At 43.1% G+C, this 55,125-nt stretch overlaps 2 protein-coding genes and 1 non-coding gene across 3 annotated transcripts in view; 2 read left to right on the forward strand and 1 right to left on the reverse strand.

Moving 5' to 3' along the window:
• Positions 1-21,027: 21,027 nt before the first annotated feature.
• Ehhadh (enoyl-CoA hydratase and 3-hydroxyacyl CoA dehydrogenase) lies at positions 21,028-46,297 on the reverse strand. The gene is made up of 7 exons (XM_021185505.2): positions 46,162-46,297; positions 36,442-36,545; positions 33,992-34,158; positions 32,583-32,694; positions 29,547-29,651; positions 25,896-26,237; positions 21,028-23,011 (listed from the first exon to the last, which is right to left on the reverse strand). Exons 1-7 carry the CDS (start codon positions 46,233-46,235, stop codon positions 21,759-21,761), a joined length of 2,157 nt encoding a protein of 718 aa, XP_021041164.1. The 5' UTR covers positions 46,236-46,297; the 3' UTR covers positions 21,028-21,758.
• LOC115029596 lies at positions 33,206-33,311 on the forward strand. Its single transcript, XR_003835166.1, has one exon. It is a non-coding gene; the product is annotated as a U6 spliceosomal RNA (small nuclear RNA).
• A 6,293-nt stretch (positions 46,298-52,590) lies between the features above and the next one.
• The window catches only part of Map3k13 (mitogen-activated protein kinase kinase kinase 13), a 147,315-nt gene continuing 144,780 nt past the window's right edge, over positions 52,591-55,125 (forward strand). The window contains exons 1-2 of the mRNA XM_029470554.1: positions 52,591-52,697; positions 54,113-54,238. The gene's annotated coding sequence lies outside the window, so the exon portion shown is untranslated. The remainder of the gene's footprint in view (positions 52,698-54,112; positions 54,239-55,125) is intronic.

Consider the following 55,125-nt stretch of genomic DNA (forward strand, 5'->3'; position numbering starts at 1 on the left):
CACCATGTGGTTGCTGAGAATTGAACTCAGGACCTCTGGAAGAGCAGTCGGTGCTCTTAACCACTGAGCCATCCCTCCAGCCCGTGTTTTGAGTTTTTCTGTATCCTGGATATTACTATTCTGTTGGATGGATGGCCGGCAAAGGCTCTCTTCCAATCTGTGGCTTCCTCTTTGCCTGGTTGATTCTTTAGCTGCACAGAAGCTTTTCAATTTTATAAGGTCCCATTTGTCAATTGTTGGCTTTGATTCTTGGACAAATGGAGTCCTGTTCAGAAAGTCCTTTTCTGAACCTATATCATGTAGGCACTGCCTACCTTTTCTTCTAGCAGTTTTTCTGTTTCAGCTTCCGGTTAAGGTCTTTGATCCTTTGGGGGTTAGTTTTTGTGCAAGGGGATAGAGACAGGTCTACTTTCTATCTTCTGCATATGGGCATCCAGTTTCCGGAACCATTTGTTAAAGATGTTTTCTTTTCTCCAGATTTGATTTTCAATGACTTTGTTAAATGTTAAATGGCTGACGTTATATGTACTAATGTTTGGGTCCTTGATTTTGTTCCATTGGTCTACACATCTGTTTTTGTCACACTGTTTTGTTACTTTGTCTCTGTAATTTATCTTGAGATCTAGAATGGTAAACCCTCTAGCATTGCTCTTTTCTTTTTGCTCAGGATTGTTTTACCTATCTGGGGGTCTTTTGTGGTTCCTTTTCTATTATAAGATACCCTTTCTATTTATATGAATAACAATTTGGGAATTTTTATTGGGATTGCATTGAATTTGTGAATAGATTTTGGTAAAATGGTCATCTCACAATATTAATTCTGCTAATTAGTGAGTGTGGGATGTTTCTTCATTTTCTTTTGCCTTTCCCCATCTCTTTCTTCAGAGGTCTAAAGTTTTTATTGTAGAGGTCCTTCACCTGCTTGGTTAGGTTTATTCCTGGATATTTTGTTTTCTTTGAGGCTATGGTGATGGGTATATATCCATTATCTTCTTCTCTGTTTGTTGTGCATGTATAGAAAAGCTATTGATTCATGAAAATTGATTATAACTCTTGCCACATTACTGAATTTATTTATCTTTTCTAGAAGTTTTCTGGTAAAATTTTTGGAATCTCTGACATCACCCACAAATTTGAGTTTTTTTCCCTGTTTGTATCTCTTTAGTTTCCTTCTCTTGCCTTATTGCTCCAACTTATGCTTTGACCACAACATTGAAAAGGAGTGGAAATAGTGGATATCCTGTCTCATCCCTGACTTCAGTGGGATTGTTTTAAGCTTTCCTCTGCTTAGGCTGATGTTAGCTGTGGGTTTCCCATGCACTGCTTTTTTTTGTTGAGGTGAGTTCTCTTTGACCCTGCGTTCTCTGGGGCTTTTTTTTTTTTTTTTTTTTTTTTTTTTTTTTTTTAGATATATATATATATATATATATTAGATATTTTTTTTTTATCATGAAGGCATGCTGGTTCGGTCAAAGGCTCTTTCTGCATTTATTGAAACAATTGTGTGATTTTTGTCTTTAAGCCCATTAATTGGTTTATTATCTTCTCTGAATTCCAGGGATAAAGCCAACTTAGTCATGGTGGGTAATTTTTTTTTAATGCATATCTGTATTCTATTTGAAAGTGTTTTATTGAGCATTTTTGAATCTCTATGTTCTTCAGGGATATTGGCCTGTAGTTTTTGTTTGCTTGTTTGTTTGTTTGTTTGTTCTGCTGTGTCTCTACCTAGTTGGGGTATGAGAGGGATGCTGGCTTCTTTGATGGAGGTTTTTGTTTTGTTCTTTTTTTTTTTTTTTTTTTTTAGTTTTTTGAGACAGGGTTTCTCTGTATAGCTCTGGCTGTCCTGGAACTCACTTTGTAGACCAGGCTGGCCTCGAACTCAGAAATCTGCTTGCCTCTGCCTCCCGAGTGCTGGGATTAAAGGTGTGCACCACCACACCCGGCTTTTGATGGAGTTTTGAAGGAGTGATCACTCTCCTTCTCTTCTTTTCTTTCTCTTCCTTTTTCTCTTTCTCCTCCTGACTGTAGATCTTTGAAACTCTGGAAGAATTCTGCTGTGACCCCATCTGGCCCTGGACATTTTTGGGGGTTAGATGGCTTGTTGTTTCTTTTTCAAGCTCCTTGTTTGTTATGGGTCTATTTAGGCTTTTGACTTCTTGGTTTAATTTTTTTTTTTTTTTTTTTTTTTTTTTAGTTTTTTGAGACAGGGTTTCTCTGTGTAGCCCTGGCTGTCCTGGCACTCACTTTGTAGACCAGGCTGGCCTCGAACTCAGAAATCCGCCTTCCTCTGCCTCCCGAGTGCTGGGATTAAAGGCGTGCGCCACCACGCCCGGCTTTGGTTTAATTTTAATGGTTTGGCTGAATCCAGAAATATGTCCATTTCTTTTAGGTTTTCCAACTTAATAGAATAAGACTTTAAAATACTTCTTTATACATTTGTGAATTTCTTTGTTGTCTATTGTGATGCTTCTCTGTTCATTTATGCCTCTGTAACTTAGATCAATCCATTTTCTTTTGGGTAGTTGGTCCAAGAATCTGTCACCTTTGTTGATCTTGTCAAAGAACCAGCCCTTAGGTCTCTTGATTCTTCATAGTCTTTTCCTTATTTCCATTTCATTACTTTCTGCTTTCATTTTTATTATTTCTTGCCATCAACTGGTTGTTTTCCCAAGTTTTTTAATTGCATCATTGAGCTACTTATAGGTTCTCCCATCAGTTGCTGGATGAAGTCTCTCTGGTTCTGATGATCGTTCTTTTAGGTTCTGGCTCCAGAACACTCTGCAGGCAGGACAATCTGTAGGTGGAAGGTTTTGTGGCTGGGTTAGTGTCTCAGTCCCTGCACTGAAGCGTTGCCTGGCTACAGAGGATGGCTGGTTCAGGTCCTGCGTCCCCTATTACTAGGTGTCTTTGCCAGGGTTATGTCATAGATTCCATGAAGCTTCCACCTTGCACCTGAAATGCCCCCGATTCCAGTCGTTTCTCCAAGTACCCCTTCACCTGACCCCTCTGTTCCCAGCCCCATCTGCCCTAGTCCACCTGGGAAATCTGTCCGATTAACCCTTCCCAGGGAGATCTTTGCATCCTCCTTTTAAGCCCGTTTTGTTACTCAGTCTCTCTCTGGGTCTGTAGACGATAGCATGACCAACTCTACATTTGACAGGAGGCAGATATCCAAAATATATAAAGGACTCAAGAAACTAGACATCAGCAAACCTAAAAATCCAATTAAAAATGGGGTACAGATATAAACAGAATTTTCAACAAAGGAATCTCAAGTGGCTGAGAAACACTTAAAGAAATGTTCAACATCCTCAGCCATCAGGGAAATGCAAATCAAATGACTTTGAGATTCTGTTTCACACTTGTCAGAATATCTCAGATAAAAACCACAAATGACAGCTCATGCTGGTGAGGATGTGGAGCAAGGGGAACACTGTGAAAACGTGTACAGCCACTTTAGAAGTCAATATGGTGGTTTTCAGAATATTGGAAATTGATCTACCTCAATACCCAGCTATACCACTCCAAAGGAAACCTCATCCTGTCACAAGGACACTTGATCAGCTATGTTCATAACAGCTTTATTCATAATAGTCACAAACTGAAAAACAATCCAGATGTCCCTCAACCAAAGAATGGATAAAGAAAATGTGATACATTTACACAATGGAATATCACTCGCCTGTTAAAAACAATGGCATCATGAGATTTGCAGGTAAATGGATGGAACTAGAAAAAAAAATCATCCTGAATGAGGTAACCCAGACCCAAGAAAGGCAAATATGTGCTCACTGATAAGTGGATGTTGGCTCTAAAGTCAAAGACAGTCATGCTCTTTCTGGTTGTTTAATGTAGACCCCAGCTCTATGCATTTCCCCCATAAGACAGCTTTCAGTGTGTTCAGAGCTTCTGTTGTATGGTATTTACAGTTTCATTTAGTTCCAGGAATTTTAAAATTTTCTTTCATGATATCTTCTTTGAACCATTCACCATAGAATAATGAGTTATTGAATCTCTATGAGTTCGGGTATATACTAGAGATTGGCTTGCAGTTTTTTAAATTGATTACATTGTGGTCAGATAGGGTACACAGAGATATTTCAGTTCAGTGTCCTAGGATGTGGTTTGTTTTAGAGACGCTTCCAGAAGCTGCTGTGTGGAATGTGTGTTCATTGGTGTTTAGGTGCCATGTTCCTTAGGTATCCATTAAGTCCATTTGATGTGTGTATGTTGCTATTTAATCCTGATATTTCCCCATTTATATTTTGTCCAGATAACCTATCTACTTGAGAAAATGCGGTATTGAAATCACCTACTCCTAATGGATTGGCATAACCTGTGTCATCAAATCCAGTAGTTCTTGTCTAATGAAATCAGGTGTGCCCGTGTTTGGTGAGTATAATCAGGGCAGTAATGCCTTCCTGATTCATTGGTCCCTTGATTAGAATGAAGTGTTGTCTTTATCTCTTTTGATCAGTTTTAGTTTGAAGTCTATTTTGTCTGATGTTAGGCTAGTGATGCCTTCTTGCTTCATGGCCATTTGACTGGAGTCCATTTATCCATCCTTTTACTCTAAGGTAGCACCTATCTTTAAAGCTGAGATGTGGTTCTTGTAGACGGCAGATAGGTGGATTTTATTTCCTTATCTATTCAGTTAGCATGTGTCTTTTGCCTAGAGAACTGAGGCCATGAATATAAAGTTACTGAAACGTGTGTGTAAATTGTGGTCATTGTGTTATCGATCTTTGGTGGTAGTGTTTATGTTCTCAGTGGTACTTTGGGCTTTAGTAATTATGTCTTTGCATTTCTTTCCACAGCCTCTTGGGTACTCTCATTCCTCTCTTCAGCCCGAAATATTGCTTCCTCTATTGTATTCAGGCTTTGTTGGATATAAAAATTTAAAGGTTGTTTATATCATGGGATATTTTTCTTTCTCCTTCAACTGTGGTGAGTAGTCTAGGTCGCTTCTTGTGGTCTTTAGAACTTGGAATGCATTGCTCCAGGCTCCTCTGATTTTCAAAGTTCCTACTGAGAAATCAGATGCTATTCTGATAGGTTTTCCTTTATATGTGACTTGTGTTTTCCTTTGCACCTTTTGTTGTTGTTCTGTATAGTTAGTGTTTTAACTATGATATGGTGTCTTAGTTAGAGTTTTATTGCTGTGAAGAGACACCATGACCAAAGCAACTCTTATAAGAGAAAACATTTAATTTGGGGCTGGCTTACAGTTTCAGAAGTTTAATCCATAACCATCATGATGGGAAACATGACAGCTTCCAGGCTGATATGATGTTGGAGAAGGAGCTGAGAGTTCTACATTTTGATGCTCAGACAGCAAGGAGATGGCTGGAGTGTTTCGCACTGAGTGTAGCTTTAGCATTGAAGACCTCAGAGCTCCACCTCCACAGTGACACACTTCCTCACACAAGCCCACACCTCCTCCAATAAGGCTATATCTCCTAATAGTGCCACTCCCTATGAGCCAAGCATTCAAACACATGAAACTTTGGGGTCCAAACCTATTTAATGGCTTTTGTTTTGTTTTGTTTTGTTTTTTTTTGAGGCAGGATTTCTCTGTGTAGCCCTGGCTGTCCTAGAACTCACTCTGTAGACCAGGCTGGCCTCGAACTCAGAAATCCACCTGCCTCTGCCTCCCAGGTGCTGGGATTAAAGGCTTGTGCCACCACTGCCCAGCTTAATGGCTTCTTTTATGGTCTTGTTTATTTGGCATTTTCTATGTTTCTTTTATCTGTAAGGGTGTGTCTTCCCTCAGTGTGGGAAAGTTTTCTTCTATGGTCTTGTTGCAGATCTTGTCTGTGCCACTGACTTGCGATTCCTCACCCTCATCCATATCTAAGATGTGAAGATTTGGTCTTTTCCTGGTGTCCCACATTCTCTGCTCCTTTCCTGTGTGTTCTTAAACTTTTTTTATTTCTTGCTTATCCGGTCCAGAGCCTCCACTTTATTTCCGAGTCCTGATAATCTTCTGTCTTCTGTTTGATTTATTATACTTTTAAGGTTTCCTTTGAGATTTTTAGTTGGGCTGTTGGGGTTTTCAATTCCATCTTCATTTCATCTCATCTTTTTCAACTTTTCTGCCATCTTACTGAACTCCTTTCCAGTCCTGGGTTATCTTTGGCATTTCCACCAGCTTTTGTTTGTTTGTTTGTTTGTTTGTTTTTCTAGACAGGGTTTCTCTGTGTATCCCTGGCTGTCCTGGAACTCACTCTGAAGACCAGGCTGGCCTCGAACTCAGAAATCTGCCTGCCTCTGCCTCCCAAGTGCTGGGATTAAAGGCGTGCGCCACTAATGCCTGGCTCCACCAGCTTTATGTTATGTGTTCTTGAGTGCCGCTCAGATATTTATTCTCTTTGAGTTATTTTTAAGTTTCTTATATGGTTTCATTGTGACCTCTTTTAGCTTGAGTTCTTTGGTGGCCTTTATGACTGTTCTCTTAAGTTCTGTGTCCCAAGTTTCACCCAGGGAACCCTCACTGGCAACCATTTCTATACGACTAAGGTGTTTGGTGTGGAATACAAGGGGATACCCTCTCTTGATCCTTCATAATGTTTGTATTTATTTCATAAGTTTGTATTTATTCTTATAAGGAGTTCCATGTGTACTCCTTCTGTTAGTTTTGTGTCTGACATGGAAAGGCAGGTTGGAACAGAAGAGAGGGTGTGTGGTCTGGTTGTATCTGAAGGTTGAAAATGGCCTAGATGGAACAAAGTTAAGAGGATGCTATACTGGTGTGCAGGATGTGAATCCTAGTCCAAACCTGGAGTGTGTGGGTAGAGTTGGCCAGGTGGAGATATTGGATCTGGTATGGGAAGGGCCTGTGTGTCTGAGGCAGGCAGTGTGGGCCCTAGATAAAGGCTAGAGGTTGATTGTGTTAAAGACTGCAACACTGGGCCATATCTGGGGATTTTAAAGAGTCAGAGGGGAGGGTCAGGCAGACTCACTGGGCTAGACCCTGGAGAACAGTTTCCAGGATCTGGGTGAGTAGATAAGTTCTAAAATGGGTATTTGAAACCAGATCACTAGCTGCATAAGCTTTCTTCGTCCCTGGCATGCTGAAGCTGCAAAAGTTGAAACTTTTGCCAGAGAAGTTAGGATAAGGTACAGTCAGAAAATAATGAAGCATTTGAGGTCAGAGAAAGTTGTAGTTCAATGAAGACAGCTGGCTATTGCTGGGGGCGATTACTGTACTAGAGAAATACTGCAAATGGTGTGTGGTGATTATTACTAAGGTAACAAGACTGTGAACATTGGGACATTATGTAAAGAACCTCATCTCCTGTAGTCTCATGGGGAGAAGAAGCAGAGGAGTCAAACATAGGATTTAATTATAAAAGTTGTGGAGTTCTACAGAACATGAATTCTCAGGACAAGTCCATCATATCAAAGGTAAGGATTTGACTGGGAAGATTTAGGATATGGGGCACAGTGCTAATCTTGGTTGTCAACTTGACCACATCAGGGATAAATTAAAATTCAAGGATCCATGCATACTAGTGAGGGATTTTCTTGACTGGACTGTGACATGGAAAGATCCACCCTACATCCAGATCATTTGATGTGGAAAGACCCATCCCAAATCGGGGTCAGACCTTCTGGGCTACATAAAAGGACATGGAAGATGGAGGCTTTTGCCTGCTTGCTCTTACTCTTGCTGGTAAGTTCATCTATGCTGAGGCTGAGGCATTCCTTCACTGATATTAGAACATATTTTTTGTTGTTGTTGTTGTTTGTTTTTTCAAGACAAGGTTTCTCTGTGTATCCCTGGCTGTCCTGGAACTCACTTTGTAGACCAGGCTGGCCTCGAACTCAGAAATCCACCTGCTTCTGCCTCCCGAGTGCTGGGATTAAAGGCGTGCACCACCACGCCCAGCTAGAACATATTTTTTAAGGAGTCTCATGAAGCCTGAAGACAGGCAGTTCTCTAGGTCTTCCCTGCAACTGTAGTACCAGAAAGGGGCTGCTGAGACATTCAGTTTTATGGACTGAACAACTATTAGATACTTGGCCTTTCCATCGGGAGACAGCCATTGTTGGAATATCCAGGCCACAAACAGTAATCCACTCTAATAAAGCTTCAATTAAATATTTGTACATATTATATATGTAGATATGCATGTGTGTATACACATAAGATTAAAATGAATTTTATTTCACAGTCATTCTCTGTTCTGTTCTTCTAGGGCAGTTGTTCTTAGCCTTCCTAATGCTGTGGCCCTTTAATACAGTTCCTCATATTGTGGTGGCCACCAACGTTGGGGGTAATTTATAAATGTTCTACTTTGCCTGCGAGCTGCCGAGCTATCAGCCCCTCCTGGCTCTCTTTTGTTCCACCCAGCTTAGCTCTGGGATCAGCCACTGCCATCCCTAACCTGACTTCTCTTTCTACCCACCTTTGTTCTGGGAGGGGTCGAGCTACTCTCTCCCGCCTGAGACCCTTGAATCCACAGATAAAAGACAGTCACACACAGCCTGTTTCTTTAACTTGCCTACGTACAATTGGTGGGCATAGATATCTCCTGCCTGGAATAGCATGCCCTTGCCAATTTATTATCTCTATCTCTCCTCCTGCCCTAAACTTAGTGGCTTGTTTCACCTAGCCCCTGCCAAACATCCTTGGCCCATAGTAGAGGCTGCAGGCCCTAGCTCTCCCCCAAGGCCTTACGTGATTGATTGCTAGGTCCTTCTTCCTCCAAAGCATGGCAGAAAAGCCTCTCCTTCCTTTGTGTCTCACTTTTCCTCCTGGGACCTGGAAGTCCTACCTGTACCCTCTGCCCAGCAATTAGTCTCCAACCTTCTTTACTGACAAATCAAGAGCCAATTGGGGAAGAGGGTTAGCATCAGAGCCTCCCCTTACACACCAACCATAAAATGATTTCACTGCTACTTCATAGCTGTAATTTTGCAAGTTATGAATCATACTGTACCTGATATGAGGGATCTCCGATATGAAATCCCAAGGGTGTCCTGACCTACAGACTGAGAACTACTGCTCTGGAGAACCCTGGCTAATACAGAAGGGTTAGGTCACTGCATTTCTGAGGTCAAATAGTGGGGTCAAGAACCCCTGTTTGCAGCCCCCGATCTGCAGGTTTCTGAGACAGCCCTGATGAGACTGTGTCCACCGACTCCCAGAACGTTAAGCAGGATGATCTTCTTAACTTGAGATGAAGAGGCAAGGGTAGCTCTAATATATACTGCCTGAACTGCCGTGGCTCATTATTCAATTTCCTCTTGACTGGGCGCCCCAGTTTACAGATCTCTGGCCTAGCAAGCAGGTCCATGAATCTCATCTCTGGCACTTCATATGAGACAATTACAGTTATGAAGTAGCAATGAAATCGTTTCATGGTTGGAGGTTCCTCTGCTGTGTCATGAGAGATACTGCTTTCTAAATTATCCATCACAACACGGCAAACCACATCCCTGGTAGTATGCAGTTCATTATGCTTGTATCTTTAATTACAGAGCAGAAAATTTGAGGTTCAAGCTGGCCTTTGAGACTACATCTTGTTCAGTACTGATATCAAGTCCTGCTCTGATGTTCAGAGCAGTCCTCTCTGTGAGCTTCCCCCAGCAGCTATATTTACAGTGTGGCATAAATTTTTCCAACATTAAGTTGAAAAACACAACAGATCAGGGGAGAAAAAAACCCAAAATCATTTAAAGCAAGAAACACACACACACACGCATGCATATACACACACAAGTACACACACAAGCATGCGTGCACACATGGCTAGATTCTTGAAGCTCCCTGTGTACAAAGAACAGAACAACGTACCTTCCCCCAGTTCCTGGAGCCCACATGCATCAGTTCAGATTCAGGTCAGCTGTGACTAAAGACCTTCAGAAGCACTGGCTTGCCCATGACAGCTCACACATGAATGACTATAGGAAGGTCATTTGACATGACAACTGTGCTCTTTGAGGGCTCCAGGGACCCAGTCATCTTCATTGGACTTTATTTTAGGAGATGGCCCTATCTGCATGGTTCAGTGGGTAGAACTCTAGCCATTACATCTATGTCCTATGCAGCAAGATGAAGGAGGCAGAAAAAAGGAACGAAGGATGCACACTGTTGGACAGTGAAGGTAGCTTCATGGAGCTGCCACCAGACCCCTCATTTATAGTCCATTGTCCAGAGCATGCATGTCCACAGTTTGATACATCAGAAACTGACCAAGATTTTTATATCATGGCAACTATGCGCACAAACTGAAAACAGAGCCAGTTACTATCAGAGAAATACCAGGTAACAACCAGCGTTCTCTGCCAAATTCTAAAACCAACCCTCAGGACCTCAGCGTGCTCTGAAATCCAAGTGTAATTAAAATTTGGAAGCAGTTCTGCCCTAACCTCATCCTAAGGATATCACGTTCTGCCTAGAAATAGCAACTGCTTCTGTGTCCTCTGAGAGAAGGTGGAATGGCCCTAGGTACAAGGGAAGCTTTCACATGACACAGCTCATTAGCTCTGCTCAGGTCCTCTTAGAAGAGGCTTGCTCCCGGCACTCATTCTGCCAGGCTCCTCAAAGTCAGGTGAAAGGAGACAAGTACCTTCGACAGTTGACACGCATGAAATTCGCAGGGTAAGAATGCAGAGCCCCTTTCAACCCTCTCCATTTCCACTCTCCTAGTCTCTACAGATACCAAAGAGAACATACAAAATATAATTCCTTCCTAAATATTTGACTCCATTGAAGAACCATTCAAGGTGGACACCTTTCCCTGCTACTATCTGCCAACGGTTACATAGAAACCTATGGAAAACAACAGAAGAAAGAATTAGTTAGTGAAAGTGCCAGAGAGCCAGGAAGACAACTTAGTGACATCATTTTTTCTATCTGGCTGACAACCCCCCCCCCCCCCCCCTGTCTCTCTCCCTCTCTCTCTCTCTCTCTCTCTCTCCCTCTCCCCCCCCCCGCGGTGCACAGTATGACGTCACCGGAAGTGGTGTGATGTTGCTGTTCCACCAGGAAGTGGCATAGCGTAGCTGTTAAACTCAAAATATGCAAAGGCTGTCAAGATAAGCAGATGGGGACCGTACCCAGGATAGTTGGGAACCGTTCTGGTTCAGCAGAAAACTGTTTCTAAACATAGTCTAGAATGCTTGACGTGGATTAACCTCACCAATGGCTACCAAAGGGCTGAGGTCACCTAGAGAGCCCACAGCATGCTGGTGGGTTTTAAAGTGTGGTCTGTGTTTAAAGGCAGGTGTTAAAATCCTAGAAAGTTTAGTGTTAACTAGAAATCACAGGCCTCAGGCACTCTATCAACACACTTCCCCCATTTCCCCATCCCACCACCACCGCTACCACCACCACCACGTGGTACTACTGGGGAGGAAGGTGTAGAGAGCACAGGTACACTGTGGCTTTCTTTGCTGATTGGAGGGCTTCATTAGTCTTCCCTTTAAGGTTATGTATAATAGCACAATGGGCTTCAAAGGTATTTCTAAAATACAGTTCTTACCATTGTACATTACCATTTAAAAATATTCAAGGTTTTTCTCTTTACAAAAGACTAGTTTTAAATTTTGCCCTTTAAGAATGTGATTTTGGGGGCTGGAGAGATGNCTTAGTGATTAAGAGCACTGGCTGCTCTTCTACAAATCCTGAGTTCAATTCCCAGCAACCACATGGTGGCTCATGACCATTTGTAATGGTATCTGATTTCCTCTACTGGCATGCACTCATTCTGCCAGCGTTCTCTGCCAAATTCTAAAACCAACCCTCAGGACCTCAGCGTGCTCTGAAATCCAATAAATAAATAAATCTTTTTTAAAATAAATAAATAAATAAATAAATCTTTTTTTTTTTAAGTGATTTTTTTTTAACAACAGGTTAGGATAGCCTAAAGAATTTAGATTCCATTTGATCATCAACAAGGTACAAAGATTATAATTACTTCCCTCTTCCTCGATAAGAATAAGAATAAAATAAATAAGATAAAATAAGAATACCTGAACTCCTGTCTTTATTTTACACATACAGTGTTGGTTGCTTAATCTTTAGTGGGTCATAGGCCCTCTTGAGAATATGGTATCAAATATGACACCTCTTCCAAGAAGTACACACAAATGCACATGCATAAAGTAGAAGCTGTGTAGAATAAGGCATTTTATTTTATTTTATTTTATTTATTTTGAGACTTCCATACATGCATACAATGAAATATGACCATATCTACCTTCTTTTTTTTGTTTGTTTGTTTTTTTTGTTTTGTTTTTGTTTTTCGAGACAGGGTTTCTCTGTGTAGTCTTGGCTGTCTGGAACTCACTCTGTAGACCAGGCTGGCCTCGAACTCAGAAATCCGTCTGCCTCTGCCTCCTAAGTGCTGGGATTAAAGGCGTGTGCCACCACGCCCGGCTCATATCTACCTTCTATTTCCCCACTCCAACTCCTCCAATTTTCCCAACACACCCCATTCCCAATTTCCTCCCCCCTCCCATAACCCACTAAAACCCACCACACCTCAAGTAGAGTAATTCTCCCTCTCTAACAGACGATCCACTACCAATCGTTCCTCAGTAAGGGGTGGGGGCCCAGAGCTCTTCTGTGCTGAGATTTTGGCTGCTTTGATCTTGTGCCAGCAACCAAAGTTTCTGTGAGCCTGTGATTGCAATAGCCACAACGTGACCAGAACACAGCACCTATAGCCTGTCTCCCCACCCTCCAGGGCTTACATTCTTTCTGCAGTGTTCCCTGAGCCTTGGTGGTAGCAGGATTAATATAGACCCCCCTATTCAGAGCACTCAGTCTCTTCAGCTCAGCACTTTGGCCAGGTGTGTATTTTTGCATTAACTGCTGTCCACTGCAGAGAGACATCTCTCTGACTAAAGCTGAGAGAAGCCAGGAAGGTTTATTTTAATAAGCATAAATATTTAGAAGGCAGTTTGATAGCAAGGCCACTTAGCAAAATAACAAAAGTAGGCTCTACTCTAGGAGTTATGACTACCTCATCCATGGGCTTTGGACCAGGGTTACTGTACCAGGCACACATTTCCCTCTTGTGAGGGAGGTCTAAACTCCAGTTAGAAATCTGTTACTCCCACAACTGACGTGGAAACGTCTGGTTTCTTTGGAAAGTCAGTTATGTCATATGTTTTTCTGGGGCATACACACAGGTGAAATGTGAGATGTTTTGGTATAGCAGGCACGTGAAAGAATGTGTGCTGTTTAGAAGGAATATAAATATTACCACACAGTGGGAGCTGGAGCATTGGTTTGCTTTGCTCTACCTTGTTCTTCATTGATGGCATGCATGTACTGGCTCACCTTACATTGTGTTGTCGAGCTTCACTTGTGGTGACATCATAGAGAGAAATTTGCCAAAGAACATCTCGTGAGGTTTTCCTCAGACTCGGGCCAGGTGGTGAGCCTCTTGGATTCCTTCTGGATTGAACTGCAGCTGCCGATTCGTGGGTGGTGTTTACTGAGTGGACTTGTCTGTAGCTGCTGATTTGGGTTTGGTGTTTGCTAGTGGACTGGACTGAGAACAACAAAGATTAGAATCACCCCAAAGAGCTATTTCTAAATAGATCTACTTCCCCCATGTCCTAATAACCTTTCTTTACCTCTGGTGAGTGGTAGGCAGGAGGAAGAGTTGATCCCTTCTTAAAGCAGCTTGAGGAAAACTTATGCCTACACCCAACAGTCACACCACACTGCACATCTTGCCTGGTAGGTTGGTGTTCCCGCTTGTACTGTCCAGTACTGGGTAAGACCATGAGTGTCTTTTCTCTCCTAGCAGCCTGGATCGAATTATGAAAGCTGACTGGCTCGGTGGACGCGTTCTAGTTGGTTTGAGATGGATTTTTCTATGTCCTACATGTAAGGTATATAAAGTATAATGCTTTTCCTGCTGCCCCAAAGCACTTACCCTAAAGGAGACACAACCTAAGAAAAGTGCTACACAGGAAAGAACCTAAAGTTCTAACATTGAGGCGAGGTTATACTTCTGTGTTTTCAGAAAATAAATGTAGTCCCAGATGGCTTCTGATACATCTGCCCATGACATCTAGAGTTCACCAGATGATAAACCAACCTATCAAAAGATGTCCCAAGAGGAAGGGCAAACTTGGGGAGACTTCAGGACTTTAACCTCTCAAGCTAAGACTTTGAGGAAACAACAAGGATGTTATTATCCTACTTGACTCCCCAGATCATGTTGTTACGTTTGATGGCTGTTATTACACGTTAATTATCAGCGCGTCTATGCAGAATTCAAATGCTTTTGTCACATCCGTGATAAAAGACAATCCGATATTGTTTTGCCATGCTAAGGGTTATTTATAAAGGTTTATGTGGGATAGGCTGTATCACACCCATTTTGTTCAGGAGATCTTTTCAACCAGTCAATTAAGAGAACTCTCTCCAAAAATTGTGATAATTAGTAAAACTACTTATAATACAGCAAAAATATTAGCAGAAATGAATCTAAAGATGGTGAATTGAGGACCACAGTTTTAGACTAGCCATGGAGGCAGTCTATCCTCCACAGCCTCTATTGTGGTCACTACTTTTTACCTCACCCAAAATGTTTAACCAGACTCTCTTCCCTCTATAGACATTTATCTTTAGCTCCCAGTGAATAGAACCCATCCTTAGGGGAGACGGCACATGCATTTTATACCCTGATGGCCTCTATGTTATCTCCATCAAAAAACACACTAGGTTCTAGGTCTTTTAGTAGTCCTGCCCTAAGTTTATTGTGATTGGAATTGGAATTGGAATTGTGATTGGAATTGGAATTGGAATTGGAATTGGAATTGGAATTGGAATTGGAATTGGAATTGGAATTATTATTGTCTGGACACCTTTTCTCGAATCATACTGTGTTTAAATGCACTGATAATGAACCACCCACCATCAGACTTCCTGAAGTTTGATCCAGGTTGATGATGTTAATTGGAACGGAGTTTTCATTCTCCCCTTTTTGTGGTACTTGCCCCCCTGATGCCTTAGCATCCCCCCCATCTGTATTGTCTCTTCTTCTTCCAGGTTACCTGTGTTCTACTATTCTTCTGTTGATTGATTGATTGATTGATTGATTGATTGATTGAGACAAGGTGTCTCTATGTAGACCAGTGAACTCACAAAGAGTTTACTGCCTCTTCGGCCTCCTGAGAGCTGGGATTAAAAGTTCTCACCATTGTACCTGGCACTTACTATTATTATTTTTTAAGTTGACCTGTGAGATAGTGTGCTCCCAGGTGGTTTTTCATATTCCATTTGGGATTGGCCCTTCCACTCACCCCCTGGTCTCCTGTGTTCCTTTGCTCTCCCCTGCTGAAGCCTTTCTTTCCCTTGTATTCCACCTCTCTACCTTCTTTTTATCTATAGCCTCCTAGCACATTTTTTATGTGCCCTATCTTAGTTAAGGTTTTACTGCTGTGAACAGACACCATGACCAAGGCAAATTTTATATGGACAAGATTAATCTGGCTTACAGATTCAGAGGTTCAGTCCATTATCATCAAGGCAAGAGCATGGTAGCATCCAGGCTTGGTATGGTGCAGGCAGAGCTGAGAGTTCAATATCTTCATCTGAAGGCTGCTAGTGGAAGACTGACTTCCAGGCAGCTAGGGTGAGGGTCTTAAGCCCACATCCACAGTGATGCACCTACTCCAACAAGGCCATACCTCCTAAAAGTGCCACTCCCTGGGCCAAGCATACATAAACCATCACATGCCCCAAGGCCTCTTTCAAGTTGCCTGGCTTACACTTGTGCTCCAAGCTAAACACCCAAGACAAGAGATTTAAAACTGGGATCCGCCTATGAGAGAAACACGGTGTTTATATTGTTGTGGATTACTTCATCTACAACAGTAGTGACTCTACTCCCATTCTCTACATCCACTCCAGTAGTGACTTGCGTGACAGGCCTAGAAACCTGGACGCAGGCGAAAAGTTTATGGAAACAGTCTCCTGGAACTGTGGCATCCTATATGCTCCAAACTTATCCTTGCGAATGGATCTGTGTGCTTTCTTTCAGTATTGTTTTATTATAGGTGCCTCCAAGCAATGACTTGCCAAATGCCTAAGCATAATCGAACTTTGCTTCCTGGCCTTCACCAATGCCCTGAGTAGTCCTTGAGCTGACCCTGGGCTTGGAATTCAGTAAGAATGTTACCTATTCAGTAACATTCAGAATTGCCTCTAGTATTGTAAGAGAGATAGAGGAACTAGAATATTGCATTATTCATGAGAAGTTTAGCTAGAACGGAACTCCCTAATTAGAATGACTTGGGTGTGAAAGCCCTTGCCCCAGGAGTGTAAAGCCCTCACACCTGACTTCTAAGAATATAGCTGATCTTAGATAGAGCTGACTTTGTCTCAGTTGTTTTATTGCCCAGTCCCTGCCAGTCTTTGTGTTTGCATTCCTCTGTTTTGTGTTAGAGTCATTAAGCATCCGGTAACCTCATTGTGCCTTGCTGATGTGTCACCTAACTTCCCATTTTCTTCTGTATTAAAAATATGGTGCTCGATTTGACAAATTACATTCAAATACAGCACACTCCCTTGTGGCCATATTTGTTTGTCATTTCTCACTGACTCCTGCCCACCTATCCGGAACCCTAATTTCCTGCAGATTGAGGGGGGACGACTGAGGCCAGTCCACAGCATTTGTCCAGTTACATCCATTTACCTGAAATTTTGATTTTGTTTTTCTTTACAGCTGTGTAATATTCCATTGTGTATATAAACAATATTTTTCTTATCTGGTCACTTTAATTATGGAATCTAGGTTGATACCACTTAGGCATTATGAACAGAGCAGTAATGCACATGCCACGAGGACACTCAATGTCTCTGTTGTAGGATTTAAGGGCTTTGGGTATGTACCCAGGAATGGTGTAGCTGGGTCATATGGCAGCTCTATTTCATGTGTTAAAGTAATTTCCAGACTGACTTCTAAGCTGCACTAGTCTGTTCTCCCACTGTCAGTGTATGCAGGTTCTCTTCCCCCAGCATCCACATCAGCATTTGTTATAATGCATTATGATGGTGGTCATTGTAATGGTGGTCAGTCATCCTTACTGATGTGAGATGTACTCAACATCTCTGCATTTCTATGATGGCTAAGGAAGTCAGGCTGTTGGGAATAAGCAAAAGAAACTTGTCCCTAAGTACTGCCATTTTGTTTTCAGACTCCATTTAATCATAGAGGGAAACTAAGTTCAAGGACACAAGCTCTAGGGGAGCTGGGGACTCCCCAATAACTGAACAACTTCTGCTATTCATCTTCTTTTTCAGAGCATAATAATTGTTCTGTCCCTAACCATAGCTCCCATTATTCATCCTTTGTTCCCCCAAAACATAATGACTGTTCCTAACAACAAAGGAACAAATGGATTTGATTGGTTGTACTATAAAAACCTACATTTTATATCAGTTGATAGAGATCAACCACATAAGGAGAGCCTTTATCCCTAAATCCTCGTTGGTGGAAAAATGTAACCTCAACTTTGCACAGATATTTCTAATTTCCAAGCTTAACTATTCTGGCTGGGGTGGGGGCCAGTGGGAGGGTCAGAGTTCAGCTTCTGAGTCTGTTCTGCAGCCCTGATCAATCAGTAGTGGCTTGTTTACAATACAGTTTTGTCATCTGCCTTGACCTGGTGTTTAAGTTGTGTTGGATCTAAGTAGACTCCATAACAGAGTATTTTTAAATTAGTTAATTAATTTTTGTACAACTCCATACTTTATCTCCCCCCCCCGTCCACCCCCTGACTGTTCCACACCCCATACCTCCTGCCCACCCCCCACCCTCCACTCCACCTGACCTCTAAACTCCCTGGGCCCTCCAGACTCTTGAGGGTTAAGTACATCATCTCCGAATGAACACAGATCCAGCAGTCCTCTACTGTATGTGTGCTGGGGGCCTCATATCAGCTGGTGTATGGTGCCTGTTTGGTGGTCCAGTGTTTGAGAGATCTCAGGGGTCCAGATTAATTGAGACTGCTGGTCCTCCTACAGGATTGCCCTTCTCCTCAGCTTCTTTCAGCCTTCCCTAATTCAACAACAGGGGTCAGCTGCTTCTGTCCATTGGTTGGGTGCAAATATCTGCCTCTGACTCTTTCAGCTGCTTGTTGGGTCTTCTGGAGTGCGGTCATGCTAGGCCCCTTTTTGTGAGCTCCGTAGCCTCAGTATTAGTGCCAGGCCTTGGCTGTCCTGGAACTCACTTTGTAGACCAGGCTGGCCTCGAACTCAGAAATCCGCCTGCCTCTGCCTCCCGAGTGCTGGGATTAAAGGCGTGCGCCACCATGCCCGGCTCTACAGTCCATTTTTAAATTGGGTTATTTTCTTAACATTTACTTTTGAGTTCTTTTTATATTTTAGACACTCATACTCTACAATGTAGAGCTGGCAAGGATTTTCTCCCGTTCTGTGGGCTGCCTATTCACTGGCTTCACATTTCATTTGCTGTCCAGATGCCATGAGATCCCACTTGGTGATTGTTGGTGTGGTTTCTCTGTGCTACTGAGTCTTATGCAGCAAGCTTTCGCCTGTGCCCATAACTAACTGGAAGTATGTGCCCTACGTTTTCAGGTCTTATGTGGAGGTCCTTGATCCATTTAAAGTTGAGATTTTTTTTCCAAACCCTAAGATTTTGATTATTTTGATTTTGAAATTCTTTGAGAATTTCACCTAATATATTTTGACCATACTCCCTCCCTCCCTCAACTCCTCTCAACTCTTACCCACCTTATCCACCAACTTCTAGTCGTTTTCTTCTTCTTCTTCTTCTTAGTATAAAAAAACCTGAATCCAATTTCTGTTACTCAACTCCTCTTGGGAGTGGGGCTTGCCCTGGAGTGTGGTCAGTCTACCCAGAGTTACAGCATTAATGAAAACCAACTCTCCTTGGCCTAGAAGCTGGAAAAGGCAATAATGCCTCAATTACTGATGAGATTTTGTGTCCACCTTACATTTCCATGCTGTGAATTAGTCTGGCTTGAGCTTTGTGCAGGTCTTGTGCATACTGTCACAACCACTGTGAATTTATATGTGCAACTTCTCTGTTGTGTCCAAAAACAGTTTTCCTTGAAGCTATCACCACTTCTGGCTCTTATAATCTTTCTGTCCCTGACATTCCCTTTCTATGAAGATCCTCGAGCCTTGGTAAAGAGGAGTACCCTATGTATGACCCATTCTAACACTCTACAGTCTCTTAATTCTCGGCATATTGATCAGTTCATGGGGTGACTCTTTGTTAATTGCCACCTACTACAAGTATCTTCAATGAAGAAGGTTGAGAGATGCCCTAACCTATAAGTATAGCAATAAGTCATTAGGAGTCACTTAAATACTATGTTCATAAAGCAGAATAATATGGTTTTCCCCTGTGGCCTATGACCTATCTAGCCACAGGTTCTTGGCTCCATTCCTAGTGACAAGTGTGGATGCCATTTCATAGAGCAGGCCTTAGATCCAAGCATAAAATTGTTGGTTACTCTCATAACATCTGTACCACCATTGCATGAACAGATACACCTGATCAGGCCAGTCATTGTTATATCTCATTGGGTTCACGGCTGGGTGAGACTGATAATTGTTTGTATCTTCCAGTGACAGGCATAGCACCATCTAGCACTATGACAACTGGCCAGTACATGTCAGTACCAGCTTGGTTTCTCCATGTCCTATGATTCAAGAGTGTAATGTTTTCAGGAAGAGGATCTTTCTGTCAAGTTCTGGTGGGTAACCAAGAGCAATAGCAATAGCTTATAAGGTTTGAGTGTCTATGGAACCTCACTGACCAACATGGAGTTGAGTTTTTTTGTGCAAGATAAAAGAGTCTTTTTTCATCCCTCTACATATTGATAACTATGTTTCCCAGCATCATTTGTTGAAGAGTTTGTCCTTTCTCCAGTGTATATTTTTGTCATCTTTGTCTAAGATGAGATAGATGCAGTTACACGGACTTTAGGTCCCCAGTTCTATTCCACCGAGCTATGTGTCTGGGCAAGCACTGTGGCATTGTTACGGCTATGGCTCTGTAGCACCAGCTGCAGCCAGGTATGGTGTCTGTGCCACTAGTGTTCTGTGCAAAGCTGTTTGGCTAGTCTTCTCTTCTTGTGCTGCCATATAAAGTTTGTGATTGTTTTTTCGTATGTCTATGAAGACTGATGAGTGTAGACTCAAAATCCTTAATTTTTTTTTATTACTATAGAGAGAACGTCTGCACATCATCGTATATGTGTCTCAATCAGAGGACAACGTTGTGGAATTGGTTCTCTCTTTCCTCCTTTACATGGGTTCCAAAAAGTAAACTCATGTCATCAAATTTGTGTGGCTGCTGTACCACCCACTTAGCCATCTCACTGGTCCCTTTGCTGTTTTAATTAGAAAATATTTTAAGAACTCAGCAAAACTTCATCCATGGCTTGAGGAAAAGTTGATATGACTATCTTTTTTTAACTTTTTAAAAAAATTAGATATTTTCTTTATTTATATTTCAAATGTTATCCCCTTTCCTGGTTTCCCATCTGAAAAGCCCCTATCCCCTTTGCTCCCCTCCCCCCGGCCCCCGCTCACCAACCCACCCACTCCCATCTTAAAAAGTTAATTTAGAGTTCTTGCTCAAAGTTACAACTCCAAGAAATCCTTTGTAATGCTCTGCATTTAAATAAAATAACCCAGATGTTAATAATTCATATTTTAAAATTCCAAACTGAATTACAATGCAAGGCACATCCTCTGTTTTTTTACTTGTGTGGGCTTTTGAATTTTTTGTTTGGTTTGGTTTGGTTTGGGGTTGTTTGTTTGTTTTGTTTGTTTTGAGATGGGGCCCCGTGTTGCCCATTCCAGCCCTTGAACTTCTGATCCCCTGGTGGGTCTCAGGCCACCTTGCCATGTTGTTTCACGATGGAAAATTTACTCCATTTATTTGAGATCTTGCCCTCAGAAATTTCAATGAGTTTGCTTAGGCTAATAGGTGACGATATTATAAGAACAGTTTTTTACACAATGAAAGGCTTTACCATCATTAATTTTATTAACTTTATTGAGATAGAATATATATATATATATATATATATATATATATATATATTGAACTCAATGTGTTACAGATCCACTGCTAAAGTAATTTTAGAAAAATTTATCAAACCCCAAAGATACTCTGTATTAATCATCAGTAATTTTAACTTATAAAAATTATAGCCTTGGGCTACTCATCTACCTTGTTCTCAGATCTGTATATTCTGGAATTTTATGTCCACATCCATATGACATGTGGCCTTCTCTGGCTGCCTCCTCTTAGTCAGAGCAATGCTGCAACGCAGCACCACGGTGCAACATGTGCCAGTTCCATCACACAGCTGAAATGTGTGACTTGAATGTCCATGCCACTATTGTTGATTTGCTAAAAGGCACATCTGGGTTGCCAACTGGAGTTATGAATTATTCTATTAGCAACATTTTGTATAAATTATGGCTATACCAGGCAAACAGTCAAAAGAGAGGAAGGCTTGTAGTAGTAAATACATATTTGCTGAATTTTTCTGCTAGAAGTACCGTCAGAGGTATAGAGAACACATTCCTGAAATCTGGCCATTAGAATTATGAGGTAGGAAGACACAGAGAGGAGCTTTTGCTGGCCACTTAGCACCGCCAGCAGCAGCAGCAGCAGCAATCATCATTTGTACTTCAGAGAAATCTGTTTGGATTTTAGGAATGAATCACACTGAAATTAGATGCCAACGTATGTGGCAAAATGCAGAAGGCTGAATCACAGTTTACTGCTATGGGGTCCTGCCAAGCTTTGCCATTCTTTCAGAGGAGGGCTTCCCTGGGCAACCAGCCTCCTCAGGTAGTCACTGGGCTCCAGCTGGGGGATGTCAGGGTTCTGTCTGTAATATTTCTGCAATTTCTCTAGAACTGTGGGCAGCCCAACTGAGGCAGCATAGTACATGGGCCCGCCCATGTGCCTTGGCCACCCGTACCCGTGCAAGTAGATGACATCAATGTGCTCTGGGCTAGCGGCCATCCCCTCCTCCAAGATGCGGAATGCCTCGTTGATAAGGGAATATAAGCAACGCTCCAGGATCTCCTCCTTGCTGATGGAGCGCTGCTTGATGCGATGGGTTTCTCTATACTGTGACAGGAACTTAGAAAGCCAGGGATCAGGTTTGTGGATGCGACCCAGTGGCTTGTCATACTGATACCAGCCCTTACCTGTCTTCTGACCAAATCGCCCAGCTTCACAGAGCATATCAGCAATTGGGGAGTACCTGATGTTGCCCCTCTTTCGGGAGGGGGTTCCTGGAGGTAAGGACGGTCCAGTAAGGCCTTGCCCTTTGCGAACTTTCCAACCCACGTCTAGCCCTGCGAGGTCAGACACCCTGAAGGGTCCCATTCTAAAACCAAACTCTTCTAAGACCCCATCTACATCCTCTGGCTTACTACCTTCCTCTAACAAGAAATAGCCCTGGTTGTAATAGGGAGCCAACATTCGATTCCCAACAAATCCATAGCAGTTACCAACAACGACTCCAATCTTTCCAATCCTTTTGGATAAGCTCATAACTGTGGCGATGGTAGTAGGGGAAGAGTATCGGCTAGGAATGACCTCTAGTAGCCTCATGATGTGGGCTGGAGAGAAGAAGTGGGTGCCAATCACCAGCTGGGGGCGATCTGTGGAAGAAGCAATGTCATCCACATCCAGCGCTGAGGTATTGGTGCACAGAAAGGCTCCCGGCTTGCACAGGGCTGACAGTTCAGCGAAGACCTTCTTCTTCAGGTTCATATCTTCGAACACTGCTTCAATCACTAAATCCACACTGGAAAGCTCCTTTGTGGATGAGCAGAACCTGAGGTTTGGTTTTGCTGAAGCTTGGCCGCTCTTGGATGCTTCCTTTTCCAAGGTGGAGGTTATTATCTTCTTTGCGGTATCCAGCTGCTTTGGGTCTGACTCTACGGCAACCACAGGGATCCCCACCCTTGCAAAAGAGATGGCGATGCCTCGGCCCATCGTTCCCAAGCCTGTGGATTCAGAGAGAAGGAAAGAAAACGTGATTTGTTTGTGCTGGGAGCCAAACAGCTGGTCGCTGGTAGAAGGCACCTGTGGCAAAGTGACATTTTAAAAGAATGACCCCAGGGATAGAGCTGCTGGTCACTGCCACACATGAGACCCTAGCTCCCATGCCTAGCACCAATAATTCATAAAAACACTGGGATTGGGCAGTGAACAGAAATGGGTTGAATAGTTCATGCACTGTTAAGTGCTCTGGGGGAAATAAAAATCACTAGGATTCCTATACACAGATCCACATAAGCTCTTAGGACTAATAGACAAATCCAGTCAAGTTCCAGGACGTAAAGTCTGTACCTAAAAGCAACTGTGTTCCCTTTATTTATGATTCCTAATGCTTTCCCGCTATACTTGTAGATTGGTGCCTAGCCTAGTTGTCATCAGAGAGGCTTCACCCAGCAACTGATGGGAACTGATGCAGAGGCCCACAGCCAAACATTAGATTGAGCTCAGGGAATCCCATGGAAGTCTAGGAGGAACGATTGTAGGAGCCAGAGGGGTCAAGGACACTACCAGAAAACCCACATAATCAGCTAACCAGGGTTCACAGATATTGAGCTGACAATCAGGAAGCTGGCAGGGGAAAGATCTGCGTCCTCTGCATATATGTGACTGCTGTATACCTTGGTCTTCTTGTGGGATTCCTAATAGTGGGGGCAGGGCTGTCTCTGACTCTTTTGCCTGGTTTTGGGACCCTTTTCCTTCCACTGGGTTGCCTCAAATCTTAATACAGGGAAGGTGCCTAGTCTTTACTGCAACTTGATATGCCATGTTTAGCAACTTGATATCTCTGGGAGGCCTGCCCTTTCCCAAGGGAAAGAGAGAAGGAGTGGATGAGGGGGGAATCTGTGGGGGAGGGAATTGGAGGAGAGGAGAGAGAGGAAACTGTGGTTTGGATGTAAATAATAATAGTAGTAATTTAAAAATATTTATTTCTCTGTGTGCATTATATCACAGACATCAGTATAAGGAGTTGGGTGTCCTTGTCTATCCTTTCTCCCTATTCCTTTTGAAGCAGGGACTTCTGTCTTAAGAGGCCGAGAGCTTGTGTCTTTTCACCTAGTCTGGAAGCCAGCAAGCACAGTGATACCCTTGTCTTTATCCACCCCCCTCCTGGAAACAGGTGTTACAGGTGTTTGTGGGGAGGGGCTGCTCAAGCTGTCACATGGATGCTAGGATCAAAACTTTGATGTTCATTATTTCAAATCAGCTATTCTTTTTCTTTCTTTCCTTCTTTCTTTCTTTTTTTTTTTTTGTTTGTTTTGTTTTGTTTTTTCAAGACAGGGTTTCTCTGTATTGCCTTGGCTGTCCTGGAGCTCACTCTGTAGACCAGGCTGGCCTCAAACTCAGAGATCCACCTGCCTCTGCCACCCAAGTACTAGGCATGTACCACCACTGCCTGGCTAGAGCAGTTACTCTTAACTGCTGAGCCATCTCTCCAGCCCCCAATATATCTTCACATATTAGCAATGAACTGTATGAAAATAAGAAAGCAATTCTACCTACAATAACATAAAAAAAACTATACTTATGGAATACATTTAACAAAGGAGGACTTGTGTACTAAAACCAATGAAACACCATTGGAAAAAAATTAAAGAGTATCCAAGGTATTTATTGTTCAGTGTTAAAGTGCTTGCGTGCACAAGGCTCTGAGTCTGATACCTGACATTGAAAACAAGAAAAGAAAAGGAAAAAAGAAAGAGGGAAAGAAATAAAAAGAATCAAAATCACCTAGATATTGGCAGAAAGACAGCCAATGTTCATGGACCAGAAAAAAATTTAGTATTGTTAGGATGAAATATCAAAATAATCTGTAGAGCCAATGCAAGCACTATACCACCCCAACTTTTTGCATAATTAACACTAGATTCTAAAATTCACATAGAAATGCAAGAAACCTAGAAGAGTCAAAACAGTATTTTTAAAAATTGGAGATGGGGTTGGAGAGATGGCTCAGCAATTAAGAGCACTGGCTGCTCTTCCAGAGGTCCTGAGTTCAATTCCCAGCCACCACATGGTGACTCACAACCATCTGTAATGGGATCTGATGCCCTCTTCTGGTGTGTCTGAAGACAGCAACAATGTACTCACATATATAAAATAAACAAATCTTTCCAAAAAAAGTTGGGAAAGTCACTCTTCCCAGGTTCAATAATTAAGACAAAAATATAGTATTCAAGGCAGTGAACAGAGGGTATATGCTGAGAGCCGGAAACAAACTCCACTCGTATAGCTTATGTGTGGACAGGACTGCCACAGTTGGAAAGTCCCTAGAGCTGACCCGCAGGATGGAAAGAGTTTATAGGCTCCGACAAGAATTAACAAGCATTAACATGAGTACCATGTTCAACAAAATAATAGCTTCCCCAAGCAAGTGACATTTGAAATGTGCTGTGCTTTTCATACAACAGTGCCATTGCACATATGAACCGACAACAGCTCTGGCTGCACACACAAGACCTGCACAACATCTAGCCAGACACAATCCCAGCATAAAGGGGAGGAGGGCAGGACGTCTACCTGCAAGCTTCGGGCTATTGGCCAGTGAATGGCTGTTGGCATGAGAAGTCAGTTTTCCCTCCTCCCTGGAGGCTTCCCATGTGCATGTAGGATGGCCTTACACCATGCACCTGCTAGCAGCACTAAGTGACTTCCATGATTTTGAAAAAGAGAGAGAACACATGAAATAGGAAAAAAAAATAATAATGGCGGGGAGGCTAAGGGAGGAACTGAGGGAAAGGGGAAGCGGGGAGCTTGATCCAGACACAATGGACACATGTATGAACTTCTCAATCGATTAAAAGAAACCCGCAGGTTTGGGAATATGCTTACCAAGAACACCAACCGAGGAGACGGGCTGAGCAGATGCTGTTTTCCAAGATGCTCCTGAGGGAGTCGACCACTTATTTGCAGACTTTTCAGCAAAAAAGGCGTACTGCAGGGCTCTAGCCTGCCCTGACCCCCGAAGGTACATAAACAGCTTTTCTTCTTCCTTGATGGCCACTTCATATGGATGCTTCACGGAGGCCTGGACTGAACGGACACAAGTCTCCGGAGCCAGGCGGCCAGGGTACTGCTTCCGTACCTTGGCAATGGCTTCTGCAAAAACACTGTCCATGTTGGGCAAGCTTGGGACTGGCTTGTTTAGGATCCTGCGGGGTTCTATGGGTTTACCTGAAAGGAAGTGGTAAAGGTCAGAGTATCGTAAGCATAGCAGAAAGAGAACAGGACTGCCCAAGAACAAAACGACAGTGTGGTGCGTGGTTCCCACAACCCAGTCAGACGCTTCGCACTACAATATCTAATGAAACACGATATCCAAAGACTGTAATCTTAGTAACTTCAGGCCGTAAAGTAGACGATCGAAAGTATTATGCTACTAATTCAGACATGAAAGGTGCAGTCTCTTTTTATTCTGAGGCCAAGACAACTTTATAATATATTAAATATTAATCTGTACAAAGAGTACAGTCCTTACTTAATATCATCTATTCAAAGTTATTCACATTCTTTCCCTAATAATGACAAAATCTTTAAAATACCGTAACAGATGGAAATGTTATATGGGGCAACAATTGGCAATGAAAAAGAATTGTAAGTTCATTGATAAGGACTTGCAGTATAGTAAATTGATTTTTAATACAGGAGAAAAGATAGTCCACATGGCAAAAAGAGTATTTTTTTTCCTTCCCTCCAAAAGGTGGTGGGATAGCTGACTACAAAGGTAGGATAACTGACACACAGGTAGGAGAACCAGATACCCAGGTGGGAGAACTGGATACCCAGGTGGGAGAACTGGATACCCAGGTGGGAGAACTGGATACCCAGGTGGGAGAACTGGATACACAGGTGGGAGAACTAGATACCCAGGTGGGATAACTTGATACACAGGTACTAAATAAGTAAATGAACTCTGTTCCCTGCCAAGCACCCACCTCAAAACAAGCCATAATTTCACTGAACTCCTAATACTATACATTTTTCAAGGGAGGGGGCGAACAAAGGAACTTGAGCTAGGCACCAGAACCATATGGTTCTATAATCTTCTTAATTCAATGAAATGACTTTAAAATCAGATAAACATGCACTCATGCATGTGCAAGCATGCACACACATACACACACACACACACACACACACACACACACCCCAAATCACAGTTACCAAAACTCAGCACCACATAATGGGTTCTAAGATCTACCATCTCAAGAACGAGCCATCATAGCATAAAAGACAAAACAAAACAAAACAAACAAAAAAAAAAAAACGGAAGGCTGGACCAAAGCAGAGGCTCAGCCAGGCTTGTGACCACTTCTACCCTTGGTTCTGCTCACAGATTTTTACAAACCAAGGGGGTCATACTTCAGACAGACACAAATGTAGTCCTCTCCCACACACCCTGCTGCCAACTGTGCAGGAAGAGATTACCAGTCTGCCTAAAGAGACTCAATGTGTACCTCACATAAATGTTTCCTTAGAGACAAAAGACTCAAGGCTCCTTTCCTCTTACTCTGACCCAATGTGCTGCACCCATGTCAGACTCCACAAATGACAGAGACAACAACTGCCTATCGTCAACTCTAGGAAGGCCACTCATGGCAGGTGGCACCTCTACAGGAGGCCTCCTGTGTGGGTCAGGTCACTCCACACCTTGGAAATATTTACAGACAGAAAAAAAGGTAGATTACAAGGAGCAAGCAGTAAAATGAAAAGCAAGACCAAGGAAAGCACTAGGAAAAAAGGAAAAGGAAAAACATCCTTGGCTCCTCTTGTCTGTCTGTCTGTCTCTCTCTCACACATACACACCCACACACACCACACACACCACTTATCACTCAGGCAGAGCCTCACCACAGAAACACTTGTTCACCACAAGCAAGTTACACACCTCCATCCACTCTTCTCAACAAAGTTTTAAAACCATCACAAAGAATTGCCCCTAGCCAGAACCTTAGGCAACTTGAGTTTTAAGGCAGACGATGGCTCAACGTTGGGGTGCCACCAAGTGGACAAACTCTAATGTTGCTGAGACCAGCATCATTTTGTTTTATAGACTTTGGGGTTTAATGTTTAGAATTAACTTTAAAAACCAAAAGCAATAAACACCCTGGACCATCGTGTAAGTGTGATAGACCTTGGTTCTAATCCTCTCTCTGAAGCACTCAACTCTCAAAGCTGAATTCAGGGAAACTAGGGAAGGACAGAACTTCCTATGGGACCCAGGCTGCTACAAATGGAAATCAATAGTGACCTGGGGCGCTCTCTGCAAGCAAATTATGCAAGTCGGTGGCCACAAGCCAGGTCAGTGTCCACAAGTCAAGCAGCCCTCCCTGGGGCACAGAGACACAGACCAGTGACAGTAGCCTGGGAGGCAGAGCGCTGCAGGGAGGGTGCCTCCACACGGGCAGGATTTGCTGACTCCTAGTTAGAAGGCAGCAGTATTTTCCCATCAATACCTCCTCTTTGTAGTGTGAGTGCCACTGTCACACCAAACCTACAACTAGTTGGACCATAAAAAACAATTTCAAAAACTGGTCCCTGCCAGGGGCATGCCTTGGAGTGACCTGAGCCTTCCGTGTCACTAAGTGGAGATTAGCACACACTCCGTGCTGCCTGGGGTCCGACAATCTTCATGAGTATTTTCTTAGGCAATTTTAGCGTCTCCCTGCTCAGAGGCTGCAGCCGCCATAAACTTTCCCGCAGAGGTTGTCAAGCCAGTTGGCTTCTGTAGTGATTTTCTCGAAAGAAGGCTAGTGAGAGCTAAACTCTGGCTTTACACTCAGCTCCCGGTTACGTCCTCAGCTACGGGTTCAATTTTTTCTAGCTTTAAAGGCGCAGCTTGAAGTAAAAAACAAAAACAACAAAACCAAACCAAACCAAAAACAAAACCCAGTAAGCCATCTATCAGTAGGTGGTGCTAAAGGCACACTTGAAGGAATACCGCTGGTCTACAAGCCAGCAGGGGCAGAAGTCACTTGCCCAAGACAGAGGCCGCTGTCTCTGAGAGCCCTGCAGAGCCTGACCAGCTACATACTTGTTCCCCTGTTTCAACTTTAATTCTAATTTTCAAGCCGGAAAAAAACCACTCATAGGGTATAAAATCCCCCAAAGCACGGCAGAGTAAAGTATAGAGCATTGCCTTTGAACTTCAGCAAATGTCCAGTTCCACTCCAGAAAGAGTCATTCCACTGCCTGTGAACGCTTCCGACATACACAGAAGTTATGCATACCCACTCTCAGCATATTTACCTTCTCTTCCACCCCACCCCCTTGTTTCCTTACACCATCCGCAAAACATCACTTAAAATAGCATTGTTTTCGTTAGCTGATACAACATACCATGGAGTTTATGCCAGATCAATGCGGTTTAAAGCTTGGCTACATTCTATTACGTGAATGCCCCATCAGCTGCTGAAGGAGTTCCTTATTAGAATGCATGTTTAGCTTATTCCTAATCTTGCGCTATTTTCTATTATTGTTTACCTATAACCGTCTGAGCAAATTTGATGGCTTCTTCAACTGGGTCTGACTTTACAACTACATCCAGAATTCCAAGCTTGAGTGCTTCATCTGTTGAAATATGTCTTCCTGGATCAAAAGGAAATAAAACAAATCAAATAACAGTGCGAGGACCCACTGGGGCATTGCTCTGTCTAGTGGGGAAGGTTGCCATTCCTGGAGATACGAACTGGTAAGTGAAATGCCCAAGGCCAACCTGGCTACTGTACTTGGTGATTTGGTTTTGAGACTGGGTCTCACTATGTAGCTCTGGCTGCCCAGGAACTCCACACATAGACCAGGCTGGTCTCAAACTCAGAGATCCACTTGTCTCTGACTCCTGAGTGCTGGGATTAAGGGGTATGAACCACCACGCCCAAGCTGAACTATTGTGGTTGAACATCCCTACAGATGTGGCCTTCGAACTTGAATTAAGCGGTAGCTCTGATTCTTACTGTTAGAGAAACCGCAGGGAACTGTGGGAGGACTCCAGTTTCATCTCTGATAAATGGAGGTAATTATGCTTACTATAGTAATTCTGAGGATTCAGTAAAGGATGAGTGGTCTCTTTATATCCTTATAGAGGTGTATAACCCTATGTGTCTGTATAGAAGTGTGAGAAATGGTTGGATTTGGGGCTGTAGTACCTCCTGCAGACACAACGCTGGTGGGCTGAACAGGGGAGCCTACATTGATTAGGTTGGCACTCCACCAAGTACAGTGAGAACCACGTAGGAGAAGTCAGACAGGGTTTTATTCCTTTCTGGCTAGTGAGCACCTTGACTCTGACCTAGATTACAGACTGGGCGAGCTTGGCGAGCCTGCTCCCTACGGAGGTTTCGAAGGAAGCAGACACCATTAAACAGCTGCTCCTTCGATGCCCTGGCAGAGAACTGAAGCCCTAATCCCAACCTTGGTGGAATCAGCGCTCCGCTGAGGGTTCTTTTGCTTCATCAAAACCTTCCAAACCTCCTCATCCGGCGAGATGGGTGGGGCAGGCGAGTGCTGTCAAGTGACCTCTGTATAAAGATGCCCTCCTTAGGCAGGGCAAAAAGACCAAGGCATGGAAAATAAAATCTGGGCACTACAAGGAGCTCTGGGATAACAAGATGGGGAATGTGAGCTGCCCATGGAGGGGCTGGCTGTTGCACAGAAAGAATATCATGGGTATGTTTTCGGTTAATAATGCCTTGACAACGGTCCAGTTCTGATCTGAACTACTAACAAGTAAACACAAGGAAGCCCTGCATGTTCAACCCAAAGCCTCAGCCAGGTTGAGACTCATTCTTTCTTGGGCCACACACAGTGTAGACTGAACCTCTGTCTAGTAGGCTGTGAAACAAAAGTGCTGGAAGATGAGCCGTGGAGAGACCCAGAGTGACCAAGAGCACATCCCACACATTTGACACTGCTACGTTTCCTTCCAAATTTCTTTAAGAGTTTTTCCAAAGCTTAAAATTTCAATGTCGTCATGGAATGTCTCTGAGTTACCTGAGCTATCATTTTAAAGCCAACCCCCAGCCCAGTCACCAGATCACAACATCTACTCAAGAAGACAGGCGTGTGATTCCTGTGCCAGCGTCTCCCGATTCACAGGGCCTTTGCTACACAAGTCAAACCTGTCCATCTCAGAGTCCCTGCTTCTTTTCTCATGGTGCTAGAATGGTGGCAGCCCATGAGTCGGAGGTGGGCCAAGCTGGTGGTATCCTGTGGAAGCCAGCCAAGTTCCCTTCGCTCTTCTTTGTTTAAGAAGTGGTTTTTCTTCCTGATTTTACTCTGTGGCACTCTTAGCTTCCTGACAAGTTTCTTCAATTTCTTCACTGGTTTAATTCTGTAAACCTTTGGGTTTGCAAACTCAGAACCCATGCATATATTCTATGACTTTATTTCTATTTTGTCTTTTGCTGAAGAACCTGAATTTAGGCAGAATGCTAATTCCAAGCATTCTTTGAAGAAATAGAAATCACTTCAAATACTTCTCATTCTTTAAAATATACCATCATTAAACAATTGGTAACCTGATTATTTGAGTGAATATGAATTCAATATATCTAGTTTCCTTCCATACACCCCATTTAAGAGGACAAAGTTATTTTTAATTCATATAGACTGTTGATTTCTATACTGGCACATGTAGATATTGTTTTTCTGTCAGTTTTTTAAAATCAGGTCATATAGATATCTAATATTAGTTCTAAAAAATCACCCATTTATATTCTTAGAAATTAAAGAGCTAGTATTTTCATAGGTTTTATCTGTCAATATTTACTGTACTAGAAATTAAAATGGAACCTTAGAATGGCTTCTGAATAATTTTAAAATGATGAGAAATTTATTAAACGTTTACACAACCTTTTGCTAAAATAGTGGAATTTAAACCTTTGCTATGTTAACTGCTCATTCAATAGGACGGCATCTGCAAGTGGGAGCCCCATCTTAACCTTACTTAGAAAACAGCAATATCGGGCTGGAGCCGATGAAAAGGGAACTCTAAGAAGCATCTAAGCACAGTACACAATCTGCATCACCCTTTGGTGGGGACTGCTACTGTGCACACGATGAAAGGAAAGATGGCGCACAAGCGCACACTTAACCACACTTGTTTGGAATAAATACCTGATTTTATGCCAAGGAGCAAACCCAGGTTTCATGCAAGCTGGACAAGCTCCCTACAACTAAGCTACACCCACAGCCCCAGACATTAAACTTCCTAAGCCAGGTCTGACTGTTATGGTTCCTATATGAGCATGTAGTCTATAGATTAAAAAAAGATAAACTTCCATAAACCCCAGGTTGATGAGCCGTTTGCTCACGTACACGGGGTCCTCATGGAAATATTTGGGAAGTGCTTAGGAAGGTTATTGAAACAATATTTTACAGATGACAAAATTTGGAGTCAGAGAAGCAAGCAAAGTAGCCTCCTTAGAACGCACATGGGTAGTAAGTGACCAAGACAAGATTTTCTAGATTGGAGTCTAGTACTCCACATTGATCCAAATCATAACTGGGGTTTCCACTGACCTGAGGTAATCAAGTCAAGAGCAACAGGAACTCCGACGACCCTGGGGAGAAGCTGGGTTCCTCTCGCACCAGGAAGAACCCCCAGTGTCACTTCTGGGAAGCCAACACGAGCCTACAAAACATTAAAGACAGAAAGGCCACCATAAAGAGACAGTGCAAGTGAGCTCAAGGGATTCTACCCATAAGAAACAGTTGCACTGAATTCAGCAACAGTGCCAAGAGGACACAGTGTCTGCGGTCTCCTTTTACTCCTGTCGAAAAGACACATACTCCCTTGCTTGGACACATTTTTCCCTTTGACTGCATAATGACATGCCACAGATAACAAAGTAGCCTCTACAGCTCTCAGGGTTCCTGCAAGCATCAGAATGTGAACACAAGACCCAGAGGAGGGGAAAGAATGATACAGAGCTTCTCCCATCTCCACGCTACAAAGAATATTCACAACTTAACAATAAAAGGACAACTGACTAATAATGGGCTGATTATCTAGATAAACAACACCCCAAAGAAAGCACACAAGTGGCAAATGGTGCTCAGAATCCTTAGCTGTTGGGGATGTGGATGTAAGCCATGATGAAATGCATGTGATGCCTGCCAAATGAGTACAATAAAAAAGGCAGGTGCTCAACTGGGCAGCTCAGACACTCAGACTGGACCACTACAGAGATGACTGGCAAGGTAGCTGCCAAGGATGGCACACATATTCATGAAGTGTTTCATAGTTTTCAATAGAGAAAGTACCATCAGAGCACAAGTAATTCTCAGGGGGAAACAGTAAAAGTGGGGGGAGTTTTAATTAGGAAAGGGAAAGGTGATTTAAAAAAAAACAGAAGAGGGAAGAGGATAAACTGTGAAGATGTTTGAAAGAGTCATAAGGTATCAAACTATTATTTATCTACTTAAGATTACATATAACACACTTAAATCTGTATCTATGCATACATATATGTTTTAAATGGTATTTTCCCATCAGGACTGATAATGCTACCCACAGGAGTCATAGGTTATTTAACAAAAAAAAAAAAAAAAAAAAAAAAAAAAACCCAACACCAGACATGAGAAGTCCCCATTTGAGCTGTTGGTCATGACTGTTCAAGAGGCTCCCAACACACTATAGAATCAAAATGCAGAGTTGTAGAGTCCAGTCCCAGTGGAACATCTACAAAACAACTCTGGAACTTAAGGCCCAGGGGACACTGTGAAAAGGGGGTAGGGACCAAACAATTGAGCATCAGCTCTCAAGATGCACAGGACCGTCAGCAGTAAGTCAGCATCAGCTCTCAAGATGCACAGGACCGTCAGCAGTAAGTCAGCTGTTCGAAGCCATCAGCCCCAGGCATAGGCCACACTTAGAGCTGGCACTGAAGACAAGGCCCACCCTAACTGTGCCCCTGGGAGCCTCTTACCTTTGCATTGGCAATCCGATAGTGACAGCCCAAGGCCAGCTCTAGTCCTCCTCCAAGAGCCACACCTTGGATGGCGGCTACCACTGGCTTCTGGTATCGCTGTATTTCATCTACCAAGCTTCCTAATGGGAGGCCAGTGGGAAATTTAAAGCCATGGATATCAGCACCTAAAGACACAGGGACAAGGAAGTGGTTCAGAAGAACTGAGTCATGGTCACTGACACAAGGAGACCCAGCCAGTTTTAGAACTTCAGATGCTTTGGAGCTGAGAGGTGCTTTATTCTCTGGCTATAAGTGGAAGGAAATGAGAGAAAAATCCAGTCTTTACAGTGAACCATGTAACCTTCCACATTCTGTGTTCCCATTTTGTAGTGAGAAGCTCTAAGTTTGGGGAAATTTAAAAGCTCGGAAAAGGAACTAGGTTCTTTACTAAGTCTATCATTTTGAAAATCAGTGCCTCTTGCTGTTCACCACTCTATTTTAGAAGAATGTTGGGCTGGAGAGATGGCTCAGTGGTTAAGAGCAGTGACTGCTCCTCCAGAGGTCCTGAGTTCAACTCCCAGCAACATGGTGGCTTACAACCATCTATAATGGGATCTGGTGCCCTCTTCTGGTGTGTCTGAAGACAGCGACAGTGTATTCATACACATAAAATTTAAAAAATCTTAACAACAACAACAACAAAAGAATGTTGCCCTTTCTTCACTAAGAGCATAAACCATTACAGTGTCAGATGTCACAGGAAAAGGGTAAACTACCTATGTCGGTAACCAGCTTAGTACTGATATATTTCCTGAAAGCATTTTAAAAATGATTTATTAATTTTTGTTTTGTAGGTATGGTGGTTTTGTCTGCATGCTATGGCTGAGCACACATGCCTGCAGTGCTTGTGGGGTCCAGAAGAGGGCTCAAGATTTCCTGGAAATGGAGTTATGGATGGTTGGGAGTGGCGGCCATCCCACCTCAATGGGAGTGGGAATCAAACCTGAGCAGCTAGTGCTGTTAACCACTGAGCCATCTCTCTAGCTCCTGATAGATTTTATTTTTATTTTTATTTATTTATTTTGGTTTTTCGAGACAGGGTTTCTCTGTGTAGCCCTGGCTGTCCTGGAACTCACTCTGTAGACCAGGCTGGCCTCGAACTCAGAAATCCACCTGCTTCTGCCTCCCAAGTGCTGGAATTAAAGGTGTTCACCACCAATGCCCGGCTCGATAGATTTCTTATGAGTAAGAAAATGAACATGGCTTGTCCTTCTGGATTATAAAATGATGCGGGAATTATAAACATGTAAAACCTGTACAACAGCAACCACGAAGGACCACGTAAACATCTCCACACAGAGATAAAGCTTAAGACTTTGGTGAGTTCTTAGTCCTCCCACTCATATGTTAGTGCATTTATGGTCTGCACGGGCAATTTACTCTTTTTGTCTCAATACCCAACTTGAAGTTCAGTATGTATTTCTAACAAGGAGAACAGACTGTAAAGCCTTATTTCTTGTCTTTTACATGGCAGAATACATAATTCATATAGTGTTTCCATAGGGCATCAGTAAGCTTGGTATCAATTTAATCTGTCTCTTCCTCAACCATTCTCACCTGGACTTGCTGAGCATTAAAATGTGTATAAAAAATATTGCTTTGGTTTTGGTTAGTGAATCATCTCTACAGTGCTGAGCAGGCAATGTAAGCAGTGATTTTATGGCCAGTGTTTTTATATTGTTTTTTTTTTGTTTTTTTTTTTTTTTATCGTCACCCCAGAACTGGTGTACTCTCAGGCTACCATTTACAAATACTGAAGACCTCTGGTATTGGGCCCTCATTCCCATGTGACTTCTGTCAAAGGGTGCAATGCATTCATTCTTGGGGCAGGGAAAGAAAGAGGTGCTGTGTGTGGACTACACCAGAGGAGTCATCACTTCAGATATTTGTGCTGTGCCTTGTCAGGCAGACCCAGAGAAACAGTGCTATGGTCACTGGGGGTAGGGGCTGTCTGAAGGAAAATGGGCTTCATTTCCAGACTCTGGATAAACAGTCATGCTTCCCGAACAGGTTCTGAGTACAGACACTGTACAAGGATAGTCAGCTAAGGCATCTCACTAAGCCTCACACAACCTCGGTCCGCTAGAAATCATGGACCCTGCTCTATAGGCAGAGACAATGATGTAAGGATGTCAGAGACTGGCCCAAGCTCACGCAGGATAGAAGGGACATATGTAGAGCAGACACACATCAGCACGTTTATGGCAGGCAGCAGCTATCAGCCATCAAGACTAGAATGAAATGTTCTTCAAAGGCCACCCAGTCCTGTCTGCGCCCCATCACCCATGATGCTTTTCACCTCCACTCTAGTGTCCCTAGTCACTACCCAAAGGGATAGCCGATGTACTGCTGGGCATTATCTGGGTATAATTCTAGAGGTAATGGGAATGATCTAGACACTTAATTACCTGCAGAGAAGTTGCCATTTGCTCCACAGATCACGATGGCTCTAATCGTCTGGTCCAATCTAGCTTTCTGGAGTCCATTCCTTACTTCCGTGATTACAGTTGGACTAAAAGAAAAAAAAATCCATACAGCAAATTAATCAAAATTAAATCTCTACCCTATTATTTCTTTACTAATGAACCACTGAACAGTTATGGTGGATAAAAAAAAAAACAGATTCTTACCAAAGAATTTTCACTATTTGTTCAAGAAATAAAATATCTACTGTCAATTAAGCACTGGGCTGATAAAATTATTCCACTTTAAAAGCATTATTAGTTTCCTCCCTTGTGCTCTAACTTTGATCATGAAAAGTTAGTAACCAGTTCTAAATGTGTTATACATGACATTCGCAAGTACAGAATTATCTGATAGGTATAAACATGCAATTGCTGTGTAAAGTGTAAGATCTGAGTGTGGTGGTAAAGGCACTAAGAAGGCAGGCAGCACAGAACTTTGGAAGGGACAAATTTTCCTTCAATTTCTCATGCTTTTAGAACAGAAAAGATAAAGGAGAACCTGTCTAGGACATGTGGCAGGGGTGCTAGTTATTTCAGACATCCATTCCCCTTCACCTTCTTCTAACACCTGCTTCTTAGCTGGATCCATGGTGGCCCAAAGCAAAGACTACATTTCCCAGAACTTTGAAAGGGACATGCTTTGCAGCACAGTCCGCCCAAGCCACTAAGTTCTCTTGATACCTGCAACATTAAGGAAGATTTCTGGAAAACAGTGGACAAGATTTCCTACTTTTCTTTTCTCCCTATTCCTGGCAAAAATACAGGTGAGATGGTTGGACAGAAGTGTTCTTCTTGTACCAAGAGGTAGAAGGTATGTACGGAGGACTGCAGGACAGACTCTGAGGGTTGTGGAGCAGCTATTCTGGACTACTGTGAGAGAAGTCACTAGTCTTTGTTTAATTCACTGTCTTTGAAAGTTTCCTGTCTGTGGAAGCCAAATTCCACGCTAATTAATTCAGGAGGGAAAGGCAAGGGCAAAGAAACATTGAGCAAGACCTACAGTAGATGCTCTACCCAGGTTCAGTATATGAGGGAGCAGCTATAGAAAGTACAGCTAAAGCCACGGGACGGGAACTGTCCCAGAGGAACAGGGACTCGAGTCAGGTCAGTCTCCATTCAAGGAGTAGGGAATGCTCAGTGACCCCATTCAGGAGAGTTTGTCGCAAGGGAAAGAGAGAATTTGCCAAGTGGATTAGGATGGTAAAGGAGGGGAACCTAAATCATGGGCTGTCAGCTGCACGGAAGATAGCAGCAAGCTCCAACCCATTTTGCTTGAAATTCTCTGTATTCTGGGCAGAACCTTCCCTCTGGTATGGAAAAAGCAAACTGTTACAGAAGCGGTGCTACGATAACAGGACAACGACCCACAGGTACAGGAGATACTTGCGCTGAGGAGCGATAATTACCTTTCACCCAGTTACTTTTTAGCGACACACAACTAAACAGAACCTCCCACGCCTGATTCATTACTAGGAAAGGGAATAAACAGAATCTGAACCATTAAGTAATACTGAGAAGTCCAAAAGGCTGAGGAGTTGTCCATCTGGGTAGACTTGCTTCTGGGAAACCATGCCCCCAGCCTAACAAAGCCCCTCACACATTCAAGTCTGGCAGATAAACCACTGCAGTACTCTCACACACCCCATACAAATCTTCATTCCCAAACTACTTACAACAAATCAGAACACATGCACGCTGCACAGCTCACAGTGCACTGCTTGACAGTGACGACAAAAGGACACAAGACAAGGTCTCATCCTCATTGGGAACTCAACTGTTGTGGACAGAACACTATTTTCTCTCTATGGGCAAATGGTAGGAAAGGACCTCACTGCCAAACTGTCTCCTTCTGGATTTCCCTCTCCTGGGATCCACTGGGGAAAGGGCTGGGAGTTTATATGGCAACCATCTCCTCTTCTTTTATACACATTTTTGTTTCTTTTGAAAACTCACAAACAGAAAAGAAGAAAAATGGCTACCAATCAGAGGCTTGACTGGGCCGGATGAGGGTACCTACGTGCTCTCTCAGGAAAGAGAGATGCCAGGAAGACATGTGACCCAAGCTCTGTTTTACTACGTGAACCTTTTCCATCTTTGGAATTATTAAAAACAAAAACAAACAACCAAAATGATCAGGAAACATCTAAAGTTTACTAAATCAAATTTGTGTAATTTTCAAAAAGAAGTTAACAAATAAGAAAATAAAACCTGCAGACCAGATGGGGCTGGGTTTTGAGTTCAAGAAGCATTCTTTTCAGCTGTGCTTTTTATATGCATGTGTCTGTAGCTCGGGTAGAATGCACCGTGTTCTGTCTTCCACAGTGTGGCAGTTTTAGAGATGTGAAAGGCAGTGTTCTGGGAAAGCTGTAGGAATATCTTCTTCAGAGACCCTAGACTTTGACTGGAATAGAAAGAAAATTGGCTCAGACAGCGGTTAAGGGTTTATAATAGTTTTGGGGAGAAAGGAGAAGAATTATTCAGTAGGCAATCATGGTGGCTCTCACCTTTAATCTCAGCACTTGGGAGGCAAAAGCTAGTGAATCTCTGTGAGCTCGAGGCCAGCCAGGGCTATACAGACTGAGACCTGCTCTTTAAAAAAAAGAAAAGAAAAGAAAAAAAGACTCAACGAGCTAGAAAGATAATTTCCCACTAAAAATTAAAAGGGAGAAAGAACAAAAGAATAAAACAAAGGAAAAACTGGGACCATACTCACTTGGTGAACAAGCTGACCCTCATAAATTGGTGAGAACCTCCTTAGAACAGAACAAGGAAGTCCACCGGGGACAAAGGAGCCACTTTCCCTCTGCATAACAACTACCTTTTCCCTAGTTACTTTCTATCCTTTAACCTTTTGCTTTCAACTGGTTAATTAGAAATGAAATCTGATCAGGAAAACAGATTGTGAGTCATGACATTACAAGGCATGTGCAGTGGATATGGGCACCCTTCTAGGGCCCGTTCTAGACTACGGAAATCGCCACCCGGAAGGCCTGTTGTGGGGAAGACTTAGGCATGCCGCCTAAGACCCCAGATTTCTCAGATTTCCCAGAGAGAGCCTTAGGAAGGTAATTGTGCAGAATGGGTGGAACGCTGCTGTGTTTCAGGCCTCAGGCACCCGAGTGGACTCACAATCTTTAAAACCTGTCTTGGCTGAATGGCAGATGGGATACAGAAGGTCACTGCAGTTTACTTCTGGGTAAAGAATGGCAGCCAGTGGTGGCTCACATCTGTAATCCCAGCGCTTGGATGCTGGAGGCAAGAGGATTGCCAGAAGTTCAGGGCCAGTCTGCATTACAGGGTGAAATCTTGTTTCAAAAATCCAAAGCAAACAGCACTAGCAAACCCTCAGACAACAATGAAAGATTGGGCTCAACCAAAATCACCCCACTCGGTGGCATGAGGAGAGACTGGCGTTTCCTATCCTGACCACACATTTCTTCTCATGGATGTGTTTGGTAACATTGAAAGCTCCAAAACTAGAAATAAAGAGAAAGGATGGGATGCCATAGGGAACACACACACACACACACACGCCCCTGTAATCCACTTTCCGGGACCAGGCCCGATCACCAAGTGTGTGCTAAACCTACACTCAGGTCAAGCAAAGTGTCTGGCTAAACTCAGTGAGGAATTGAAACTGTTTCTCTGGGTAAATCCCGGGAGGACTCAGGTAAGCATGTTTATAATTGTCTGGTTACTTTTCACCCTTGAATCTGGAGGAAATAAAAGCTCTTGCTTTTGACTGATTTATTAGTAACTGTATCATGACACAGCTTGAGAGCTGCTACATAATATTTACAAGTCCACAAAGCATATGCATTTCCCTCTGCATCTGTGGAAAATAGGTTCCCTCTCCCCTCAAGGCACCTAAATCCTCATATAGTGAAGTCCCTAATAGAAAGTGAGATAGTATTCTAATGTGCACACATCATTTTTAGACTACTTACAATAGCCCACTATTGGCTGGAAACAGTAAATATGTGTTAGACCTCACTACTCAAAAAATATTTGCAAGGAAGAAAATAATCTATGTGTTCATTAGGGAACCTTCCCTGATGGGTGTGACCAGTTCCTCACCCAGGGTTGGCTGAATGGCAGACCAGAGGGATGGCTATTTTTCCTTCTGGATTACGAATGACACCAACTGAGCCAAACAACCTCTGTGGGCACCACTGGGGTAAGGTATTGCTTCTTCCCACTTTACCTAGCCTCTCCTCTTTATGTTTGTGGTACTTTGGGGGAAAGTTCATAAATAGGAAAAACTGGAAAAGGAAATTAGCTTTGTTTGGTTTTCTCTAGGTTAAGGGGAGAAAGGAAACTAAATAAAGGGTAATTGTGAGCCTCGGGGTCAAGCGTCTCCTGTGTTCCCCGGGGAATGCTCCAGCTTTGAAGATTTAGGTGATTCAGAAGGGACCAAAGTTCTGCAGCACTGGAAAGACCCCAGCAGCCAGAACAAGTGTGTCCTCATCACCATACTGCCAGGAAAAGAGGACAAAGCAAGGAGATGAATGCCCACTGAGAGGGGCCACAGAGTGAGGAGACATTTCCTGAGTGCCCACCATGTCCTTCAGCTTCTTTGAACACAGCTGGCTTTTCATCTTCAACTGTTAATTTTTAAACCTTAGCTTTATCAAATTAAGACTCATCTAAAAACAATCAGGATTTTTTTTTTTTCAAAAACAGAAAATATACCAAAGAAACCTCTAGGGTTAAGTTTGGTTTTAAAAAAAAAAGTTTTCAACCGGGCGTGGTGGCGCACGCCTTTAATCCCAGCACTCGGGAGGCAGAGGCAGGCGGATTTCTGAGTTGGAGGCCAACCTGGTCTACAGAGTGAGTTCCAGGACAGCCAAGGCTACACAGAGAAACCCTGTCTCGAAAAACCAAAAAAAAAAAAAAAAAAAAAGAAAAGAAAAAGTTTTCAGTTATGAGTGTGCGTCCTCAGTTCTAACATCAAACATAAGGTTTCTTACTATGTGAATTACAGAAGAAAAAAAAAAAGCCATGGCCATTGTTTTCAGAGGCAGGGCTAGAACTCTTCTAAGTTGCACACTCAGAAACCGGGCTTCAAAGGAAAGCAAGTGTGGCTGGCTAATCTAGCAATGAAAGGGCTACACTCGCTCTTTGGAAAAACCCCAAATCATTTCAATTAGCATATCTCACCTAGCTAGGAAGATGTAACTTCAAACAAACAAGCAAACAAACAAACAAACAACTAGAAAAGGGCAGAGGAGAGAGGAAAGAAAAGCATTTTCTTAAGTGGGTTATCTGTCCACTTAGTGAATTAGCTATCAAGGGGCAAAAATCCCTGCTCTTTACCCACAGGGAGAAAGATCCTCTAAGAACCCACTTTGGCTAAGGCCAGCAACGAGGAGTCCAAACCTTAGGCGACACAGAGGGTGCTTGCCCTGCGTACCATGGTTACCTTTCCCCCAGTCACTTTTCACCCTTTAACCCAGAGAAAAACACACAGGACCTCGCCTTTTCAACTGGCTACTTAGAAACCCAGTCTGATCGTGAAATAGATTTAAAAGCATTACATAATATCTAGAAGTCCAAAAATTACATGCAACTGCTCCTCAGTATATGTGTGAAATTGGTTCTAAGACTTTCCATCCCTCCCAGAATTCCAAATTCCTCATAATGTTCAAGTCCCTAATGAAAAAGTCTCATTCTGCATATAAAATATATTAATTTCTATATGGTTTAATAATATCCCAGAAAATGAAAATGCTTGTTAATAGTTTTTATACAAGAAAAAAAAAAAGAGGTGTGTACACACACACACACACATTATAGAAACCTAAACATACTGGATAAAACCACACTTTCTATCCATGGTTGGCTGGTGTGAGCCCAGGGATACAAAGGGCTGGCTGTTTTTAAGAGAAGGTCTCAGTTTGAGCTGGCATTAACCTTAGTCAGTGTTAGGAGAGGACAAGACTTCTCTCATTCCAACCCATCCTTCCTCTTGTGTTCTCCTAGACCCTTGAAAAACTCAGAAGTGGGAAAAGGGAAATGGTTGTAACTGATACAGTTCTATTAAATTCAGCTGACTGAGAGGTTCCAGCAAGGTAAGGCACAGGAGATCTGAGAAAGCACCTTGGCTCTCCCCTGTCCCCCACCCCACCCTCTGCTTTGCCCCCACGCTCCCACCTCTTCTAAAGTCAGGTGTGTAAGTGGTATCTAGAGTGATGCTAACATTCACTGGCTGAGAAAATAGCTCAGTTAAAGTACTTGCCACAAAAGCAGCAAGACTGGAGACCAGAACTATATAAATGGTGGGTGGGAGTGGTGGCCAGGAGACAGGGACCCTTGGGGCAGGCTAGCTAGCTACTTGACTAGCCACATTGGTAAGCTCTGAGTTCAACTGCAAGACTCATCCTTGAGGGAAGACTTACAAGGTCAACCACCAACTTCTCGAACACAATAGGCAGGTCTAAGTGTAAACACACACACATACACACATGTAAATCTGAACGTGCATACATGTACAGCACACCTATATAAAGATTAAAAAACAAAAGAAAAACCAACCAAACAAACAAACAAATAAACAAACAAAAACTCAATATACCATTTTGTGAGCGCTGGCCTAAATCCCTCAGCTTCTTTGACCATGGCAGAATTTTTCTACTGAAATTTTTTTTGGCCGGGAGTGGGGGGTGGGGTGCTGTTGTTACTTAAACCAAAGCTTCTCAAATCAAATTTGTGACCTACAACCAGCTTTGTTGTTGTTGTTGTTATTTTAAATAAAAAAACAAAAAACTAGAATATTCCAAAATCTATAGCTTGTAAGGATTGACTGGGTTTCAGGAACTCCTGTTTTTAGTTCTACATGTTGTATGCATGTGTGCATCTTCAAATTTTATGTATTTAAATTAAATTTAAGGTTTTTGTTTTAACTAAGTTGATTATAGTTATAAAAAAATGCTGAAAACCATTGCTCTGTGAGATAGTAGTTAGGAAGAAACTGAACCTTCCCAGAATGGAGAAAAACATGGCTGCCCTCTCAAGGAAGGGTTTTAATTGTTGGGAAAAGAGAATTAGATAATTTACAATACCTCGTTCATATAGAAAGAGATAGGTTCCTGCATAAAATTAGAAAGAAGGTGGGAAGATGGAAGAGAGGGAGGAAAACAACAACAACAACAAAAATTAAGGTAAAAAACAAGGATGATAAGCTATTAAAGTTGGTGAACAATTTACCTAAAATTAAAGTTCAGAGAAAAACATGGGAACGTGTAGGGTCTAAGAGAAAAAAAGATCTCCACGAGGCTGAAGCAGATACTGAGCAAGTGGGCTACTGCAGGGGACTGACCACAGGCTACTCAGAGATACAAGGAGGTCCTAAAAGTGTGGAGTCATTTACAATACAGTCTCCATTGCATTTACCTTAGATTTCTCCTGACTGGGGAGGGACACAGCAGGTAAATGCTAGAGACACACCAGAGAGTACCAGAAGGAGTGGTTGTGAGACTGGAACATTTCCCTCCTGACCTCTAGATGGACATAGTTAGTGCTCACGATCAGAGAGTTCAGTAGAATCCCTCTATCAAGTAATCCTATCAGTACATGAGCGCCCCACATGGATACGGAGCCATATTGCTTATGCTTTCTTTGTGAGATCACGTGCTGTAACCACTAGCTGGTTTCTGGGCTGAGATCAAGAGTGAGATTGGCATGATCAGTAATTTGCTTCTGCCCTGCCCCAAAGTGGCCAGTAATTTCTGCATATTATGTATTAATCATTGCCATCCTTCATAATAACATAAGTGCAGTATTAAGTCAAGTGTGTGGTAGCACATACCTTTAATCCCAATGATTGGGAGGCAGAGGACAGTGGCTCTCTGCAAGTTCAAGGCTAGCCTAGTTCACATAGCTAATCCAGGTCAGCCCGAACTACAAAGACGCTGTTTCAAAACAAACAAACCCAAACCCAAAACAACAACAACAACAACAACCCCCCCCTTTTTTTTTTAGCCTCCATGAGTGCCAGGGCATGTGATACACAGATATACTTGCAGGTAAAAGACCCATACATACACATAAAATAATAATAATTTTTAAGTTTAAAAAATAAAATCTAATAACAGTGTGGTTTTAAATCTCAGTTAAAATGAACATGTCTCCTCTTTTCTGTTGTTTGCTTGCTTTTAAGATTTTTTTTTTTTTTGAGACAGGGTCTGAGTAGATCAACAGTTCCTTCTGCCGCAGCCTCCTGAATGCTTCGATTCCAGGTGTGTGCCACCCCAGCATCTGTTTGGTGGTGGGAATTTTCAAATGGCCTATGTTTACTTTATTTATTCTGCTATTGTGCAGCTAGTTCCTTGGGATTGACTCATTCCCCCCTGAAGGGGCTAAGACTGGGGATGCTAAAGAGACTGACAGGGCACTGAAAGCTAAACACATCTACTGATGTTTAAGACGCCCAGGAAGCTCAGAAACCTGTAAGATTCATAAGATCCGTCTCCAAAGTTACAGGAGAGAAGCAATTGTGAGGAGGGGCCTCCCCACGAGTTGGGGTGGGCTTTCCAGGGGTTCCGTTGTTTTGGAAGCAACTATATTCTTGTAACTAGCCTCAGTAAAGTCATCTACTGAGCTAGACTTGGGTGGGATCGATTACTTGGTATCTCCCAGCCAAACTGCTGTAAGTTTGGATTGAGCCTGTTTGCCAAAGATCACCAATGCTGGGCTTGTTGGGGGTTGACTTTCATGGAAGGACTGGACCAGAACACTCTGAGTATCCAGCCACCCCTCTTTGCCCTAATTGTACCCTTGGGTCTCTGGGAAGGACCAGAGGATATAGGTAGGGAAGGGCTAGGGGAGGGGGGTCTTAACTGCCATGGGGAGTCATGATCTTTGCTGGGGAGGGCTGATTCCAATGTGGCAGTTCTAAAGTCACTCATGCTCCTGTCCCCGTCCTCCCCTCCCCCCACCTGCCCCCAGCGCACCACCCTGTTCTGAAAGTAAGCCTAAACCCATTGCATTGGTCCCCTGCAGAGTGAACAGGGCTGGAACTGTACCTAGGTTTGTCCTTTAGGCTGTAAGGTCTCACCTGAGAAAAGGGTTTTAGCAAGGTCTCACCAGTGAAAATTATACAGTATCTGTCACAATCCTGTCCGCCACTTCTGCAATGTATGGGTGACTCCTCCTGAGGCTAATATAGAATTATACTCTATTCGCTCTATTCGCCGGTTATATGGAGTGAACAGGGTAAATGAATATCATTTTTTTTCAAAAAGACAGATCTCATTTATAATAGTAATGTGCTAAGTGCATTGCACAGGAGAGCATTGCAGGTGATATAAATGAAACTTCAGCTTTTCAGAAAATACTATCTAGTAGGCCTCCTCTGACAGGGAGAGTTGACACTCAAGGCACTAAACTCTGCTTTTCTAGTCAGCTAACTATAGCTTTTGGCATCACAGAGACGCTGGGGTTGCAAGCCGGTAGGAAGGTTGCAGGAAGGGGGTTCAAGCAGACACTTGCTGCATCAACCTCACCTTTGTAAGTTCCTGATTCGCCAGAACCAAACGTGGGCCGCGCAGTGAGGTCAACAGCAGACAGACGGAAGGCCGGAGCCAGCTGCTCATTGGCCCGTCCTTCCAGCTGAGACAAGCCCCCTCCTAGACCCGCCACACCCCACTGTCCCGGCGGTGTTACCTGATGGCATTGACCGGTGGGTTACAGAGGCGGATCATCGCCAGGGAGTGGGGCAGCCTCAGATACTCAGCCATTTTCTCAAGGTATCCTGCGCCTCTGATGTCTGGGGCAGCCCGGGGCTCCTTTTCTGGGCCGCCCTGAGAGGAGGGGCGTGCTCTGAGCCAATGGGAGCCGCTGCTACCGCCTCCTGCCCCTTGCACTTCGTGCTCCCTGGGGCGGGCTGCGCTCCAAGGAGCGCGATCTTCCTATGCTTCCAAAGGGAATGTCCATAGGCAAGCCGAGCTGCTGGGTCGCACCACCAACGTCAACCACATGTTTACAAAACAGCCATTTACCAGGGCACGAAGCCCCGGCCTTCTCTAGTTCTGTCCCTTCTAAAGGCTGGGATTTTTCACAGTTCATCCAGGAACTGCACACATATTATGGGCTGGACGTAGGCTGCAGCCTGACAATAAACCATGCCTTGTCTCTTCCCTCTAAAACAGCCTGGGGCACGGTCCTTCCAGCTGCACATGGCTCCTCGTGGTTGCCAAAGTCCACCAAGTGGCCAGAAGACAGTGTGCAGGTTGACAAGTAAAACCGTACTTGTAAATCTTCACTGATGTTTCACAAGTTTTAACAATGTCTAAATATTATTTCTAGGTATGTTACTTCTAGGTATGGTGTCTAGGAGAAATCACTCAGTCCCAGCATCCTAGGAACCTGAGCAGGTAGAGTTCAAGGTTTAGTAGCACTGAGTGGCCTTATTACACCCCACCCCCTTGGAGCAAGGATCGATAATAAGCCCTCTTTGGAGTCATCTCAAGACACTTTATAATCTCCATCTGTAGGACTCGGTCACTGGCCATTAGGTTTGCACTTTTATTTTAATTGAGCACAGAACTTTCTGTGGTGTCTCCCACAGTGGGTTCTTGGTAAAGGCTTTAATATTAATCCCTTAAATGGCTTGGATGTTTAGAGTTGGCACCGAGGTGGGAGCAGAACCAGCGAAAGGCAAGTAAGGCATTTAGGGAACAAAGTTCAAAGGGCAGTTCCAATCAGGTTCAGCCAGTGCTCCTCACCAGCAAAGCCACCCATGCTCCTATCAATTAGTCCCTCTGTTAAGTGGCAGAGGAATAGGGATACAGCTAGGTGGCAGCACAGTGGGTTTTCTTTTCCTAATGGTACAGAATTGTCTACATGCATGGGTTCCAAAGTTGCTGAGTTCATGGATGCCAATTAAGCAGGTTCTACCATGTTGCTGTGTGTAGATAGTCTTTTGATCTTCCATATCCTTCTATTTTTACTTATTTTGTCTTACAAATGTAACCATACTTTTGGCTACTTTCCTGGATTACCTACTATCTTTCTCCACCCCAATCCCTTCCAACCCCACAGCACTAGGTCAGTCAGAAAGAAAGTTAGAGGGAAAGGGGCATAGATCTGTTTAGACTACTTTCTGCTGATTAAGGGCATCAAGTTCCTTGACGGCAAGTCAAATCTTTGTCGTCAGGATATCCAATTTCTTCTTCTCATCTTTGCTCACAGCAACAGGAACCACCACCAGCAGCAGCAGCAGCAGCGGCAGCAGCAGTGGGGCAGCAGCCTCCACAGCTTCTGGGTCTCTGGCATTTTTATACCCTTTCAAGAGTCCTTCTGGGTCTCTGGCATTTTTATACCCTTTCAAGAGTCCACAGAATTCCAAATGTAAACTATTTTTTTTTTTTTTTGGCAGAATCACACCCCTGCCAGAGCATGAGACGAATCATAGTCAGCTGCTGTGGGAGCAACCCCATATTCCACACCTGGGACTAAAACAAAACATATTCACACACCATAACTGTTTTTAAAAAAGAAACAAAATTCTTACTACATACACAGTGCTACTTCATAGGATATCACTGTCTTAGGCAAGCACCCCACTCTTTCACTGTAGCAACTGCGTCATCTTACATCCTCGGTTCACAGGGTATCTCAGGTTTATTAATGCTTCAAAAGAATCACTATAAGCACTGAAACCACTACAGTGCCCAGAGGGTAAATGTTGAGCTCTATCACAAATGCTGAATTTTTGCCTGATGGACCATGCAGGTCTCTAACTATGCGAAGAACAGGGTTGGCTATCTCTTCCCATCTCCAGATCCTTATGCACTGAAAAGCTCAATCTGTTTTCTGTCAGGCAAAGATTCCTTGGTATAGTTTAAATTCAGCCTCATTGAAAGGAAACTGACCATTATCATTTTAACTTTGCATTATGTAAGTTTTCAAGCGTGCTCCAAAAGCAAGAATATAATAAAACAACAATAACAGTATGTGGCCATTTTGATCATTGTTATCATCTTGTGTTTTACAGTAAGTCCGCTCACAAAACCATAGTGTTTTGACATTGGCTTTGCTGAACACGGTGTTATGGTACTACAGTGGTTCGAGCCTGCAATCCAAATACCCAGGAGGCAGAGGCAGGAGGATCACTGAGTTTGAGACCATCCTGGGCTATATAGATGAAGCCTCAAAACAAGCAAATAAGGGTGATGCAATGGCTTTCTCTCCATTCTTTCTAAATTCCTCTCTATTGTTTCATCTAAGCCCATTCATGCTTTAAAAAGAAGTTCTTTTAATAGGTAAAAGGGCAGGACACTAGAGGTGGAGAGAAAAGCCTAGGCCTATTCCTGTAATTTATTTACTTTTTTACTCATTCAGCAAATGTTTAAGACCTATCAGCGCCCAAAGTCTTGGGGCACTCAAACGTAGGTAATAGTTCAGTAGGTCAAAGGAGAGATGGGGTTGAGGAGGGAAGCAGAGGAAAACAGAGACCGACTGACACTTTACCTCCTGACATCTAGTGGTCACAGTGGTAAATTTTACTCATTTTCCTGTGACACAGAGTACCATGATGTTTGTTCAGGAAAGATTTTTTAAAAAGAGGTGAAGTGATTTATTTAAGGTCATAAGGCTGCTAATGTGGATCCATTTTGAGGAACCAGATCATACAACTGTGTAGCTAACAAACTGAGATCTCCAGCGTAGACCAGCAGCTTGGAGCCCTATGAGGGTTGGTCCTGTAGCCCAAGTCCAAAGGCAGACAGATACCTGGAGGCAGAACTGTCATTTCCTCAGGACATCTACCTCAGCCTTTTCCCCCTAGGCCTTCAACCACTTGGACAAGGCCCACTCATACTATGGAATTTTGTATGTTTTATTCAAACCCAACTAATTGGAGATAGAGAGTTGGCTCCTCAGTTAAGAGCACCAGCTGCTCTTCCAGAGGACTAGGGTTCGATTCCCAACACCTACACGGAATCTCTCAACTATCTGTAATTCCAGTCAAAGGCTCTGAGACCTTCTTCTGACCTCTTGAGGCATCAGGCTTGTGTATGGTACATGGGCATACATGCAGGCAAAACACCCACACATAAAAATAAATTTTAAAATATCAACAGATGGAAATGTCATTAAGAAATTATTTTACAGAAATACCTAAAATGTTTCATCAAATAAGTAGTTTCTGTGACTTAATCAAGTTGACAAAGAAAATCGACTATCATAGAAGACAGGTGGTGAGTCTTTGTTGTTTTTGTTTGTTTGTTTTGTTTTTTGTTTTTTCAAGACAGGGTTTCTCTGTGTCACCCTGGCTGTCCTGGAACTCACTCTGTAGACCAGGCTGGCCTCCAACTCAGAAATCTGCCTGCCTCTGCCTCCCGAGTGCTGGGATTAAAGGTGTGCGCCACCACAGGTGGTGAGTCTTGCTTGGTTCTGTGCATATGAAAAGAGAATTCTCTGGGTTTTGTTTTAACTTTTTATTTTATTTTTAAAAACGAAAATAAGTTGTTGCTTTCTTCTTTGCTCAAGCATGACAATCAGATAGAAAGGGACGTTAGGAACCATAAGATGAAATGTCCTCATTAAAGTAGACAATGATAAGAGACACTGTTCCCAGGGCTTTTAGGAAAAAAAAAACAAAAACAAAAACAAAACCTGGCTTAGAGTCCCAACATTAGAACTGGCCACCTATTCTAATATGCCATCCAAAGCAATGAGCAGACTGAAAGATCACAAAAAGCACGTTTAATCTGTGTGGCATGCTGGGAAGAACTGATAAGCAGGTTCGGTGACTGCAAGTCTGTCCCCCAGGGCCTAACAGGAACACTGCAACTTTATGCAAAAGAGATATGAAGAAAGAAACTGGTTTGTGAATAGCAGACAGAACGGCTGATCTTAGTCGTGCCAGTGTTTGGTTATGTCGGTTCTGGTTCTGCAATAAGGTTGTAGAAAGCTGTCGCTATTATCACCTAAGTGGGACAGTCTAGTTCCCATGAGTGTTCCTGCTCTGCGGTACAACCTTGTCACCATAGATAATTGTGCTCATTGTAGACATGGACGGTGATCTGTCCCTCTAGGTTACCTGCTCATAAAGATTATTGTCAATCAGCCCTGTTGTTCCTAGAAGCTAAGGTAACTAGATAAATGAGTAGCTAAGAAGAAAAAGTTCAAGAGGCAAATAAAGAACCTGAGAGCACAAAACACAAAAGCCATGGTTCATAGTCTCTGGGTCTCTTGTAGCTGACTATGAGATCTGTGTAAATCTTGATTGCTTGACATTTTTGAAAGTCTTGTTTTTAATTATTTAAATTTTGATGAAAATATTATCAGCTTGTATTTCTAAAACTCAAGCTATGGTTTCTGGGGAGCAAAGAGAAGTGTCATTGGTTGAATGATGGAACCTGATGTCCCTGTGACTATGCTAACATTGAACTACCTTTCCATCAAGGGCTGCTTCCCTCGCAAGGTCGGAAACTTCCTTAAGCAAGTGTTCACTGTATCCATCTTTCTCTAGTGTCTCTGTGCATCTTATATGAATAAATGAAAAATAAGTGGAATTAAACAGGCTCAAGTTGTATCACACTGGTTAACTTTGTGCCTTGTGGCAAATCCCTATAGTCAAAAAATGACAAATATCATTGGGTCTAAACCAGGCATGGTTGAGTATGCCTGTAAGATCCGTTAACACTAGGAGGGTTCAGGGAGGAGAACAGTCAGAGCTATATCAGGAGACCTGATCAGAAAACAACAAAAGTCATTGGGCTGAGGTGTTATTCTGGGTTATTTGCAAAACTGACCCATCACCCACATTTCAACACTACTACTAGCTTGCTTTGTCATCTTTCTAAACAAGTTGAGATGTTTCTTTGAACCACTATCTTAGTCGGGGTTTCTATTCCTGCACAGACATCATGACCAAGAAGCAAGTTGGGAGGAAAGGGTTTATTCCACACTTCCACACTGCTGTTCATCACCAAAGGAAGTCAGGACTGGAACTCAAGCAGGTCAGGAAGCAGGAGCTGATGCAGAAGCCATGTTCTTTACTGGCTTGCTCAGCCTGCTCTCTTATAGAACCCAAGACTACTAGCCCAGGGATGGTCCCACCCACAAGGGGCCTTTCCCCCTTGATCACTAATTGAGAAAGTGCCTTACAGTTGGATTTCATGGAGGCATTTCCTCAACTGAAGCTCCTTTCTCTGTGATAACTCCAGCTTTGTCAAGGTGACACAAAACTAGCCAGTACAACCACCAAAGAGGAAATGAAACCATGCCTAGTCAGTGGTAGTACATTCATAGCCTGCTAACCTTCTGGAACTGCAGAGGTCTGTAGTTTTGTTCCTATTAACCAGTTAAAAACAAAGACAGCTCCCTACTTTTCTGGGTCAGTATGAGGTTTGTGGACACACACACACACACACACACACACACACACTTTCTTATTGATGAGTATGTCTACTTTCAGGGACAGCCTGAGGTCTGTCGTTATAATCCTGGCCCCCCCACACACTCCCACCCCTTAGCAAGGTAATTCAGCAAATGTTTTCAATCAAGTTATCAACCTGTCTGTCGGTCTGTCTATCGAGGGGAAGGTACCCAGTATCATCAGCTAGCTAACCACTGAACAAAAGAAGTTCCAGTCTGCTATACACCTATGTGTTCCAGTGCGGAAACAAGAGAGTATATCACATCATTAGGGAAAAAAAAAAAAAAAAAAAAAAAAAAAAAACTGTTAATGTTCATTGCAGTATGCTGGAACGTTCTATGCATTACCTCAAGTAACACAACAACTTCAGGTTGTGGGTACTGGTGTTTTACACGGTTAGGTCAGGTTGCCCTTGTAACACAACACCAACACCCACAGAAGTGAAAGGGGCAGTACTGCAGCCAGCAATCACAATCTCAGAGGCCGACACCCCGCAGAGACGTGGGACTCGACAATCTCTTGATTTGTCCAAACGCCCCGCTAATTCGGATTGGAGCGGTAAATTTCAGCACGGACGAGTCTGTAGAATAAAGGAATTGGGTCACTCAGCCCAGGACCCGCAAGCTAAAACCACCGGAGCCCACTGCTGAGCCGTGTGTCGGAAGTGACGTCATACGCGGAAGCTGTGGAGGCAGAGGTGGCGCCTGCGCATCGGGGTTGCGCTGGGGTGGGTGTCCAGCGCTGTAGGAGGAACGCGGTGGGAGGAAGGCTTGCGGGCGTGCGGACTCGGTTTCGGGCCGAGCGCTTTGAAGAAGTAAGTCTTCTAGGAACCTAGCGGCGCTAGAGGGAGTTGGCGACACGGCTTTGGGGGCAGCTGCGGTGCGCTCAGCTGGGCTCGCTGCCTACTCCTGAGCCCGGGATGGAGTAGGGGTCAGCGACCCGGTCTCCTATAGGTCTTGGGAGAGAGAGGTGGACGCCTGCTGGAAAGGGTTTGGACAGAGTGCGAAGCCCGACTGGCGCAGCTGCTGAGTGCATCCCGGGTGTCAGCATCCCACCTCTGCAAACGCGACTCCTGGTTACTTTGATTGCCCCCTCCCTGCCCTATGACGCGGGTGCAGAAGAAAATCCTGACCCGTTTTGTTTTAAAGTTAGTGAAATGTACAAATGGGTCCTAATCTCTTGGTGGAGAGGATAAGGCGCTAGTCTGGCTTCCTGCGGCTACCTTTACTTTTCTGGGAAGAACTGTTGGGCGATACCAGGGAGGTTATCGAATAATAAGTCGCGGTTGTCGCACTGTGCTGGTAGCTGATGTTATAAATGCTTTCTTTTTTAGCAGTATAAGTTTTCTTCTTCTTAAAGATTTCTTATGTTGGTAAACTATTTAAAAGATGGATAAGAGTTACAACGAATATGAAAACAGTAATTTATAAATATGTAGTCGGGCTCCACCTGCTGTGTATAGTCCCAAGGAACGATTGTAGCAGCTTTCAATCCACCCCCCCCCCCTTGAAGATTAAAGTGTTTCCTTTGTTAAAGGCGCCATTAAATATTATGAAGAGTGTACATGCACCCCATAAAAAACAAGTACTGTAACCACCTAGTTTGGGCTATCAAATGAAATACAGTGCAGATGCTATGTTGTGCTGTGTAATCGGATCTCAGCAAGAGTCACCGCCTACGCGTAGCCCCAGTAAGGTGGCTGTGTGCGCGGCTGTGTGCATGGGCTATCAAATAAAAGGCAGATCTTGAGAGGTCCCCAGAATGTGTCATTAGATTGGATAGAGTGGGGTTAGGAGACCATGAATTTATGCTGCATGGTGTGTTTTCCCTAAGAAACTAGTAAGCATCTTTTGATTTTAAATCGGAGCTTTTCTTCAAGTCAGTTGAACACTCCAAAAGTAAACCGCTTTTTGCAGTAAACATTTATGTTTGTTCACATTTAAATCTTTTCACAATTCCTGGACAGCAACTGAGATTCTACTCACCCTCATTTTATATGCTGTTACTGTGCCACTGAATTAGAATATATTTAAATATGATAAATGTCATTGAACTTTTGAGATCTTCTAGGTATTATTGTTTTCCTATAGTCTTGGCCACTTTAGCCATGCTCGGAGTCATGTCTGCTAGACCGAATCGCTAAGTGCCCATATGTGTAGCTGCCATGCACAGTGGACTGATGCATGTGGTAACCTAGGTATGTGCATTGACAGTTTGGAGGTTTTTTAGTTTTGCAGAACCCTGCTACCTACAGACTCTGCCATGGACATCATGTAAAGAAACCCCGGATGTAGTAACGGACAAAACATGTGTCAGTTTGTGTTGTGGCATTCAGATCCGAGCACACTGGGAGAGGTAAGTTGTCGACTGTGTTTTATATTAGGTGCTGTAGTAGAGTCGCCCTGTTGAGTCAAAGATATTTTAAGATGGAAGAAAAAAATTAGGCCTAAATCTATCTTTTTTAAATCAGGAACTTCCAAGGCAAGGTGTGATTTGTTTGTATGCTAGTGTAACTGTTTTCCTGTTGAGGAAGTCAGGATTGAAAGAGAGAAACCAGGTGTACTGCAGAAAGGATACTTTTCTGCCTTCCTTTTGGGAGCTCCTCTTCCCCAGGCTTCTCAGTCTGGTAGTAACAGCCCGTGGTTACTATGTTAAAATACTCATCTAAAGCAGGTGGTGGCCAAATAGTGCATGTCTCAGATCTGTTGAGTAACTCTATTTTATGCGAGAGAAACTATGCCTTTTCTTTTTCTTATCTTGCCTGAGTTAGCCTGATTTATGTAATTTCTCACTTCCCCGTTTTTGCATTCTCTCAGTCTCTTTATCTTTCCGTCCCAGGGATTGTGTAAGGCTGACTTGCTCCTCCTCCTTTCTTTTTCCCTATTTCCGTTTTCCTGATTTGTTGCTCTGCTTCTAACTCTGTGTTAATGTTTGGCAACTTTTCATCACTAAGCATTTAATTTGAAGGTATTTTCTTGTCTCCTTTGTAGATATGCTGGTTTCTTGTTTAAATTTGCTTAATTCTGTTAACAGGCGTTATTTGAAATAATTTATCTTGTACACATAATTGTGCTTGCATACAAATATATACACATAATGACATCACAATATGTTTGAAATAAAAAATAACAACTAGAAGTAAACTGCGATGGAGGTTTGGTTAAAGTGCCTTCATGCATGGAACACGTTGTGGCTAATGTTGCATGGAACACTCTGCAGCTAATGTTGCATGGAACACTCTG

Source organism: Mus caroli, chromosome 16 (genome assembly GCF_900094665.2).
Source record: "Mus caroli chromosome 16, CAROLI_EIJ_v1.1, whole genome shotgun sequence".
Classification (NCBI taxonomy): domain Eukaryota; kingdom Metazoa; phylum Chordata; class Mammalia; order Rodentia; family Muridae; genus Mus; species Mus caroli.

Bases quoted from the DNA above. Each gene is read 5' to 3' on its own strand.
- Ehhadh (XM_021185505.2), bottom strand. From the start codon at position 46,235: ATGGCTGAGTATCTGAGGCTGCCCCACTCCCTGGCGATGATCCGCCTC. The intron at 32,695-33,991 runs GTAAGAGGCTCC...AATGTTTTGTAG, and splicing joins ATCGGATTGCCAATGCAAAG to GCTCGTGTTGGCTTCCCAGA. The intron at 29,652-32,582 runs GTCAGTGGAAAC...CTTTTGATCCAG, and splicing joins TCTTGACTTGATTACCTCAG to GAAGACATATTTCAACAGAT.